The 71013-nt window shown below is 37.8% G+C and overlaps 6 protein-coding genes across 8 annotated transcripts in view; 3 read left to right on the forward strand and 3 right to left on the reverse strand.

Moving 5' to 3' along the window:
- Window positions 1-4044, forward strand: part of LOC116131596 (UV radiation resistance-associated gene protein-like) — a 4582-nt gene extending 538 nt beyond the window's left edge. Inside the window, exons 1-5 of the mRNA XM_031417247.1 lie at window positions 1-642; window positions 1337-1517; window positions 1993-2141; window positions 2434-2658; window positions 3785-4044. The exon at window positions 1-642 is cut by the window's left edge and continues 538 nt beyond it. Of these exons, the coding sequence (XP_031273107.1) occupies window positions 478-642; window positions 1337-1517; window positions 1993-2141; window positions 2434-2658; window positions 3785-3901 (837 nt within the window). The 5' untranslated portion in view covers window positions 1-477 and the 3' untranslated portion in view covers window positions 3902-4044. The remainder of the gene's footprint in view (window positions 643-1336; window positions 1518-1992; window positions 2142-2433; window positions 2659-3784) is intronic.
- Window positions 4045-12282: 8238 nt separating this feature from the next.
- On the forward strand, window positions 12283-17418 carry LOC116131633 (UV radiation resistance-associated gene protein-like). 3 transcript variants are annotated; one of them, XM_031417294.1, is made up of 6 exons: window positions 12283-12624; window positions 13674-13880; window positions 14575-14755; window positions 15231-15379; window positions 15672-15896; window positions 17021-17418. In XM_031417294.1, the coding sequence occupies exons 1-6, from the start codon at window positions 12424-12426 to the stop codon at window positions 17135-17137; spliced, it is 1080 nt and encodes a 359-aa protein (XP_031273154.1). In that variant the 5' UTR covers window positions 12283-12423; the 3' UTR covers window positions 17138-17418. The 3 variants fall into 3 exon arrangements, with proteins under 3 accessions (XP_031273154.1, XP_031273155.1, XP_031273156.1); XM_031417295.1 differs by having other exon boundaries at window positions 12499-12624; window positions 13652-13880; XM_031417296.1 differs by having other exon boundaries at window positions 12505-12624; window positions 13640-13880.
- A 6695-nt stretch (window positions 17419-24113) lies between these two features.
- Window positions 24114-29005, reverse strand: LOC116131597 (probable thiol methyltransferase 2). Its single transcript, XM_031417248.1, has 8 exons — window positions 28751-29005; window positions 28010-28140; window positions 27417-27503; window positions 26560-26660; window positions 26384-26483; window positions 26070-26116; window positions 25833-25911; window positions 24114-24410 (listed from the first exon to the last, which is right to left on the reverse strand). Exons 1-8 carry the CDS (start codon window positions 28986-28988, stop codon window positions 24357-24359), a joined length of 837 nt encoding a protein of 278 aa, XP_031273108.1. The 5' UTR covers window positions 28989-29005; the 3' UTR covers window positions 24114-24356.
- A 1171-nt stretch (window positions 29006-30176) lies between these two features.
- LOC116131613 (F-box protein CPR1-like) lies at window positions 30177-31760 on the forward strand. The gene is made up of 4 exons (XM_031417274.1): window positions 30177-30482; window positions 30530-31264; window positions 31356-31374; window positions 31729-31760. Exons 1-4 carry the CDS (start codon window positions 30177-30179, stop codon window positions 31758-31760), a joined length of 1092 nt encoding a protein of 363 aa, XP_031273134.1.
- A 1324-nt stretch (window positions 31761-33084) lies between these two features.
- LOC116131634 lies at window positions 33085-34830 on the reverse strand. Its single transcript, XM_031417297.1, has 3 exons — window positions 34791-34830; window positions 34159-34595; window positions 33085-33756 (listed from the first exon to the last, which is right to left on the reverse strand). Exons 2-3 carry the CDS (start codon window positions 34294-34296, stop codon window positions 33085-33087), a joined length of 810 nt encoding a protein of 269 aa, XP_031273157.1. The 5' UTR covers window positions 34297-34595; window positions 34791-34830.
- Window positions 34831-34878: 48 nt separating this feature from the next.
- LOC116131632 lies at window positions 34879-36450 on the reverse strand. Its single transcript, XM_031417293.1, has 5 exons — window positions 36420-36450; window positions 35998-36333; window positions 35400-35882; window positions 35113-35262; window positions 34879-35030 (listed from the first exon to the last, which is right to left on the reverse strand). The coding sequence occupies exons 2-5, from the start codon at window positions 36320-36322 to the stop codon at window positions 34894-34896; spliced, it is 1095 nt and encodes a 364-aa protein (XP_031273153.1). The 5' UTR covers window positions 36323-36333; window positions 36420-36450; the 3' UTR covers window positions 34879-34893.
- Between the last annotated feature and the right edge of the window lie 34563 nt (window positions 36451-71013).

The following is a 71013-nucleotide window of genomic DNA, read 5'->3' on the forward strand; positions in this document are numbered from 1 at the left end:
GTTAGTTTTTATAGGTTGAATTCCTCAGAGAATCATTGGTTAGTTGGATATGTTTTTGTGTCATCTTCAGTATAGTGTATATGGTCATTTTGGTATTATTATCAGTTGTAAAGAAGAATGTCTGAATGTTTGAGAAATTGTCTGTGATGTGAGTTTAGCGTATATTCGTGGAATTTAATTTGGAAGTGTTTTGGCTGTGTTTATTGGCCAAATGAAATATTATTACTTGTTTGTTTGTTAAATTATCACTTGCATTGTACATACAAAATGATGAGGACATAACTGTGAGGAGTTCTTCGCAATTGGTAACCATAAGTCCTGGTGTCCTTTTTAGTTTGACATTCTATGCCTACTATGTCTTATATCTTATTTGTTGGATTTCTTGACCCTTAATTGATTAGCCCGCGGATTAGCGGGTGGCAATGTGCTGGGCAGATTAAGGCTGAGTCATTGGACCGAGCAAATGAGCTTGAGGAGATGCAGGAGAAACTGGAGGCTAGAAGAGTTGTGATAGAAAAAATGTCAATGCGTTCTAAGGTTGCTGAGGAGGACGCTAAAAAGCAGGAGGAAAGACTTGGTATGGAAGTTAGATCTCTATTAGTGGCTGGGACAGCTCTTTCTGTCGCTAGGAGGCGATTGCAGGTAATCTTAATTGATGATTTGTTTAGATACCAAATTAATACGGGAATCTCATGATATTATGTCAAATCTTATATGTGCGTGTAGTCACAAAAAGTCTTAAGAACATTATAATCGATTATATTGATTTAAAAAAGATGTGAATCCAACACTTACAGTGGATCATCTGTGGTAAGTTATGTCTATCAAAGGTTATTAAATTTTTAATATTTGGAACTTTTAGGTGAAAACATTCCCTTGGTGAGGTAAGTTTGTTAAGTGAATTGGGAGATAAAATTATCGAATTTGTAAGTTTCCTGCTGTAAGACAGCCATTGCAGCTTTGATTATGATTTGAAAAACATGCAGATGCTAGCAATTAGATCATCAGAGATTCTTCTGGGAATAATGGAGATGAGACCTACATGTAACTTTTCCGATAAATGAAGTATCAAGCGTTAACTCATATTTTATAATTTTGAGTTGGACAATATGATATTTGTGTGTGGAAAATAATTTATATTGTGGTTGTCACTTTGTTATATAGTGAGCTGTTTGCTATATATTTTCTATTTTCTTTTTCATGTCTAGGCTACAATATAGTATCTTCATATGAGTATGATAAAGTCTATGGATATTGTCTTAATGTTCCAGTTTGAAAATAGTGTAACTAGACAGACATGGGCGGTATTGAAGGTTTGGCCATGCTTTTATTGCAGGAATCGAATAAGTTACTTTCTGGAGAAACGGGTTATGGTCATCTCCAAAATTTGAATAAGAAGTTACGATTGAGACAACAATTTATGATTCAACAAGTATCTTTGCTCTATCCCGTAAAGATCTTGGTTGGACCAAAACAAGAGCAAGAACTTGAATCATTTCCAAGTGGTAGTAGATCAGGTGATTTGACAGTTGATATGTATAAATTGATGCCTTAATTTTCAGCTGTCTTCGTTTTTATAGGCTTGATGCCTGAAGTAATAGAAGCAAGAAAACCAATATCTGAAAAGTTACTGCACTTATTTTTTTCTATGTTTGATACGCCTGTTATGTTTGTATGCCATGTAAATTAGTTTTCAGCGTACATAGATTTTAATTACGTTTCCTACCCAGTTCAAAATTGATATTTCTTTATGAAATTAAGATTTCTTCTGATTTTCTAAATGCTTTAGAATTTTTTTTAAGATTCCGATAACATGTTTTTATATATATATATATATATGTTGTATTGATTTGAGATATCTCAAAATACTCTATCTAGGCATACATTTTGCTACTGATAAACAGCTTTTTTTCATCTCTGCTGCCTCACCATTTTGAATTGGGACTAAGAGTTAGTGCTTTCTTACTCATTTTTTATATTTGGTTCTATCAGGGAATGCTGCCGGATCTAAACCTGTTAATCCAGGATCCCTAACAATCTTAGGCCTGCATTTGACTATGCTTCCTTTTACAAAGATGAGTCTTTTTAGTGATAAGAAGGAGGTTCAGAGGTCTGCAACTGCCTTGGGATATATTGCACATGTCTGTTCTTTCTCTTTGCTCAACAGAAAGTTATTGTCTGGTATTTTGTTGTCTTTGTCAGGTGTACCCATATACAGTTCTAATGGTGATGCATATCTGGATATGTTTGCTCTTTTAGTTATTTTAAACAAAGATTATATTAAATGTTTCATCCATTTATGTTAAAATATATTATATTATATTATTTTGTTTTTCATGTTGTTGAGAGTGAGTCCAGTCAGCTCTTTCTATTGTTTGTTCTGCTGGCTGTTGAACCATTTAATTAAACTCAACTTTCTTGGTTTTCTTGCAGGTTGTTTCACTTACAGCTTCTTATTTACAAGTTCCACTGCGTTATCCTTTGCGCTTGGGTGGTTCCCGCTCATACATAAATGATTATGCACCTTCGATAGAGCCTTCATCATCTGATTTGTCATTGAGCACACTGTCCACAAATACAAAGCCTGTAGAATTTCCTCTCTTTTTAGATGGTCAAGACACTACAAGAGCAGCTTATGCTGTATTCTTGTTAAATAAGGTATTTTTTCTTTGTATATTATCTTCGGTTCAATTTTGCGCATGAAGTTGTGCTTGAAAATTGTTGTTTTCTGTGCTCAGTTTAGTACTTTCAAGATAGCTATAGTAAAGCTTTCAGGTTTCCCCCAAAGAAAAAAGAAAAAAAAAAAAAAGGGAAAATTAGGAAAAACGGTGAAAAAATCTGCAGAAGCTAGTGATAGAGAAAATGTAGTATATATGGTTACAAAATTATTGCATTGTGTATATGTACGTTTTTGGTTTTCTAGTTCTAAGATATGAGCTGTTATATAACTGAAAACAGCTAAACTTTTTTGGAATTTGGATTTTAATTCATGTACACTTTTACTGCTGTCATCAGACATGCAGCTCTTTTAGTGGTTATTTAAAGATGAATTTTGATACTAGCTTGATGATGTACTTGTTTGCGATTTGGTTATGTGATGAATTTTTTCAGTGAGAAATTTTTAGTAAGTATAGAAACAATGGTAATATGAGGTAAAATATGTATAAATCTATGTCCTGTCTGAGTTCTTTTGCAATTCTTGTGATTTTGCTTTGCTGGGCCTTGTGGAGTCTGATGATTATTTTAAAAGAGTTTATTGAGGAAGAAGCAGCAGTGTACCTAACAAAAACTCTTTTCATGGAATTTTCTATTGCCCATGTTGACTCTTCAACTTTCCTAGTGAGAACAGGAAAAGGGTGACATAAACGGTAACCTGACTTGTGGATAGGCTAGGGTATTTATAATTTCTCACATGCTTGCTGATTTTGCTTCTTAATCTCGATTCTAACTGCCAAAGCTGGATAACTTACCTGAATAATAAGTTTTACAAATTAGTCTTAGTGGTTCATCAGCAGCCTTTGCATCTGTCTCTGTTACATATATTTTGGAAAGAGAAAAATATTTCCATCCCCCCAAGATTTGGGGCTGAGAGAAGATGCTAGCTCATCATATTGATATAATTGTAGTTTTATTTGCAAATTTCTCATTGAATTATTCATCATTGGCTTTGGTTGATATTTTCTGAGGTATGGTCTTCTACTTGTTAAAGTTTCTTTGGATAACTGGAATATTAGGATTCATCTGCTTCTTAGTATAACCTTATGATATCTGTTTATGACTCCAGGATGTAGAGCAGCTATTGAATTTCATTGGTGTGAAGAGTTTAGGACCACGCCACGTTCTGGCTAATTTGAAGGAGCTTTTAAGGACCATACAGTCTGCAGAATATATAGATACATGATACGGTCAACTGGTATTGACTGTAAGTTAGGAACCTCTCTGTAAATGTTTACTTGTATTCTTACACGGGTGCAAATTTTTCATGAGCACCATTTAGTACAGCAAATATTTCTCATTCTCAATTCTTTCTCTAGAGTATATTGTTTGGATTTGCTACCAAATGTTAAGTCTTGTGAATCACATGTTTGAAAATTTCTGTCGAAATTTTAATTCATGGCAGGCAGATTGGGGTGTACAAGTACTCTGAAATATTTTTACTTATTTATTATTTTATTTAACACACATAAATGCCCCATCTTTGTTGATTTCACTGAATTCGAAACTAGCTTGATCTTATGCTGAGAACCACTCTCAAAACTCAACAAAACAGTAAAATAATAACAGCCAAGAAATATGAAGAAAATAGATATGCGTATTGATACTTAACAAACTGATAACAATGGCAGCACGCAACAAAATATACCTAATGCAACAGCCCTAAAGGACAAAATCAAAATATGAAAGGAAAAACAAATCAAAATATGAAAGGAAAAACAATGCTGGACTTTGAGGGCCATAATTGCTAACTTTGAAGGTTAGCTCCTCCCAAATTTCCCTATATTCTTTTCTCTCATAATCTGCTCTCTCCTTCTCTTTTTATCCTCCAACTCTCTCTCTCTCTCTCTCTCTCTCTCTAACTAAATTCCTTTGTTGTCCCAACTCTCAATCGCCACCTGTCTTAGCCTAAACCCATGGAAGTTTCTTGCCAACATCACCAAAATCCCATACTTCACAACCTTATGTTTCCTAGTCTCATCATTACCCTCCCCAAGCAATACCGCCTTGTCCTCAAGGTGGGAATAGGGAAATTGTTTACTAGACACCATCCCGCTTCTCCATTCCTTCATCGCCCTCTTCTTCCTTACTAAATTCTTCCTCCACTTCTGTCATTAATCGGAAAGGGGTTGTTCGCAGTTGAGGGATGTTGGAATCGATTGTTCAAAGTGCTTCCAAGCTTGTGCTTCGACAATCGGCGGTTGGCATGGAATTAGAATGCACCTCCTCCTAAGATCGGTGTGCTGGCGTTAGGTTGGCTGGATATTTTGGACTTTCGGGGAGAAGGGAAGATTTAGAGTCGTGCGATTTGTTTTTGTTATAAGGGAATTGGACCCTTGACCAGAATTCCTCTGACCCGGTTCCTTGCCCAAGCCCCAAGTCTGCTAGCCCATGTCCTCTCCCAGGCCCAATTTCAGTTTGTCCATGCCCATGCCCAGTTATAAATGTTTTCCCATGTTTGTCTAGCCCAAATTTTAAGTCCTCCAAGGCCTAATTTTTCTTCTCTATTTGTTGGGCCAAATCTAATAAGTGAACTAAATTATCAAGTTAGGCTAACCTGATTTCGGCCTGAATTTTTGACTTCAACCCATTAAGAAGGGCAACCATTAAAACTTACTCTTTCACTTCAACCAAAGGAGCAGAGATCACTTCAAACCTCTGACGATATTCCTCCACTGTGCCTAGCAATCGGATTCCCATCAGTGCTTCGTATGGACTTCCCTCATGTGACCCACTGAAATGGTGAAGCAACGACAATTTAAAGGTTGCCCAAGAAGTTATCGGAGCTCGAATTTTCATCCATTGATACCAATTTATGGCGTCGTCGTCCGTACACATGGTCGCTACTGCGAGACGATCTGGTTCAGTGATTCCATTGACTAAAAAATATTGTTCGGCTTGGAATATCTACCTGTGAGGATCCTCGTCGGAAAAAATGGGAAGCTCTAGTTTCCGGCCACCCAAATCGTTCCAACCTAGCCCACCAGTGTTCGAGTTTTCTCCTTCAGCTCGGTGCCCCATATTTCGTCCCTGTTCGTTTTCTCTCGACCTCTATCTTTTCAACGAAATTTCTCTGCCTCTTCTTCTCTCGTCTTCTTCATCGTTTCTTCTCATCCATTCTCGCATCTCCATTAAACCATCCAGAATAGCACCCATATCTCTCCCAAGTTTTGACATTTCCCTCTCAACATTTTCTATTCTAACTTCCATTCTTGTACCAACCATCCCATGACCGAACTGCTCTGATACCATTTGATGAGAACCCACACCCAAAGCTCAACAAAACAGTAAAATAACAACAGCCAATAGCCAAGAAATAGGAAGAAAATAGATATGTGTATTGATACTCAACAAACTGATAACAATGGCAGCATACAACAAAATATACCCAGCACATCAACCCAAAAGGACAAAATCAAAATATGAAAGGAAAAACAATGTTGGACTTTGAGGGCCAGCTCCTCCCTAATTGCTAACTTCGAGGGTTAGCTCCTCCCAAATTTCTCTATATTCTTCTCTCCCCTAATCTGCTCTCTCCCTCTCTTTTTGTTCTCCAGCTCTCCCTCTCTCTCTCTCCCTAACTGAATTCCTTTGCTGTCCCAACCCTCAATCGTCACTTGTCCTAGCCTAAACCCATGGAAGTTTCTTGCCAACATCACCAAAATCCCCTACTTCACGACCTTATGTTTCCTACAATAGACCAGCACACTAAGGGTCTCATCATCTTATAACCCTAATAGGCAAGATTAGGGCATTGCCTAAATGTGCAAGATAAACTGTGATCCATCATTTTGCAGTCCTGAGGGGTGTTGAGTTTCCGAACTTCATTATCGCGTATATATGAATGTGACATTGATCTCTCATAATCTTACGGGTTTTGAGTTAAATTGGGACACTATTTATTAAACATCGATATGGAGCAATCTAATAAACTTGATAGGAAAGTTGAATGCAGTTTATTTTTGTATCATTAATTTAAAAGATTAAATGACTATTAATATGTTCATTAATTCTTACGAGTATTTTCTTTTTAATTAATGTCATTAGTTGTTATACTAATAGCATTTACGAGAAGGAAACGTTGAATTTTTCCATTTGATTTTATTTTATCCTTCGACATTGATTTACAAAAATAAACATGGAATGTAAATTAAATAATTTTCATTTAAAATAAAATATTTATTATAGAAAATCTATTCAGGTAATAGGGCATATCCTCCCATCTAGAACAATCTGATCACCAAACGCCTCAGCAAGCATAAGGGCAGATGCATGTTACTGAGGGGAAAATAATAATGAAAAAATAGGCAACTATTGTTTTGTAATACAGCATATAATATATTTTGGAGTAATATTACACATTCAACATTTCCTATACAATATGATGTGACAAAAGATGATTAGATGAAAGTTTATTTTTAATCTAAAATCAATCAATTATCTTTTATCACATCTTGTTGTATGAGAAATATTGTATAAAAATGTTATATGTGTAGTATTATATAATGAGTTTCTACTTTCTAAAATTATCCTCATACTTTGTCAACTAACTAATAAAAGAAATCAAGAATTTAGATTTTGAGTAATACTACATCAACAATCATTTCTTACAAACTTTCTCTCACAATCCTAACGTGATAACTTGCAATTTGTCAGTTTGTAATTAATTAGTGGAACCTATGTAAAACTTGTTATGAACTGACTAATTACGAGTTACCACATCAGGGTTGTGAGAGAAGGTTATTGGTGTAATATTACTCGTAACACATAGATGGGCATGTGATTTGTTGAAAATATATAACCACAAAATATATTATTTCCAATAAAGTACACGTTAGTAATACAATTTACTTATGAAAAATTAAAATATTATACTATATACTTATTAAAAATTGACGAATTAATGATGTCATGTGAAAAAAATTACATACAAACGATATCGTCAACGTGTTGTTAATACTAGATAACAAAAATTTTCAATACTATTTTTTTTTTTTCTTTTTAGGTCATTTCTAATATTTGTCAAAAAATTGAAGCCCATCCTTGTTTCCGCCCTCGCATAAATTCTCCAAAATAGAATTTTTATATGCAATTGATTTTGTTGAAACTTTTATCCCTAGTTAGGTAGTTTTTCCTAAACCCTAATGACTTCGATTTTCTAAACCTAGCAAAAATAATATTATTTACCATTTTTCTTGTGTCACAACCCACAAACTCTTAAAGGAATCGAATAAGTTACTTTCTGGAGAAAGGGTTATGGTCATCTCCAAATTTGAATAAGAAGTTACGATTGAGACAACAATTTATTATCAACGTATCTTTGCTCTATCCCGTAAAGATCTTGGTTGGACCAAACAAGAGCAAGAACTTGAATCATTTCCAAGTGGTAGTAGATCAGGTGATTTGACATGTGATATGTATAAATATGCCTTAATTTTCAGCTGTCTTCGTTTTTTAGCTTGATGCCTGAAGTATAGAAGCAAGAAAACCAATATCTGAAAAGTTACTGCACTTATTTTTTTCTATTTTGATACACCTGTTATGTTGCATCATGTATTGTTTTCAGCATACATAGATTTAATTACGTTTCCTACCCAGTTCAAAATTGATATTTCTTTATGAATTAAGATTTCTTCTGATTTCTAAATGCTTTAGAATTTTTTTTAAGATTCCATAACATGTTTATATATATATATATATGTTGTATTGATTTGGATATCTCAAAATACTCACTAGGCATCATTTTGCTACTGATAAAGCTTTTTTATCTCTGCTGCCTCACCATTTTGAATTGGACTAAGAGTTAGTGCTTTCACTCATTTTTATCTATTGTTCTATAATATATATATATATATATATATATATATATATATATATATATATATTATGTTGTATGATTTGAGATATCTCAAAATACTCTATCTAGGCATGCATTTTGCTACTGATAAACAGCTTTTTTTCATCTCTGCTGCCTCACCATTTGAATTGGGACTAAGAGTTAGTGCTTTCTTACTCATTTTTATATTTGGTTCTATCAGGGAATGCTGCCGGATCTAAACCTGTTAATCCAGGATCCCTAACAATCTCAGGCCTGCATTTGACTATGCTTCCTTTACAAAGATGAGTCTTTTGATGATAAGAAGGAGGTTCAGAGGTCTGCAACTACCTTGGGATATATTGCACATGTCTGTTCTTTCTCTTTGCTCAACAGAAAGTTATTGTCTGGTATTTTGTTGTCTTTTGTAGGTGTACCCATTACAGTTCTAATGGTGATGCATACTGATATGTTTGCTCTTTAGTTATTTTAACAAAGATTATATAAATGTTTCATCCATTTATGTTAAAATATATTATATTATATTATTTTGTTTTTCATGTTGTTGAGGTGAGTCCAGTCAGCTCTTCTATCTATTGTTTTTCTGCTGGCTGTTGAACCATTTAATTAAACTCAACTTTCTTGGTTTTCTTGCAGGTTGTTTCACTTCAGCTTCTTATTAAAGTTCACTGCGTATCCTTTGCGCTTGGGTGGTTCCCACTCATACATAAATGATTATGCACCTCGATAGAGCCTTCATCATCGATTTGTCATTGAGCACACTGTCCACAAATACAAAGCCTGTAAATTTCCTCTCTTTTTAGATGGTCAAGACACTACAAGAGCAGCTTATGCTGTATTCTTGTTAAATAAGGTATTTTTTCTTTGTATATTATCTTCGGTTCAATTTTGCCATGAAGTTGTGCTTGAAAATTGTTGTTTTCTGTGCTCAGTTTAGTACTTTCAAGATAGCTATAGTAAAGCTTTCAGTGTTCCCCAAAGAAAAAAGAAAAAAAAAAAAAGGAAAATTAGGAAAAACGGTGAAAAAATCTGCAGAAGCTAGTGATAGAGAAAATGTAGTATATATGTTACAAAATTATTGCATTGTGTATATGTACGTTTTGGTTCTAGTTCTAAGATATGAGCTGTTATATAACTGAAAACAGCTAACTTTTTGGAATTTGATTTTAATTCATGTACACTTTTACTGCTGTCATCAGACATGCAGCTCTTAGTGGTTATTTAGATGAATTTTGATACTAGCTTGATGAGTACTTGTTGCGATTTGGTTATGTGATGAATTTTTTCAGTGAGAAATTTTTAGTAAGTATAGAAACAATGGTAATATGAGTAAATATGTATAAATCTATGTCCTGTCTGAGTTCTTTTGCAATTCTTGTGATTTTGCTTTGCTGGGCCTTGTGGAGTCTGATGATTATTTAAAAGAGTTTATTGAGGAAGAAGCAGCAGTGTACCTAACAAAAATTCTTTTCATGGAATTTCTATTGCCCATGTTGACTCTTCAACTTTCCTAGTGAGAACAGGAAAAGGGTGACATAAACGGTAACCTGACTTGTGGATAGGCTAGGGTATTTATAATTTCTCACATGCTTGCTGATTTTGCTTCTTAATCTCGATTCTAACTGCCAAAGCTGGATAACTTACCTGAATAATAAGTTTTACAAATTAGTCTTAGTGGTTCTCAGCAGCCTTTGCATCTGTCTCTGTTACATATATTTTGGAAAGAGAAAATATTTCCATCCCCCCAGATTTGGGGCTGAGAGAAATGCTAGCTCATCATATTCATATAATTGTAGTTTTATTTGCAAATTTCTCATTGAATTATTCATCATTGGCTTTGGTTGATATTTTCTGAGGTAGGTCTTCTACTGTTAAGTTTCTTTGGATAACTGGAATATTAGGATTCATCTGCTTCTTAGTATACCTTAGATATCTGTTTATGATCCAGGATGTAGAGCAGCTATTGAATTTCATTGGTGTGAAGAGTTTAGGACCACGCCACGTTCTGGCTAATTTGAAGGAGCTTTAAGGACCTACGTCTGCAGAATATAATACATGATACGGTCAACTGGTATTGACTGTAAGTTGGAACCTCTCTGTAAATGTTTACTTGTATTCTTACACGGGTGCAAATTTTTCATGAGCACCATTTAGTACAGCAATATTTCTCATTCTCAATTCTTTCTCTAGAGTATATTGTTTGGATTTGCTACCAAATGTTAAGTCTTGTGAATCACATGTTTGAAAATTTCTGTCGAAATTTTAATTCATGGCGGCAGATTGGGGTGTACAAGTACTCTAAATATTTTTACTTATTTATTATTTTTTTAACACACATAAATGCCCCATCTTTGTTGATTTCACGATTGAAACTAGCTTGATCTTATGCTGAGACCACTCTCAAAACTCAACAAAACAGTAAAATATAACAGCCAAGAATATGAAGAAAAATAGATATGGTATTGATACTTACAAACTGATAACAATGGAGCACGCAACAAAATTACCTAATGCACACCCTAAAGGACAAAATCAAAATATGAAAGGAAAAACAAATCAATATAAAGAAAAACAATGCTGGACTTTGAGGGCCATAATTGCTAACTTGAAGTTAGCTCCTCAATTTCCCTATATTCTTTTCTCTCATATCTGCTCTCTCTTCTCTTTTTATCTCCACTCTCTCTCTCTCTCTCTCTCTCTCTAACTAAATTCCTTTGTGTCCCAACTCTCAATCGCACCTGTCTTACCTAAACCCATGGAAGTTTCTTGCCAACACACCAAAATCCCATACTTCACAACCTTATGTTTTCCAGTCTCATCATTACCCTCCCCAAGCAATACCACCTTGTCCTCAAGGTGGGAATAGGGAAATTGTTTACTACACCATCCGCTTCTCATTCCTTCATCGCCCTCTCTCCTTACTAAATCTTCCCACTTCTGTCATTAATCGGAAAGGGGTTGTTCGTCAGTTGAGGGATGTTGGAATCGATTGTTCAAGTGCTTCCAGCTTGTGCTTCGCAAGGGCGTTGGCATGGAATTAGAATGCACCTCCTCCTAAGATCGGTTGCTGGCGTTAGGTTGGCTGGATATTTTGGACTTTCGGGAGAAGGAAGATTTAGAGTCTGCGATTTGTTTTGTTATAAGGGAATTGGACCCTTGACCAAATTCCTCTGACCCGTTCCTTGCCCAAGCCCCAAGTCTGCTAGCCCATGTCCTCTCCAGCCCAATTTCAGTTTGTCCATGCCATGCCCATTATAATTGTTTCCCTGTTTGTCTAGCCCAAATTTTAAGTCCTCCAAGGCCAATTTTTCTTCTCTATTTGTTGGGCCAAATCTAATAAGTGAACTAAATTATCAGTTGGCTAACCTGATTTGGCCGAATTTTTGATTTCAACCCATTAAAAGGGCAACCATTAAAACTTCTCTTTCCTTCAACCAAAGGAGCAGAGATCACTTCAAACCTCTGACGATATTCCTCCACTGTGCCTAGCAATCGGATTCCCTCAGTGCTTCGTATGATCTTCCTCATTATAGAGTTTAATGTGATTAATGATGTACAAACTACAAAGCATGAAGAACAAACCTTACCTAGCAAATAACAACCAATCTCCCGTCATAACGACGTTAACAACAAACTTTCCACGTCCTGTCCCGTTTCGTTCTTTCTCCAGCGTGGACTCCAACCAACAAATAAAATCCCCAAATTTTCAATTTTCTTTCCTTGCCAAACCCATTTCCCCGAGAATATTTATTTTAAACCAAACAGAAAACAAAGAATCACTCCATGAACGGAACGTCAAGTCGGCGTTGAGTTTAGGACGATGAGGTCGGCCCATGATCTGCTCTTGAACTCTTGCTCTTCTTCGATTCGTCATGGACCAACAACAACAACAGCCGTCTCCTCTCTCTCCTTCTTCTTCAGCAGCGAAAGTTGTCGATTCAGAGAAGGTCAAAGTCATCGAATGGGAAGATTTCGAGCAAGAACTCGCCCGATTGTGGAGTCTGTCCTCAGCTCTCCAACAAGCTAAGGACAAAAAGCAATCTCTTCAAGACAAGCTCAACTCTATTATTCAGGTGTGGTTTTTTTTTTTTTTCTTTTTTTAAATTTTAATGCTTTTGATTTAATTCGTCAGTCATTTCTTTTTAGTTAGAAAATTTGTGTTGTGTAATGCTTCACATATCCCGGTATCGTAGCATTCCTAGTATCAATTTCAGTTGAGATGGGGTTTCAGTTCATCGGTCAGGTATTATAACAGGGAGCTTTCTATTACTGAGCGGTTGCTTTGCTGCGAGCATAGTGACATTCGTTCATGATTTTTAAATTGTTTAAATTACGTTGTCATTTGATTCATGTGTCTTATCTAATTTTATTTTGATACTGCAAATGTGATGTTAATTTACTGGTTCTGGCAAAGGTGAAAATCCCGCTATTGAGGTATCCCCAATATTTAATTCATACGTTAAGTTGATCGTGTAGTTAGCTGTGTCATGTTCAGTTGAGATGGGGTATTGTGGATTAATATACTGGTGATGCTGGTGTAATTTTTTGGGGGCTGAAGTTTGACGCTCTGTTTGGTTGCTTAGATAATGGAGGAAAACCACTAGTTGTATTGTTTTTTTTCTTTTTTGGCTACTGAATAAAGGCTTAAGAGTTTGTTTGAGGTAGTGCCTTAAAGTTATTGCGGCCTGTTAGTTTTTATAGGTTGAATTCCTCAGAGAATCATTGGTTAGTTGGATATGTTTTTGTGTCATCTTCAGTATAGTGTATATGGTCATTTTGGTATTATTATCAGTTGTAAAGAAGAATGTCTGAATGTTTGAGAAATTGTCTGTGATGTGAGTTTAGCGTATATTCGTGGAATTTAATTTGGAAGTGTTTTGGCTGTGTTTATTGGCCAAATGAAATATTATTACTTGTTTGTTTGTTAAATTATCACTTGCATTGTACATACAAAATGATGAGGACATAACTGTGAGGAGTTCTTCGCAATTGGTAACCATAAGTCCTGGTGTCCTTTTTAGTTTGACATTCTATGCCTACTATGTCTTATATCTTATTTGTTGGATTTCTTGACCCTTAATTGATTAGCCCGCGGATTAGCGGGTGGCAATGTGCTGGGCAGATTAAGGCTGAGTCATTGGACCGAGCAAATGAGCTTGAGGAGATGCAGGAGAAACTGGAGGCTAGAAGAGTTGTGATAGAAAAAATGTCAATGCGTTCTAAGGTTGCTGAGGAGGACGCTAAAAAGCAGGAGGAAAGACTTGGTATGGAAGTTAGATCTCTATTAGTGGCTGGGACAGCTCTTTCTGTCGCTAGGAGGCGATTGCAGGTAATCTTAATTGATGATTTGTTTAGATACCAAATTAATACGGGAATCTCATGATATTATGTCAAATCTTATATGTGCGTGTAGTCACAAAAAGTCTTAAGAACATTATAATCGATTATATTGATTTAAAAAAGATGTGAATCCAACACTTACAGTGGATCATCTGTGGTAAGTTATGTCTATCAAAGGTTATTAAATTTTTAATATTTGGAACTTTTAGGTGAAAACATTCCCTTGGTGAGGTAAGTTTGTTAAGTGAATTGGGAGATAAAATTATCGAATTTGTAAGTTTCCTGCTGTAAGACAGCCATTGCAGCTTTGATTATGATTTGAAAAACATGCAGATGCTAGCAATTAGATCATCAGAGATTCTTCTGGGAATAATGGAGATGAGACCTACATGTAACTTTTCCGATAAATGAAGTATCAAGCGTTAACTCATATTTTATAATTTTGAGTTGGACAATATGATATTTGTGTGTGGAAAATAATTTATATTGTGGTTGTCACTTTGTTATATAGTGAGCTGTTTGCTATATATTTTCTATTTTCTTTTTCATGTCTAGGCTACAATATAGTATCTTCATATGAGTATGATAAAGTCTATGGATATTGTCTTAATGTTCCAGTTTGAAAATAGTGTAACTAGACAGACATGGGCGGTATTGAAGGTTTGGCCATGCTTTTATTGCAGGAATCGAATAAGTTACTTTCTGGAGAAACGGGTTATGGTCATCTCCAAAATTTGAATAAGAAGTTACGATTGAGACAACAATTTATGATTCAACAAGTATCTTTGCTCTATCCCGTAAAGATCTTGGTTGGACCAAAACAAGAGCAAGAACTTGAATCATTTCCAAGTGGTAGTAGATCAGGTGATTTGACAGTTGATATGTATAAATTGATGCCTTAATTTTCAGCTGTCTTCGTTTTTATAGGCTTGATGCCTGAAGTAATAGAAGCAAGAAAACCAATATCTGAAAAGTTACTGCACTTATTTTTTTCTATTTTTGATACACCTGTTATGTTTGCATGCCATGTAAATTAGTTTTCAGCATACATAGATTTTAATTACGTTTCCTACCCAGTTCAAAATTGATATTTCTTTATGAAATTAAGATTTCTTCTGATTTTCTAAATGCTTTAGAATTTTTTTTAAGATTCCGATAACATGTTTTTATATATATATATATATATGTTGTATTGATTTGAGATATCTCAAAATACTCTATCTAGGCATGCATTTTGCTACTGATAAACAGCTTTTTTTCATCTCTGCTGCCTCACCATTTTGAATTGGGACTAAGAGTTAGTGCTTTCTTACTCATTTTTTATATTTGGTTCTATCAGGGAATGCTGCCGGATCTAAACCTGTTAATCCAGGATCCCTAACAATCTTAGGCCTGCATTTGACTATGCTTCCTTTTACAAAGATGAGTCTTTTTAGTGATAAGAAGGAGGTTCAGAGGTCTGCAACTGCCTTGGGATATATTGCACATGTCTGTTCTTTCTCTTTGCTCAACAGAAAGTTATTGTCTGGTATTTTGTTGTCTTTGTCAGGTGTACCCATATACAGTTCTAATGGTGATGCATATCTGGATATGTTTGCTCTTTTAGTTATTTTAAACAAAGATTATATTAAATGTTTCATCCATTTATGTTAAAATATATTATATTATATTATTTTGTTTTTCATGTTGTTGAGAGTGAGTCCAGTCAGCTCTTTCTATTGTTTGTTCTGCTGGCTGTTGAACCATTTAATTAAACTCAACTTTCTTGGTTTTCTTGCAGGTTGTTTCACTTACAGCTTCTTATTTACAAGTTCCACTGCGTTATCCTTTGCGCTTGGGTGGTTCCCGCTCATACATAAATGATTATGCACCTTCGATAGAGCCTTCATCATCTGATTTGTCATTGAGCACACTGTCCACAAATACAAAGCCTGTAGAATTTCCTCTCTTTTTAGATGGTCAAGACACTACAAGAGCAGCTTATGCTGTATTCTTGTTAAATAAGGTATTTTTTCTTTGTATATTATCTTCGGTTCAATTTTGCGCATGAAGTTGTGCTTGAAAATTGTTGTTTTCTGTGCTCAGTTTAGTACTTTCAAGATAGCTATAGTAAAGCTTTCAGGTTTCCCCAAGAAAAAAGAAAAAAAAAAAAAAGGGAAAATTAGGAAAAACGGTGAAAAAATCTGCAGAAGCTAGTGATAGAGAAAATGTAGTATATATGGTTACAAAATTATTGCATTGTGTATATGTACGTTTTTGGTTTTCTAGTTCTAAGATATGAGCTGTTATATAACTGAAAACAGCTAAACTTTTTTGGAATTTGGATTTTAATTCATGTACACTTTTACTGCTGTCATCAGACATGCAGCTCTTTTAGTGGTTATTTAAAGATGAATTTTGATACTAGCTTGATGATGTACTTGTTTGCGATTTGGTTATGTGATGAATTTTTTCAGTGAGAAATTTTTAGTAAGTATAGAAACAATGGTAATATGAGGTAAAATATGTATAAATCTATGTCCTGTCTGAGTTCTTTTGCAATTCTTGTGATTTTGCTTTGCTGGGCCTTGTGGAGTCTGATGATTATTTTAAAAGAGTTTATTGAGGAAGAAGCAGCAGTGTACCTAACAAAAACTCTTTTCATGGAATTTTCTATTGCCCATGTTGACTCTTCAACTTTCCTAGTGAGAACAGGAAAAGGGTGACATAAACGGTAACCTGACTTGTGGATAGGCTAGGGTATTTATAATTTCTCACATGCTTGCTGATTTTGCTTCTTAATCTCGATTCTAACTGCCAAAGCTGGATAACTTACCTGAATAATAAGTTTTACAAATTAGTCTTAGTGGTTCATCAGCAGCCTTTGCATCTGTCTCTGTTACATATATTTTGGAAAGAGAAAAATATTTCCATCCCCCCAAGATTTGGGGCTGAGAGAAGATGCTAGCTCATCATATTGATATAATTGTAGTTTTATTTGCAAATTTCTCATTGAATTATTCATCATTGGCTTTGGTTGATATTTTCTGAGGTATGGTCTTCTACTTGTTAAAGTTTCTTTGGATAACTGGAATATTAGGATTCATCTGCTTCTTAGTATAACCTTACGATATCTGTTTATGATTCCAGGATGTAGAGCAGCTATTGAATTTCATTGGTGTGAAGAGTTTAGGACCACGCCACGTTCTGGCTAATTTGAAGGAGCTTTTAAGGACCATACAGTCTGCAGAATATATAGATACATGATACGGTCAACTGGTATTGACTGTAAGTTAGGAACCTCTCTGTAAATGTTTACTTGTATTCTTACACGGGTGCAAATTTTTCATGAGCACCATTTAGTACAGCAAATATTTCTCATTCTCAATTCTTTCTCTAGAGTATATTGTTTGGATTTACTACCAAAGGTTAAGTCTTGTGAATCACATGTTTGAAAATTTCTGTCGAAATTTTAATTCATGGCCGGCAGATTGGGGTGTACAAGTACTCTGAAATATTTTTACTTATTTATTATTTTGTTTAACACACATAAATGCCCCATCTTTGTTGAATTCACTGAATTTGAAACTAGCTTGATCTTATGCTGAGACCCACTCTCAAAACTCAACAAAACAGTAAAATAATAACAGTCAAGAAATAGGAAGAAAATAGATATGTATATTGATACTTAACCAACTGATAACAATGGCAGCACACAGCAAAATGTACCCTATGCATCAACCTTAAAGGACAAAATCAAAATATGAAAGGAAAAACAATGTTAGACTTTGAGGGCTAGCTCCTCTGTAATTGCTAACTTCGAGGGTTAGCTCTTCTCAAATTTCCCTATATTCTTTTTTCCCTCTCTTTCTCTTTTTATCTTCTCTCTCTCTCTCTCCCCCTAACTAAATTCCTTTGCTGTCCCAACTCTCAATCGCTACCTGTCCTAACCTAAACCCATGGAAGTTTCTTGCCAACATCACCAAAATCCCATACTTCACAACCTTATGTTTCCTACAATAGACTAGCACACTAAGGGTCTCATCATTACCCTCCCCAAGCAATACCACCTTGTCCTCAAGGTGGGAATAGGGAAATTGTTTACTCGACATCATCCTGCTCCTCCATTCCTTCATCGCCCCCTTCTTCCTTACTAAATTCTTTCTCCACTTCTGTCATTCATTGGAAAGGGGTTGTTCGTACTTGAGGGATGTTGGAATCTATTGTTCAAAGTGCTTCCAAGCTTGTGCTCCGGCAACCGGCGGTTGGCATGGAATTAGAATGCACCTCCTCCTAAGATCGGCGTGTCGGCGTTAGGTTGGCTGGATATTTTGGACTTTCGGGGAGAAGGGAAGATTTAGAGTCGTGCGATTTGTTTTTGTTATAAGGGAATTGGACCCTTGACCCGAATTCCTCTGACCCGATTCCTTGCCCAAGCCCCAAGTCTGCTAGCCCATGTCCTCTCCCAAGTCCAATTTCAGTTTGTCCATGCCCATGCCCAATTATAATTGTTTTCCCATGTTTGTCTAGCCCAAATTTTAAGTCCTCCAAGGCCCAATTTTTCTTNCATACTTCACAACCTTATGTTTCCTAGTCTCATCATTACCCTCCCCAAGCAATACCGCCTTGTCCTCAAGGTGGGAATAGGGAAATTGTTTACTAGACACCATCCCGCTTCTCCATTCCTTCATCGCCCTCTTCTTCCTTACTAAATTCTTCCTCCACTTCTGTCATTAATCGGAAAGGGGTTGTTCGCAGTTGAGGGATGTTGGAATCGATTGTTCAAAGTGCTTCCAAGCTTGTGCTTCGACAATCGGCGGTTGGCATGGAATTAGAATGCACCTCCTCCTAAGATCGGTGTGCTGGCGTTAGGTTGGCTGGATATTTTGGACTTTCGGGGAGAAGGGAAGATTTAGAGTCGTGCGATTTGTTTTTGTTATAAGGGAATTGGACCCTTGACCTGAATTCCTCTGACCCGGTTCCTTGCCCAAGCCCCAAGTCTGCTAGCCCATGTCCTCTCCCAGGCCCAATTTCAGTTTGTCCATGCCCATGCCCAGTTATAAATGTTTTCCCATGTTTGTCTAGCCCAAATTTTAAGTCCTCCAAGGCCTAATTTTTCTTCTCTATTTGTTGGGCCAAATCTAATAAGTGAACTAAATTATCAAGTTAGGCTAACCTGATTTCGGCCTGAATTTTTGACTTCAACCCATTAAGAAGGGCAACCATTAAAACTTACTCTTTCACTTCAACCAAAGGAGCAGAGATCACTTCAAACCTCTGACGATATTCCTCCACTGTGCCTAGCAATCGGATTCCCATCAGTGCTTCGTATGGACTTCCCTCATGTGACCCACTGAAATGGTGAAGCAACGACAATTTAAAGGTTGCCCAAGAAGTTATCGGAGCTCGAATTTTCATCCATTGATACCAATTTATGGCGTCGTCGTCCGTACACATGGTCGCTACTGCGAGACGATCTGGTTCAGTGATTCCATTGACTAAAAAATATTGTTCGGCTTGGAATATCTACCTGTGAGGATCCTCGTCGGAAAAAATGGGAAGCTCTAGTTTCCGGCCACCCAAATCGTTCCAACCTAGCCCACCAGTGTTCGAGTTTTCTCCTTCAGCTCGGTGCCCCATATTTCGTCCCTGTTCGTTTTCTCTCGACCTCTATCTTTTCAACGAAATTTCTCTGCCTCTTCTTCTCTCGTCTTCTTCATCGTTTCTTCTCATCCATTCTCGCATCTCCATTAAACCATCCAGAATAGCACCCATATCTCTCCCAAGTTTTGACATTTCCCTCTCAACATTTTCTATTCTAACTTCCATTCTTGTACCAACCATCCCATGACCGAACTGCTCTGATACCATTTGATGAGAACCCACACCCAAAGCTCAACAAAACAGTAAAATAACAACAGCCAATAGCCAAGAAATAGGAAGAAAATAGATATGTGTATTGATACTCAACAAACTGATAACAATGGCAGCATACAACAAAATATACCCAGCACATCAACCCAAAAGGACAAAATCAAAATATGAAAGGAAAAACAATGTTGGACTTTGAGGGCCAGCTCCTCCCTAATTGCTAACTTCGAGGGTTAGCTCCTCCCAAATTTCTCTATATTCTTCTCTCCCCTAATCTGCTCTCTCCCTCTCTTTTTGTTCTCCAGCTCTCCCTCTCTCTCTCTCCCTAACTGAATTCCTTTGCTGTCCCAACCCTCAATCGTCACTTGTCCTAGCCTAAACCCATGGAAGTTTCTTGCCAACATCACCAAAATCCCCTACTTCACGACCTTATGTTTCCTACAATAGACCAGCACACTAAGGGTCTCATCATCTTATAACCCTAATAGGCAAGATTAGGGCATTGCCTAAATGTGCAAGATAAACTGTGATCCATCATTTTGCAGTCCTGAGGGGTGTTGAGTTTCCGAACTTCATTATCGCGTATATATGAATGTGACATTGATCTCTCATTATCTTACGGGTTTTGAGTTAAATTGGGACACTATTTATTAAACATCGATATACAGCAATCTAATAAACTTGATACTAAGGTTGAATGCAGTTTATTTTTTTATCATTAATTTAAAAGATTAAATGACTATTAATATGTTCATTAATTCTTACAAGTATTTTCTTTTTAATTAATGTCATTAGTTGTTATACTAATAGCATTTACGAGAAGGAAACGTTGAATTTTTCCATTTGATTTTATTTTATCCTTCGACATCGATTTACAAAAATAAACATGGAATGTAAATTAAATAACTTTCATTTAAAATCAAATATTTATTATAGAAAATCTATTCAGGTAATAGGGCATATCCTCCTATCTAGAACAATCTGATCACCAAATGCCTTAGCAAGAATAAGGGCAGATGCATGTTACTGAGGGGAAAATAATAATGAAAAAATAGGCAACTATTGTTTTGTAATACAGCATATAATATATTTTGGAGTAATATTACACATTCAACATTTCCTATACAATATGATGTGACAAAAGATGATTAGATGAAAGTTTATTTTTAATCTAAAATCAATCAATTATCTTTTATCACATCTTGTTGTATGAGAAATATTGTATAAAAATGTTATATGTGTAGTATTATATAATGAGTTTCTACTTTCTAAAATTATCCTCATACTTTGTCAACTAACTAATAAAAGAAATCAAGAATTTAGATTTTGAGTAATACTACATCAACAATTATTTCTTACAAACTTTCTCTCACAACCCTAACGTGATAACTTGCAATTTGTCAGTTTGTAATTAATTAGTGGAACCTATGTAAAACTTGTTATGAACTGACTAATTACGAGTTACCACATCAGGGTTGTGAGAGAAGGTTATTGGTGTAATATTACTCGTAACACATAGATGGGCATGTGATTTGTTGAAAATATATAACCACAAAATATATTATTTCCAATAAAGTACACGTTAGTAATACAATTTACTTATGAAAAATTAAAATATTATACTATATACTTATTAACAATTGACGAATTAATGATGTCATGTGAAAAAAATTACATACAAACGATATCGTCAACGTGTTGTTAATACTAGATAACAAAAATTTTCAATACTATTTTTTTTTTCTTTTAAGGTCATTTCTAATATTTGTCAAAAAATTGAAGCCCATCCTTGTTTCCGCCCTCGCATAAATTCTCCAAAATAGAATTTTTATATGCAATTGATTTTGTTGAAACTTTTATCCCTAGTTAGGTAGTTTTTCCTAAACCCTAATGACTTCGATTTTCTAAACCTAGCAAAAATAATATTATTTACCATTTTTCTTGTGTCACAACCCACAAACTCTTAAAGAGAGATTAGAACACGAAGAACATAGATAGAGAGAAAAACTTTATTATATTGCTCTCATTTGAATGCAGTACTTAAAATGAAAGAAAATAACCTAAGACTAGCTAACTTTATACATAAGTTTATAAGTAGATCTGACGGTTCAAATACGTACATATTTATTGAGATGGATGGCTAAGCTTAAGTTTACAAGCAATAGAATCTTATTCTTATTTTACTACCTTTTTTGTGAAATAATATTCTGGAACCTTCTAGAGATAGTCTCTAGCATATTCTTTGATACTTTTAGGTTAAGTTTGGGTCAAGCTTTTTGAATTGGATATTGGGATTCGTATAGACTTGGGCTTAGGTAACACTAGCCAAAGTCAAAGCTTTTTAAATTATGATTTACAAATTACTTCTCGAATAGAAACCCAGTCAAAATGCTCACAAGGTTTAAACTTTACTAAAATAAAAGTGTATAACCCCAAGGGATTGTTTTGACGGTTAAGAATGTTTGTTCATTTCCTTGAGTTCCTAAGTTAATACCTTGGGGTTACTTATCACAATAATATTGTGACTTACCTGGTCCTTTAGGCTTGTAGGGTATTCAATGGACCCCGATGATTAGTTGAAGTACGTGCAAGCTGGTTCAGACACCCCAGTTATCGAAAAAAAAAAAAAAAAAAAAGTATACATACATAGTATAATGAGTTTGTGAAATTATCCTTATACTTTGTCAACTAACTTATAAAAGAATTCAAGAATGTGAAAGTTACTTAAGAAAGTTACTTATGAAGAGTTTATATAGATTTTTGATTTTATTAATAGAAAAATTATTACTTGCAATAAATTGCATAGTTTTTGTGACTCTTACCGCCTGTATCCGACCAATTAAAATTGCCAACATGAATCACTAGATTGCATGAATTCTACATTACGGAAAAATAAACTATACTAGAAAGTTTAACATGTAGTCAATAAATTTTTTTTTTACTAACTCTTTAATTGGATTAGGCTTTTTTTGAGTTGATTTAGGATTATTTATTTTGTATTTAAGTTGCATTATTTGGAATACTTTCTAACTCTTTATTTGCTTTCCTCTTTCAATAAATTGAATAAAGCTCATTTGGACAAACAATACAAGACTAAGAGAAATAAGTTCCATATGAAAATGTTTAATTTAAACGACATACGTCAATAAATAATTAATGTTAGAATTCTTTAAATGTAGATGAGAGTTATTACTTCTTGTTTTAATACGTTTAAGAGGATTGATTACAATTGTTTTGAAGTAAAAATCAAGATTTCCAAATTAAAAAATGTGGGATTTTTTGATTTTCTAGGACATACGTGAGTTTATAGAGACTATGTGATTTAAATTAGTAGAGGGTTTCGGAGATTTAGTACTGACAGGCAGTGTTTTAAAACACGGCCTCACCTGGTCAGTTGAATTGAGACCTAAGACCTTCATTGGGTCGGGTTAACAATTTTCCTCTTCACTCCAAACCCTATAATTTGGGATGATGATCGATGAACAATTGAAGACTAGAGTGCTGAGGCTTTTGAAGAGGAAGTGTCAGTGAGTGCAATGGTGGCTACGAAACTGATTTTCAGTGAGTTAATCGACTAAAAATCGAAAAAACCGACGGTGGCAATAGCTGGCTTTTGCCATCGATTAGCAAAGTGAACGGGGGTGGGGTGAGATATATTTTGGTCAGGAGGCTGAGGGGAGTATCTTTATGGTGATAGGGGAGAGTTGTCGACACTAGCAATGGTGAGATTTGGCCGAAATCGGTTGATGCTAGCGTTGGTGAGATCTTGCCAAAATCGGCTAATTTTGGCCAGATCTATGATAGATTTTCTAGGAAATGGGCTCAAGGGATAATTGAGATTTCATTTGGTGTGTCCCCATCGCCAACCAGTCGACCATCAATTTATATTTGAGGTGTGTTTGTTAAATTTCAAACATGTCGAGACTTGACTTAATTTTCAAGGGTGTATTTGCTAAATTTTAAACTTTTAAACTTTTTGATACCTAGCTTGACTGGCTTATCAAACCGGTTAAATCGATCAACCTGGGACCCAAAAACTTTGCCGAGTTTCACCTCAGATTGGTTATTAAAACATTGCTAACAGCAACATTAAAAATGGTTAGTAGTGGAGGATTCCATAAGTTGAAAATTCAACCGAAATGAGCAATAATAACAATAATAAAATTGGTTCATCAACAAACATATTGTATGTTCGTCCAAGTTGAGTTGAACCCTTGAAAAATCTAGAAAGAGATACTCAGAAACATTTAGTTATTTAAGTTAGTGAGAGAAAGTGTAGGTGAAAAATAAGTTACTTTATTCAAAGCCAATAATCTATACCATATTTATGAAGGTGGTCACTAAGGTGAAAATTCTTGAAGTAGTACCACGTGTTACAGATTTATTGAACTTTGACAACCGTAAGACTTCATAGTTCACTCTCTCATACAAACACGAGGGTAACAAGAATAAAAGTGGGATAGAGCTTTAGATACATTTATAAATACATTATTTATTAGCATATACTTAAGCCAAAGTTTATCTATACAATCTATCAAGATGAAATTACAATATGATTAAATGAGAACAATTGTAACATTATACAATGATATAGTTGTCTAAGTTGAGATTATTATTAAAGTGAGGAAAGTCTTGCACACCTCTTCCACCTTCCAAGCTTCTCTCTTCCCTGTAGATAACCGAACCCATTAAACGGGTTTCTTCTTTTCAAGAAAACAAGAATATAAAAGGAAATTATACAAGTTATAAAAATAGTAGTATTACACACATCAACTACTCTATACAAATTGTTGAATACAAAATGATGCGACATTTTGTTTTTATTATCCATCCCCATCTATTAACTTTTTACATTCCTTCTTCCATTCATTTTGTAACAAGCCAATTTATGCACAAGAATTTGTATGTCTCGTTTAATATTTTATTCATATCTTAAACACTAAGAAATCACCAAAGAGAAAATGGATGTGAGCATCTCTGTCAAGGTCAAAGTATAGCGGGTCTCAACATGGTTGTAAGGTCTTAATTTCATACAGCATATACTAATACAAAGGCATTGTAGGTGATGTAAGAAAACTTAGCGGCTTTGTTTTGATTTTCTTTTCCTAAAGAGATTACAATAAATCCCTAAGATCTCTAGGTTGTCCTACATCAATTATCCTCACTTAATACTCGAGAAGAAGCTCAAACAATATCAGAACGTGTTCTGATCTTCCTCTGATTTGCTTCTATTTTAGCTTCAGCACCANAACTTTTTACATTCCTTCTTCCATTCATTTTGTAACAAGCCAATTTATGCACAAGAATTTGTATGTCTCGTTTAATATTTTATTCATATCTTAAACACTAAGAAATCACCAAAGAGAAAATGGATGTGAGCATCTCTGTCAAGGTCAAAGTATAGCGGGTCTCAACATGGTTGTAAGGTCTTAATTTCATACAGCATATACTAATACAAAGGCATTGTAGGTGATGTAAGAAAACTTAGCGGCTTTGTTTTGATTTTCTTTTCCTAAAGAGATTACAATAAATCCCTAAGATCTCTAGGTTGTCCTACATCAATTATCCTCACTTAATACTCGAGAAGAAGCTCAAACAATATCAGAACGTGTTCTGATCTTCCTCTGATTTGCTTCTATTTTAGCTTCAGCACCAAAACCTTAAATTTTCCATATATTCTTTCTGGCTTTTCTATTATTCTATATGTCTTCTCAAATTCCCTATATCTCTGCTTGTCTATCAGTAGGGGCCTAAAATTCTAAAAGTCCGGAACTCACGTTATATTAAAGGTGCAACTCTCACTAATTTTCTTCACTGTGTTTTCTCTCTAGAAAATCTACTGTATTTTCTCAACGTCCAAGCAGTCCAGAATTACGAATCATCCACTAGACCTAACAATAGTCATTATTGTTACTCACACATGATATAGATGCACGCAGAGGAACACAGACATGCAAAAATTATTCAACAGTCCATTCCTTGAAGCTGACTCTGTGAGCATAACTATTATAGAGTTTATCCCCTAAATCATGTAAGGGATATTCATTTTTGCAAACTCAAATCACAAAATATAAATTTTGTTTTCACATACTCTCCGAGGTCCTATAGCAAGTTCATTGTCCACAATGGATGTAGCTTGAAAACCAATTGGATATAGTACCTCCTCGTAACTGCAAGAAATTGAATTTAACAAAGAATGTATTTTTACAAGGATATATAAAAATCTTTGCAAATTAGTAAAATTTCATCATTTACTGCAAAACAAGATTTAGAATTAGAAACAACTCTAACAGGATTTAGCCAAAATAAAATCAAGGTAGAGAATTACTCAGATACTGATACTTTGTAAGGAGGTCCACCAACATGATCACTGATCTGCAACCAAATAATTCTAATTTCAGTAGAAGCAATGGAAAGTAATTAGACTAATATCTCTTCTAAAAACTAAAAAGTCTCACTTTAACGTAACTCGAGCTTCCATTTGATTAGAAAAAGTTCTATGTTAAAAAGAAAATGCTTTATTATATTCAAAAAATCAAGGAACTGGTTGAATATCATGTGAGGGTCTAATATTCACTTACAAAGGAAAATTTCAAAAACACAAAAGAAAAGGCAAAATAGACAAAGATGCAAAGATCTTACTGGAAACATTAGTGTTATAAGCTCTCCATCTGGTTTTAAGAAATCGCTAATCTTCTGTGCCCACGCTGATCTCATTTCTGGTTCAATGGCACAAAAGAATCTGCAGTATGAAGAAGAATGTGATCATCAAGACATCATTCTGATGGGGAAACAAACCCATTCTCACACGTACTTACGTATAATCAAAAATGAGATCAAACAACTCAGTTGGGCACCAAGTGAAGAAGTCTGCCTTTAAGACTGTAATGTAATTTGCACTTGGTAGCGAGGAAAACAACTGCCTTAACATTTAGACAAAATTAGACTCAGAATTTTCCAAAAATGAACTAGAACTAAAACAAGGAATCTTAGTTCAAGTGACCATCCTAAACACAAAAAGTTCAAACTTAGATCTTGTCAGTGTGTATGTTAAATGTATCCAAATATTAGTAATACTATTTACTGATCTTCATTGGTTTGTCATCTAGTTTAAAGTGCCAACCAACTCTCTTTAACATTTTAAAGCACTAGTTAAAAATAGCCAACTAAGTCAATCTTTTACAATTGGCCTTGCAAGAACAAGTCAATTAGTAAATTGGTTTTTAGGTCAATTAGAAACTTAATAAACCAATCAACCCACTGTATTGGCAACAATATAGTTTTGTGTGTAAAGTTTAGGGGTGGAAGCAGAGTGATAACAGAATTGATGAAAAGAGTACCGTTGGTTAAAGGATACCTGAAACAGCAATGCTATAACTAAATAAATTTATATGCATTGCTAATTTTATCTATTAACTAAACCAAGAACTAAAAACGATAGATTTTGATACTGGAACTAGAATATGTTGTAACCCAGATGGTTCTGCAAGGCATTCCATCAAGTTGATAAATTTACCCAAAAAAAGTGAAAATCATGAGCAAATGACATAATCATGCTAAAATGTGCATGTGAGGAAAGTGAAAGGAAATTGTAAAATACATATTCGAAATGACCTCTAATTCGAAAGGATATTGAACCTAACCAAAATTGAGCAAGCCTGCAGAATGTTGTTACCTCTTTGGCCTTGTTAATGGCAATATCAGATATTTCCAACCCCACAACATGTCGCTCAGGAGAAGCCATTGCCACCAGATCATAACCCTGCAATATTTGAATAGTCTGTTGTAGGCTTAAAGGACACCAAAAAGCTAGCGCAGCTAAACTAAAGTAGTACTATTGCAAACAAAGAGGATGTAGCCTGGGTTATGGGATGCCACTGCCTCGAATGACAAAAGTTTTCAGTACATATTGCATTTCTGTTACTCCCAAATATATCTTACATCATAAACTGAAACGATGTGCATAAACCAACTGATTATTTCAATGAATAGAGTAGTTGAATATAAATAATTCAGTTCGTTCCAGATATCAATTTGGAACTCAATTTAGTGTAAACAAAACAGTAAGGGTTGTTTCACTACAGTCAGTTATTTTTTCATTCTATCCTCTTGCTAGGCAACATATTTTTCATCATCTGTCTCATGTCCTTTTCAACATGGGACAAAAAGCACAAGGGAAATTTGAGAGAAGACTGAACAACATATAACACACACGAAATTTTAATATAACTATATCACTTAACAACTATGCACAAATATACCACTTACAGTGCCACAACCAGGGACTAGAGCCCTGCCCTTCGGCAGGGCTCCCAATTGACGTAGGTGCACAACAACAGGTGTAGGTTTTCCTAAATCCCATGGAGTCGCTCCCTCCTCCCAACATTTTTCCCAACCACCTGGTAAGTTGAAGACATGATGCATCAACATTCCACAACAAAAAGCCATCAAGAGAAATCCCAAAACCTATCCCATTTCCATCAGTTCAATGCATTGGTTTTATGTAAACTAAAATGGTTCTACCACACTTGATTAAACACACACGACATCAGTGTATGCATGTGAATGCAGGATATCAAAAGTTCACCATGCCCACACAAGTCAAATAGAACTGGGTTGAATCACCTTTTCCTAAATTGCTTTTTGAAGCCATATTACCAATGCAGATTGTCTCCTTCCAGTTATACTAAGATTACATAAACTAAATTTTCAAAATTGACAAAGCCACAAAAACGAAAGAGAAATTTAGAAAAATAGTAATAAAAATTAATGGAACTCTAATTCTGCACCCAAAAATAACCTTAAAACTAAAAAATTCCTGCTCAGTCCGTTCATCAGAACTGCTGTAAATTAAAGGGAAAGCTGGAACAAGTAGAGGCAATTTCTAAATTATGAAACTTTATGAGAAAATTAAAGTGGGTTCATTAACTATCAAACCCATCAATAGCATAACATCGAAAATGAAAATAAAAGAGAAAAATTGAAGATGAGAATGAAAGTGGGTTGTACTTGTATCTGAAGAAGAGTGGTGATGTATGAGTTGTTGGATTTTATTCACACGGGGGTTAGTTTGTATGTTATTCTTCTCATCTTCTTTGTTGTTTCCCATCTTGGGTTTGGTCCCGCGTATTCCAAAGCTCCTAGTTCTAACGCCGGTGGTGGCGAGTAGTGGCGGAAGCTTTGAGGCTGAGCAGAAATGTGAAGAGTTGGACAGTAAGCCACGACAGAGAGGGCGCATAACATTCATCTTTAGTATCTATCTTTTATCCCACATCACTACAACGGTTAATTTAATCTATATTACATATAAATTATTCTTTCTTTGAATGAGAAATTTCCTATAACAAATTCAAATTCCAAAAATGTATATTTTTGTTTAATATGATGAGAAAAAACAGCTTTTAATAAAAAAATATGAAAACTATTCATGCTAATTTTAGCATCTTAAGCAGTAAAAACAGATATTTTCTTTTTAAAAAATATAAGTTAAGTTCCTTGTTTTAAAATCCGATCCATTGTGAAATACGGTAAGGTGATCGGGTCACGAGTCAACTGGTCCAATCAGTTGGACCGGTGATGTCAACAATAGATTTGTTTTTAAAAAAAATTTTAGTCATTTAAATCTTAATATATTACAAAAATACACCTAACAAATTTCAAATTAATCACTAAAATATTTATTTATTTAAAAGATGTCAAAAAAATAACCAATTAATCCTTAAAGTTTTGACATATTTCAAAAACACACCAAAAAATTCAATGAGTGCCTATAAATTTGAAATATAACAAAAACCCCTTTAAAACCTGAACTGGACCGAAGAGGCTGCCAGGTCCTGGTTAGATTGATGAAGCTAACTTAGGTTATATGATTTAATGAGGTCTAAACTAATGAAGCTTTATATGCATTTATAAATTTGGGTTGTTAATAGATATTGAATATGTTAAAAAAAAATTAAAATTAAAATTAAAATAATAATTTAATAAATGTTTTTTAAGAAATTAAAAAAGAGGTTGAATGTCACCGGTTTACAACCATGAACAATGCATCAACCAATGCCAGTTAATTTATAAATGTTGTCAGTATTTCGGTTGCCAAATAACATTTACTCTAATAGAATAAAAAATAAAATTGTCAATGACCTTCAAAATTTGCCTCCCTTATCTTGTACCCAAAAATCTTTATAAATTTCATTTTTTATTTTAGTTTTATAAATAAGAAATTTGTCCCAAATCTTTCTTTTATTTCTGCCATCTGGAAATACTAGTAGATATGATAATTAATACCTAATATTAAAAGAAAAAAACCAATAATAAACTTGTGAAAAAAAATTGTAAATCTAACATTATTGTAAATTAAATCAATGACCATATAAACCCATAAATGGAGTCATAATATGCATTCATTTTCACAAGACAAACTAAAACCAAGCTAGCCATGCCTAAACTTCCTCAAGAAATAATTGAAGATATACTTTCCAGGCTACCAGTGAAGAATTTGGTGCAGCTCAAGTGTGGATGCAAGGCCTGGTTTGCATTAATCTCTGACCCTCAATTTGCCAAACTGCAGCTCAAAAAAGCAAAAGAAACGACTAACCTGCAAAAAATATTTTTCGCGAATTGCCCCCTTCAGACCATTGATGTTGATGTTGAGGTGTTTGGTGATGTTGATAGTGATTGGGTATCGAAGCAGGTTGGTTATCCTGAAAATTGGGCATATACTGGAGGATCTTGTAATGGTTTGGTATTTTTAGTTAGTTTTTCTAACGATTTACTTGTGTTACTAGTCAGGATTCAGTCTTTTACGGACTTGGTTACGATGTCCTCATCGACGATTACAAAGTAGTGAGAGGTGTTATCTCTGCAGCTAGTAGTGGTTCCAGTTCCAGAGAAGCTAAAGTTGAGGTTCTTGAACTGAAAACCAATACCTGGAGAAGGATTCAGTATCCACACTTGAGTTTCAACATTGATGGACCAGGAGTTTTTTCGAACGACCATTTGCATTGGCTAGGGATACGAGATGGAGAAAGTGATTGGATATATGTGCCTGTGATAATTTCATTTGATCTCATAGAAGAACGGTTCAAAATGTTTGCGCCTGTGCAGGAATATAATATAGACAGTCTGGGTTTGGGAAATTTGGGAGACAACCTAGTCATACTTTGTGAACGTGAAGGAACTTTTTATGAGGTCTGGGAAATGAAAAAAAATGGAGCGGAGGAATCATGGACTAGATTGTTTAGTGTCTCAATTGAAATTTTTCCTTACTCTGAATTTGATGTCACTCTAGTAGGCTTCAAAAAGGATGGAAAATTATTACTGGATTTTGATGGAAGGGAATTAGTTGTGTACAACACAAAAGAAGAGACCTTAAGAAATTTCCTAATTGATGATGATTGGGATCATTTTGCAGCAGTCATATATGAAGAGAGTCTAATTTCACCAAATGTTGCTGTTCATGATGAAGCAATCAGGCTAAATCAAGCAGAGGATGTAGAAGAGAAGGGGGAAGATTCCAGTGAAGAGGTAAGGAAAACTATATATAATACTTGCATATTTATTTACTTTTCCTTTCTATAAAGGTTTCCTCATTGTTTTTCAATGTCTTATCATATAGGTTCAGCTCAAGAAAAAAGGTAAGAAGCTTGAATAATACACGTTGAAGGTACCTCGAAATGCAGCAAGTTTTGGAAGAAGATAATGTTAATCACATCTCATGTACCTGAACTTTCCATGGTTCTTAATTTTCTTTTTCGGATTGAAATGGATTACTGATTCCAGGAGAACTGCAGAACTTCAAATAGCCAGAATTTCTGAAATTAAACTGGAGACTTACATCAGCATTGGTCTTTTTCTAGTCAATGACAGTGCACTTATCCAGCCATACCTGTTTGAGGTTTCCCTAGTCCATTACCAATGAAAGGAGACTTGTTTCAGTCACCCGCTTCGTTTCTTAATAGTTCTATATATATCTCTGTATACATCTGTAGTTCCTACTGGGATGAGCATAACTGTGCTTTAAGTTGAAAATGCTGTTCTTGCAAACACCGTGCAAACAATGTCAATGGATATTCTGGAAAGGAGTACTTCGTATGATCTGACTAATACAGAAATGCTAGATAAACATAATTACATAATTTTACTGCCAATCTCAGTGATCCAATTGAGGGTAAAGCTAGCAAAATACGGTAGTATTGATTAAAAGATACTAAAATCTGGAGCAACTGAAGCTCATTAGATTGCAAACTACCAACTCTAATGCCAGTTTCATGCTTTCATCTTTGTAAACAACTCGTTAGTGGTTCAGTGCCACACTTTTTTTACTGGCACTAGCAAATTCCCATTTCTCTTCATGGTAATTCTTCTCTTCCCTCAGAACTTACGCTATCCAAGATATCTTAAATAATTTCATAAAGAAACAATCAGAGTTTAAAAATACAAATTATCAGGGGAGAGAGAGAGAAAGAACATAAGTCTATGTCTGCTAAAATTTTCCATAATTTATTGTTCTTAAAATTTGGAGCGAGTAGGTAATAACTTGGAGGAAGCTCCTCGGTGGAATCTTTACAAGTTGGTAAATGGGAATTTATATATTTCAATTTGCAATTCCCTATGATTGGATTTACTGAATAAACAATAAATTTGTATGAAGTACACTTCACAATGCCGTCTATGAATATTTTATGATTTTTATCCTGACCTAGAGTCAACTTCATTTGAGTAAACTAATTGCACTAGTTGTAACTGATATTAAATCTTATTCATCTTCTATGACTATAATCAACAAACTTCCAAGAGAAGTATATAAAATTATGCATGCACTGATCAATTCAAACATTACCAACTAGTCAGCCTAAAACTAAAACATATAAAAACAATAGCTGCTTACAAAGCAAGCACATTTCAAGGTATAAATTAAATCAACCTACTGAGTCTGTCATATTAATCTCATTAGCTGTTTTATACTTCCCATTTACCTGAGCAAACACAAAATCAAGCAGAAGAGCCATGCCAAAACTTCCTCGAGACATAATTGCAGATATACTCTCAAGGGTACCAATAAAGTGTTTGATGCAGTTCAAGTGTGTATGCAAGGACTGGTATGCATTAGTCTCTGACCCTCAATTTGCCAAAATGCAGCTCAAACAAGCAAGGGCAGACATCACAACTAACGTGCATAGACTATTCCTCACAACTTGCCCTCTTCAGACCATTGATTATGAAGCGTTTGGTGATGGTGATAGCAGTAATCTATCACGGCAGCTCGCTTATCCAACGAGAAGTAATCCTGTATATGATGCAGAGATTCTAGGATCCTGTAACGGGTTGGTATTTTTAGAGTTTGATTATGACAACTTATTTTTGTTGAATCCAACCACTAGAGATTCCAGAGAATTGCCANTCCCTTCATGCATTGTCGCTTTCTTCTTCTTAAAGATCCCACCTCCAAATGTATAAATCATTATCTCGATAAGAAGAGGAAATTGAAATGAAGCATAGAGAGCGATCGGAATTAAAGAAAGAACAATAACCGGAATGCCAACCCAATGCAATCGTTTTTCAAGAACCAGAGAAATGGCAGCGCCAAAGCATGCCATCATCGTTACAATAGAAAAGAAGAGAGTGAAAAGACCAACTATCAATTTCGTAGGCAACGATTTGCGAAAATCTTTTTCTGCGTAGCGAGAAGTGAGGATTCCCAAGAACACTAACACAGAAGTGGAAGAAGAAAACAACGAAAATGCATTTGAAATGACAAAGATCAAGAATGCGTTGCGGTTCAAGAAGATTGGGGTTCCTTCTCTCTCATCGTTGCCGCCGGGAACTGTAAAAGCTGATGTGAACATGACTGCTGCAATTAGAGTTGCCACAACCATACATGAAGCTGCAGTGTTCTTCATCCATCTCTCTCCTTCGTTTACTAATTCTGCATGTGCCTCGGTGAACAATTCGCCTGGTGTTTTGTTGTTTTCGTTCACTTCTTCCATGTATTTTGGTGGTAAAATCCTACTCACTTCCTGAAAATAAATACAAATTTAATGAAGATTTTGAAATTAAAGTTTCTAATATATACCAAGAATTTTTCAAACTTTACATACATTGTGTCTACCTCTCCTGCAGACCTATTTAGATGGCACCGATAAATATTAAAAGATATAACTTTTCTCGTATTGAAATTAAAAATTTTGTCTTTGTGCTTACCGACGCCACCTTCTGAGAGTTAAAATGTTCATACTAGAGAATATTAGTGTACAGATATAGTTACTCTATCCTGAATGGTCGAATTTTTTTAAAATCTGAACCAATATTCCTCATATTAAAAATTGGAATGTTTTATCTTTTCACATCCAACCAATGTCAAGAAACAGGATTTCAGATATAAAGAAAATGAAAGAATTTTCGCGTATATATATGCTTACCTCAAACCATTCTAATTCTCTTTGCATTTGGAGAGCCGCACCAGAGATTCGGTCAAGTTGAGAGTGAGGGGATAACTTCGCAGCTAAATGAAGGAAATTGTTGCGAAATATATCATGTCGAATAACTGCTATACGCATCTTTGCGCCTAAATTATAGACATGGCTGAAAATCTTTTCTTGGCGTTGCACAATTGCATGTGCAAAGATTGTTCTTCCCTTTTTATCTTTCCTCCATATGATTTCAGGTGTAGATTCAATCACTTCATCCACGAACTCAACTATTCCATTCTTTATAGCATCGTATATTGCTTCATCCCATCCAATTTTCTCAAGTTGATCCTTGCTTAAATATGGTATGTGCTGAAATACACACTTCAGAATTTTTATGGCTTCAATATGTTTGAACTTCTTCTCATATAGGTGACTTAAATCAGGGACTGCAATTCATGAAAATACAAAAATAATTAAAAAGGCAATAATATGAATGAATTCGACAGCTTAACATAGTATCAAAACCATATGATTTAAGTTCAAATACTCGAATTTCAACTAGATAAAAAATAAATTTCAAGTTTCACTGAAGAAGCTTGAACTAAGCTTTTAATTAAAGTGGGAACTTATCACGTACGTACCAATTCATGTCAATATGTTCCAAACAACCCCTCGTATCTTATTGAGCAGCACTATATAGCAAAAGATTATCTTTTTGTTATAAGGAGTGAAATAAATGTGTAACTATATATGAAAGTTTATAATGATTGAATGGATTTTACCTTGTTGAATATTCAATTCCAATTGAATCCTTACATTGCTTTCCTCATCGCTTGATTGTGAATATCCATCGTCATACTGAGGGACAGTTACCCTTATACCTTGCACCAAGAGAAGTTAAAGCATCTCAATATACAATTGAATTTAAAAATGAAGGAAATTAAGAAGTACAGTTGTACTTACATGAGTAAATCCATTGTTTCCAAAAAACATATCTGTTTCCACTCGGAAAAGCAGAACGTTTATGAGTCAATAATCTAATCGCATAGTTTCTATGAAGATCTTCCACAAAAGCCAGTAGTGGGTATTTTTCCAATAGATGTAAAGCCACATCTGCAACACAGCAATCAAATCGGAATAATGTACGACAATAACGGAATAGCAATATTATGTCGGTTTATACATGTAGAATCTATCTGTATACCAAAGGGCTAGCTGCATTAATAAATAATAACTATAAACGAACTCACCATAAAGCTCATCAGTGATGAGACAATTGAGAAGAGTGGCGCCACTCCTATCGGGATGTTCTGGACTCAGCGTTATATGTGGAGTCCTCGTGTAAAGATAACGTACCATCTCTTTGGAGCTATAAAACGACGCCGCAACAATTGGAATTAGGTGATGACCATCCTTAAGGTTAACCAAATTACTATCCTTTTCTAGCATAATCTCTACCATATCTTTGAATCCATTGATGGCAGCAATGGAGAAAGCTGTGTATCCCATCTCATTTGTGTCTTCCAAGTCTTCTTTTCTCGCATTTTCCAACAAATTCTTCAGAATCTCAGTTTGTTCAGCCATAACCGCAACATGAAAAACAGTGTCACCGTTCAGTGTAATCTTTTCCCTTAAAGCATTAGTTTTTTTCTCAAGGAAAGTTCTTGTAGCTTGCCAATCACCTCTTTCCACAGCCTTGGATAAGTCACGATACTCTGAGAGACTTAATTTTTCTGCGAATTATAAGACACAAATTTTCGTATTTTAGCAGTTACATGATTCGAGATTTAAAAAAAAAAAACCATCAGAATATTTGCAACTACACTATAGTAAAAGATTGAGAATTACCTTCTTCTTGGATCTCAAATTTTCCATTTGGTGGTTTTATTCTATCTTTTTTAGCCAAAAGATTCCACTCATACTCGGCGGATTCATTTCCCCTGAGCTTTGACATCGTATCTCCTTTACATGAAATTTGGATTGCATGTAACGCCATTGCATTTTTTCTAACCCAATCCTTATAGTTGGCTTCAGATTCCTTTGGTTTTTTATACTCTCCATTTACAACATCCCAAAGATCATTAGCTATAAAATAGCTCTTCAAACATTCCTTCCAATTCTCATAGTTTTCTTCAGTAAGTTTTTCGGTTGCAATGCCGGAAAATCCGGCCATGATGGCTTCTCCTGAAAAATTAAACAATACATTTAAAGAGAATTATAATTGTTACATGAACCAGAAACATATTGAATTTCAAGATAAATAAACATACTTGAACTTGCACAAACTAGTGTAGAGTAAGATGTTTATGATATATAATGTATGTAAATAGACTGTTAAAGGTAGCCATATTAATAGCACTCAAGCTTATCACCATTCTCAAGTTATTCTTCTACTTCGTTTTTTGGAACATTCTTTTTCTGTATAAACAATGCTTTAGTGTGAATTCTGTTTCCACGTGATTCAACATCTTGATTCTTAGAGTGAGTGAGTGGGTTTATACGTTTAAAAATGGTACTTATACACTAAATGTATAAAATCTCTCTATAGTGATACTCTATATAAAAATGATTTTCATGTAGTCATAAGAAATTTAAAATTTTGTTCTTAATTTGAAGTCGTTATAAATAAGAATAAATTTCACATTATAATAAGTTATAATTTTTCTAGGTCTCGTCTTAAGAAACTTGTCTTTACATGGTAATAATTATATATATATTAGAAAAAAAATTATGTTACATTACATTAAAGGTTTAAGATGAAATAAAATATTTATCTAAAGTTGTTTAAACAATGATTTATACTTTAATTATTTAAAGTTGTTACCACATCTTTTATCTTACAGGTATGTAATAAGTCATCAGCATAGACATCTTTTTATTGAAGCCAAAATATTTCCAGCTTCTCAAGCATATTTAGAGTTTCTTGGTACGAAACTTTTGGTATTTTCATACTATCATCCTCGGGATTATCTCCTTCCTCTACTTGTTTAATTCCAATAATGATTTTTTCTTTAATTAAAACATACACGATTTGTTATTTATTTTGATAATTGAGGAAAACATTAATATCTATTTGATTAGTGTAGTGAAATTGTCAAATCCGATCACTCAATTCTATAATGACTCTTTGATATCTATTTCCTTACTATCATAATACTATTAAAACAATGAATTAAAATCATAATACTAATAAAACAGGAATTGAAATCTCAATATTACCAAAACATAAATTATAAAATAAGAAATCAAAACAATAATTCTTATAAATATACTTCTATTGAATTATAATCTCATCATAGCAATAAATTTAGTTTGTCCTACCATTATAACTATAAAGATGATGTACTCTATCATATTCATTTCTTCTACTCTTAAACTTCTTTTTTCTTCTTTTCCTCCTCCTTGCTTTTTTTCTTTTTCGTCGCAGTTTAATTCTAGATAAAAACAAAATTCCTTTTCTTAATCAACAGAAAAGAAAGTTGGAATAAAGTGTTAAGTGTCCCATAAGTGATTCATTCAGTCTTAAATGGTTGTACTTTAATTTACTCACACTTTTCATTATTTCTATATATCTTTTCATCATTTTAATTTCTAATCTTAATTGGATTATTATTTTCTTCTTTGTCAAGTAAGGAACTGTTATCATGCTTTTAATTAGCTTTTGTACCATTTAAGTGATTCATTACAGTCCTACTTTATCTTTCTCTTTTGTTTTATAATCAATCTTTCATTATATAAATACTTTAGATGTTACATATGGAATATTTAAGTTAAAAAGACTAAAATACCCACCGATTAATTTTTACAAAATAAATTATAATTTTAGATTATTATAATTAAAAAAATCCACAAAATTAAAAAAAAAAAAAAATACTCAAGTTGGGTGGCCAACCGCCGGGGGAGTTTATTAAAAAGACATTTGAAGTTTACATTTAATTAAAAGGCTATCAGTTTTAAAATGTTAACTAAATAGGCANGTCCTTTTGGACAGGAAATCAAAACAAGAAATGAGAGAACAAATTTCACTTGTTTCATTTACCTCCATGGTAACTCTTCTGTTACAAGTGTCCAAGATATCTTAAATAATTATACCAAGAAACTAAACGAACAATCAGAGTTTGAAATGATAAATTATGAAAAGAGAAAGAGGCTTTGGTGTAGGGAGCGAGAGAACTGATGTCTATGCCATAAAGTTGGTTCTATTGCTATAAAATGTTACCTCCCAAATGAAAATGTATACACAGGATATATACTTAGCACATAAGTTAAATATATAAATTAAAGTTTAAACAAAACAACATAGATTATAATGCTAAAGAAATAACACAAACTTTCCATCAATCAGAATCTTCGGTTGTCCCACAAAAAGTTATTCATACTTCATAAAGCATATAATCTCAAGCCATTACTATGATTAAAAAGCAAGTTTCATTTGACTCTTCTAATTTTATGAGGCCACCAAATTTGTTTGACTTTCACCTTGTGTGTTTGGTCAAGGATGAGGGTGCCTGAATACAGGTTTCATTTTCATGGAGTTTCAGATTTTTTTAGGGGACATAGGCAGTTCAAGACTAATTATCATCATGAAAAAAACAACAATGAAAAAAAATTAAATTAATATGCATATGAAGGCAGAGATTTTATTTTTCCAAAGGACCATAGCTAAGTTGATGAAAATTTGTGCTAGACGCTATTTGACAAGGGGCAAGCAAACAGGTCGTGATACAGTACCATGATGCATAAAAAACCAACTGTATGCAAAATAATCCTGCACACTTTTGTGCTCTCCAGTCATATACAAAATGAACCAAACATGAGCTAACTGGGAAATAGAGTTATCCTTGTAAATAGTAAAGTCCTGACCCACGTACCAAACATGCAATCCTAAGCGTACAACAAAGGAGTCATAGTTCTTTTTCTACTTTGAAGAACAAATTATAAAGTCCAGATTGCTGCTTCATATTTGAAACCTTGCAGAGCTAGTCCCATAGGCCCTTCACTCAACTAAACTTAATAAGACTACTACACATGGTGTTTTTCTTCTTATATAAAATGATATCAAGTCAATTCAAAATATAAAAATATAAATTCTCTCTCTTATACTTCTTTGTGTTATCCAAACTCATCAACAAAGTATACAAAAGTTAGAAAACCAGAAGAGAACAAATGACTAGCAAAAGACACCGAGCCAGGACGATAGTGCTCTTAACCTCCTAGGAATAGGGTTTCACAAAAGAACAAGTGAATTGAAGGAAAAGATCTGAGAGAAAACAGAGTAAGTTTATACAGTTTCGAAGGAAATTGATATTTAAACTAAATTCTATTAGATCTGCCTAAAACCCAGAAGTGTTATAATTTTATGGCAGAGAAGTGTACAATCTCTGGAGATCTTTCAACTGCATCATCCAGAAACAAAGAAAACAAACCAAAGATTCATCATGACACTACCTATAATGGTAAACTTTTCATTTCTTGGTGAAGAGAAACAAAAATAGAACAGAATAATTAAAATTAACATTCCAAGGAGACAGAGGCCTCATCTTTATGAAAATTGATTTGCAACAATAGTCAGTTTGAAAAGATGATATCCAAAACCATAATTTCCATACTTCAATTATAACGAGTTGAACAAAAAGCCAAGGCTGATTTAGATACTCCATTAATGAATGAGAAATACAATCAAGTATTGCATCACTGCAAGGCATGATTTGAACGTAAGACACCACTCAATCCCAACCTCAGCGGCATGAATTTCATTTACACTCATTTATCACAGTAGAACAGTGACACACCTTAAAATTTGGGTTATGGTAAAACAATTACATGAATCACAGGAATCACGGGAATGGTGAATCTGAAACTAATTTTCCATTGCTCTCCTTTAGAGTTAGAAAGGGCCTTCAAAGATGAGGGATGAGTATAGTTCTATTTATTATTGTTTCCTGAAAACCAAAGCTACTCTCCTATCTAATAGTGCTAGAGAGAATTGTACTATGCATAGTAAAAAATAAATTAAAATATGGTTCTTTTCTTTTTTTCTTATTACTTGTTTCACTGTTACATGCATTTTGGCTATTTATTTCCTTTGTATCAATCACATAGCAACAGATTTAATGAAAAGGTTACAGAGAGATACACAAATGCATCACAATACATTTGAAATGGGCTTAATATTATATTCAACAAATATAGTTACAACAACAATTGAAATAAAGAAATCTATATATATCCCTTATTAACTAAAATCTGAACTACACAGATGAGTATACATAAATCTAATAATTTAGAGTACAATAAAATGCAATTAACAATTCTGACCTTTACAGTTCTTCAAACCACTGCAAACACTCCTGCACAACTGACCATTATTTCAGCTAATCAAGCAGGTGAAAGTGTTGCAGAAAGAAAATCATCCATCAACAATGAATTGATCATCTTGATTATCTCCATCAACCCTAGTGTCTCCATGAACCATTCCATTCACATGGTGCAAATTCTGCATCATTTGTGAAAGGTAATGACTGCTAGCACCAGTATGGTCAGAGAGCCCTGTTGGATGACCAGTCCACTGGGAAACAATCCCGAGCAACTGGCTAGTAACGCTTTGTTGTTCATGAAGAATGCGGGCCTGCATCTGACCCATTTCTGCCCGGTGCTGACTCAACATTTCATCAATTCTCTTCTTCCATTCAGACCTCCTCCTATTAATCCTATCTTCCCACTCGCTATCCTGAATCAATTCTTCATCTCTTCTTCTCCTTTCCCTCTCTTCACTCTCCTTCTCTATAGCTTCCCATTCCCGGATCCTCTGCCTCCTCAACTTCTCCCTAGTCTTCTCTCTCTCTTCCCTCTCCTTCTCCCTCTCTTCCAACTTCCGTTCCCATTCTTGCTCAAGCTTTATCCGAAAATTTTCCCTCCTCTGCCTCTCACGCTCTCTTTCTGCCTCACGATGCTCAAATCGAACCTCCATATCCCTCAACTGCCCTAATTGGTTTGCAAGAAACCCCAATGTCTTCTTCTCCAAGGCCTTCAACAACTTCCTCTTCTTATTTAAATTAGACCCATTGGCCTCAACTTCTTCAAACACAAACCCATTATCCCCATCCTCTCTCACCCTTTCACTATTACCATGAAAATTCTCTTCCGCCTCATCACCATCATACTCAAAACCCAAACCCATCACCCCATTCTCTCCCGCATCAATGCCTGCAAAATCCCCATCTCCTGAATGACCCATTTGCCCAAACTCCACAATATCCATCCCATTACCTACCCCCACAAACCCCCCGCCATTCTCCCGGTCCTCATTAACAACCGCCAATAAGTCACCACCATTATTGATATTACTATTATACGACGCAACAACATCTCCAAAAACCTCCTTATACCTCAAAAAATTTGACCAATGAGTAACCCCCTCAACCCAATCAAACTCATCCCCATTACACTCCCCACCAACGGAATGATCAACCGACAATTCCGGTTTCTTTATCTTTTGCTTAACTAACAAATACTGGTGCCTCATATTCTGCACCTTCGTGGACACATCTTTCCAAGTCCATTGCCAAGGAAAGGCCATAGGATCACGAACATGGTGCACCGAATTCACATACAAAGCAATGGGTTTATATTTCTTTTCGCGGGTTTTCATTTTCGCTAAAGTCCCATCTGCAACCATCTCCCCATATTTGTCTATTAGGGTTTTTTCTTCTGCCTCAGTCCATTTCTTTCTCCTTGGAGGAACCATTATTCAACAATACCAATAATTGTACTACTAAAAATACCAATACCAACAACTTCTTTCAACCTAATTCCAAATCTACCACATACTAAGTTATATGGCATCGAAGAGAAACCCCCAAAAAAAAGCCAACCCAGATCAGAATTAAGCACCAAAAGAGAGAGAAAGGGCTTACCTTGAGCTTCAGATTGAGCACGTGATGAAAAGAATCAAGCTTTGAAGGGATTGTGAGAGTGCTGAGTGCTTCGTGGAGGGTGATTTTCAGAGGGAAATTGAGAGAGTGTGTGGGAATCTAAGAGAAAGCGATATCTTGGAGTTTGGTAGTTTAAAAATAGAAATGGTTAAAAGAGAGTTAAAGGAAATTTTCACATTACAATATCTGGTTAAGAAATAATTCCCCTTAAGTATAATTAATACTTAAAAACCCCCATAAGTTATAATAAGAACAGAAATCCCCCTATCGTTGAGTTTTTAATGTTAAAATAAAGAGTTAACGACATATTCCCACCCAAAAATTGACAATTTCATACCCGGTCCACTTTTAAAACACCTTTTCACTACCCAAATATTATGTTTTCGTCTATGTTGGGTGGGAAATACAGTAATTTACAAAAAAATAAAAATAAAATAAAATAAAACCCCTTTTTTTTCTTCCCTTCTTAGCCTCTTCTATTGCCAGCAATTGCCACCGGCATTGGGGAGTGCCAGCGACTAGAAAATCAACAAAAAATTCACAAATATTGCAAATAAACATTCCTCAATCATATTTCAACCCAACAAACATAAAAACTAAATAAATCAAACCCAATTAATCTATAAAAACTCGAAAAACCCTAGGGTTGGGAAGTTTCAATCGCCAGCGATTGATGAGCAAATGGGACAGGGAACGTGGGGCTTTTGGAGAAAAAGATCCAAGGAGTCGATTGGTGGTGGCAGGGACGATTTCAGACACCAGAAACAACCAAAAATTGGCTTGGAAGTTGAAAAGCACCGCGGTGCACGGCCGACAATCGACGAGCAACGGACAGTGATGGAGGTAAGGGTTTTTTAGAGTGGGTTGTGGGAAGTGTGATGGTGGTGTCTGGGGGAATTTTTGGAAAAAAAAAAAAAAAAATTGATTGCAACCGTGCAAATGGAAGTGGTGGTGGGAAATGGTGAGTGATGACGACAAATTGAGGCTTGGGCTTTGTAGAGGAAGTGATAGGGATTCTATGGGTGGTCTCAAAAGTGATTTTGTGTTAGAGTATGTACCCTAAAGCCAATCAATTATTGTAAGATTAACTCTGTAATAAATGTTTATTTATCAATAAAAGACATATTCCTTTATATCGTGTAAATCCTAATTATATGCAATAATATATGTCCTTAGGATGGTAGAACCGTGACGAGGGTATCCAGTATTTCAAATCTTGATAGTGAGAACCCTATGATCACATATGGTGGCCATTCTAGAAACGTCCGTAGCCCTAGTATTATTCTGACCAAGGACACAGATAATACAGTAAGGCTATCATAGCATTGAACGACCCTGTCAGAAAGTAGCGACTTATCTCACTTCTCAAGGTTGTTTGCTGACAATCTGGTGCAACACATGGATGCTTACTAGAGGCAAGTTCACTGGACAGACTCACCAGAGGATTCCATATGGATGGTAACCCCAATGTCTATGGAATAAATTCTCTAATGGATGGTGGTGCATGTGATCCTTAGACTTAAGATCACCGGAGCGTCTTGTGCACCAATTGGTATAGTTTGACACTAACCCAGTGTAATTCTATTCAGAGCTATTAATGCAGTAGTGATTGGCTACATTGAAAAGTGTATTGAGACTATGGTGGATCAACAAAGGATTCATCACTCCTGGGTACGGGAGAAGTTATCTCACTAGGTAATTCAGTAAATGGCAATGACACTAAATCTGTGGCCACAGTGGAATGAGTTGTGACTCAATCTTATTTATTATTCTGGTCATTGGTCCATTAATTGAATACAAACATGTCAAGGATATCTGAAGTTGACACTATTTCTATGCCTCAGTCTCGATGAGATAACAGATGATGAAAGGATTGGATTGCACGGTAACCATACCGTTGACAGGCTGCAATTTCGTTGAATCTGAATCTATCGGATGGCCATGATGTCTTGCTAGTGGTCAATCTTGATTTGTGTGTAGTGAAACAGTTAATTGGTGTTAATCGCAATATTACATACTGCCGATATGATGAGGAGCCTACGGGTCACACACTTAGAAGATAATTTAAAAATCAATTTGTGAGAATGATATTTTCGTCTTTCAAGACGAAATGATATTTTGGTAATCTCACAGTACAATTAAATTTGCTGAGGTTGTTGCGTGTATTTAATTTTAATAATAAAATTAAATTAGTGAGATTATATTTAAATATATTTATGTATATATTTAAATGAATTATTATTATTAATTAAATGTTAATATATTATTATATATTAATTGATTTTAATTATAATAATAATTAATTAATTAAAATACCATAAAGGGGGTGTTTGGTCACAAGGGTGACTAGGGTTGGAGCCCATGATTATTCTTAAGTGGAATAGGGTTTTATTTGTTGCACTATATAAGTGCAACATAAAATTAAAACATAAGGTGAAATTCATTCATTCAATAAAATTAAAAAACCCTAGCCACCCTTTTTACTCTCTCTCTCTCATGTTTCACTCTTGAGTGGAAAGGAAAAATTTTCTTTTTCTTCTTTCTTGATTCTTGAAGCCATTTGATTGTTCTAACAAAATAATCACGGGTTCTGCGGATTGTCTTCGTGTGGATTTCCGTGAGTGCGATCCTACTTTGGATCGATTAGTGAAGAATCACGTGAACAGTATCGATGAATAGAGTCAAGTGAACAGTAGTCGGTGAACAGTTTCGTGAGCATAATAATATATATTCGGAGGAGCCTCCAAACATGTGTAAGCATTTTGAATCCTTGTATGGATTTATCATATTGTTGTAATACAAAACTTGTAAACGTTATAATCTGTACCCAGATTTGGGATTAAAGCATATGATCAGTTTTTTATTTGTTTTAAAACTGTGTTTTTCCGCTGCGTAAACCTGATCACATGCTAACATTTTGAACGTCAAGATCAGTTGAAAAACGGTAAAATCCATCGACTATGACCCTACTAACGTGCATCATCCTTTGCTAATGTGCGCCGTCCCTTTTCTAGTCTTCTTCTTCGGCAGCCAAATATTTGTTGACCATTTTGTCCTCACTAATAATGGACTTTTGAACATTTTACCCTTCCTCACATCGAAAATTACTAGAAAAATTGTGATTTGGGTAATGAATGAGTATTTTAAAAGTGGGCGGGTATGAATTTGTCAATGGGCCATTTTTTGGGTGGGAACATCTCGTTAACTCGGTAAAGGACAATTAAGTAAGAGTATACAAAATGATGTGTCAAAAAATAAATGGAAGAATGAATACGATGAGGTTGATTTTTATATTTACTCTTCCATTCATTTTCTGTCACATCACTTTGTATATAAATTTTTGTAAGATTTTTTTGTACGTCTAACTATTGATTAAGTAAATATATAATTAACTCTTCATATTATTATTCTAACAAGTAACGACACTAACGGATACTAACAATAGAGGGCTCTACATTTTTCTAAAGCTTAGGGATATCATCTATTATTTTGTTAAACATCAAGGGGTCAACAAGCGCCATACAAGAGTATAATAGTTTGTCTTTCTTATAGAACTATATACATAGGCTCAATTGGTACACTTTTTTTTAATAATATTCTATTATGAATAGGATAAGATAAGATTTATCAAATATGATAGAATTCTGAGAATGTGTTTGGTACATTATTAGAAAACATTTTCTGAAAATATTTAGATTATTTTAACCCCCACATTTGTTAATCAACTAAACACCCCCTATATTAAAAGTTTAAAATTAAAAAAAACACCCTACCCCACCAATCGACTTCCCACAGCCACCACCATGCTGGCGTGGCTGTAGTCGTCGGAATGGCGCACGATGGCTGAATCTAGTCGATCTTGCCTTTTCGACCAGATTTCCAGTTACATCTATGACTAGATAGATCGGGAATTTCCGGTCAGATCCATGTGAATTTACCTGGAAAAGCAAGATCGGTGTATTGTGTCATTCCAGTGTGCTACGGCTGGCGGTGGGGGCTGTGGTAGGTGATAGTGGCTGGGTGGGTAGGGGTGTTTTTGTTAATTATAAACTTTTATTGTGAAATGTAATTATTAAATGTTTTGAGATGAATAAAATAGAATTAGATTTTGAATTAAATAGTTAATATTAAAACAAACATGTTTTTCACTAGATTGGAAATGATAGTATAATATAATAGAGTATGAAAAGTGTATCAAACAGGATAGTATAATATAATGGGGGGCGTCATGGAATTTTTGTCCTAATGTTTATTTGAGAAAATTATATATTCTCTTAAATAAGAAATATATATATTCTTATTTAAATTAATTTTAATTACTAATTATTTGTTTCTATTTTATTTAGTATTTGACTTTACAATTTCCTAAGTTACCATGCTATTAAAATTTAAAATATAATAATTTCTCCCTAATTTTTATTTTTTTAATTCTTTCTTGTTTATATTTTATTTTTATATATTCTAAGATTTCTGTCGTATTTTTAATTCTATCCCTCATCTTTTTGTATTTTAAAATTATCTTGGTGAAATTATAAAAATTTTATTATATAGAAATAAATATATTATGCGTAATTTCTACATAAAAAAAAGTGCACAAAATTGAAATAATGGGTGAAAATTAAACATAAATTAACTGAATAAATTTGACATAACAATTACATAGTAATATCTTGTCAATTTATATAAATTAATTTGTATGTATAATGGTTACACATTATAAAAACATGATGTTTACATGAAAATAGAATTTTAATGGGGGCGTTTTTGCTGTTAGCTCTTGGTGACTTGGCAGATTGTTATTGGGTATTAGTTAGTCGTGTAATCTCTGCTAAGAAATTGAGCAGTGGTTTGGACAGGATTGTCGATTGTACGTGTGGGCTTGTCCCAAAAGGCCGAGTTAATACAATGGTGAAAATGGGCCATAATCTTGGAAGGTATATTAAAACAAAAGTGGTGTTCTTTAAGCCTTTTTAAACCCCTATAATAACTGAAAACAATTTTAAAATATTATTATTTTTTTTCCAAAATTACTCCTCATTAATATTTTTTTTTTTTTTCCAAATCTCTCTCTCTCTCTCTCTCCATTTTTTTTGTTTTAGTAATCAGAGTGTCTAGGCTAATATGCGCATATCTCAACTAATCTCCAATGTCTCTTGAACACTCTATAAGTATAAAAAATCAAGTAAGTCACAATGTTATTGTAGTAGGCGACTTTAAGATTTAAACCCAAAAATTCAAGGAAGTGAGCAAATCTAGGTTAAATTTTTTGCAACATTCCTTCTGTGTCACCCATGTATTCCTTCAACGTCTGCATATTTTTCCTTCAAATCCTATCCAAAATATTTTATATTCTAATTAACAAAATTTCCAAGTTCCATGAGAAATTAGAACTAAAAAACAAATAATTTTCATTCGGCATATCAATTAGCAATGGGTAAGTGCTAAAAATAATCATTTTTTTCTCTTTTTCTTTTTTAGTTTTGTAATACCCACATGGAGATACGTAATTTAATTTATGCTCTTATACCTCTAGTTGATTTTTGCTAAAGTTATTTTGAGAAAATGTGAAGAGAATGTCTTAAACTTGCATTAAGGGTGAAATGGTCTTTTCACTCAAAATTAGTTGAAAAAGTGAGGAGTGAAAAGAGATAGAATTACATGGAGAATGCAATAAAAATGAGGGCACTATGGTAATTGATTAAGGGACATAGATGGAATTTTAAAGAAAGTGCAATGGCAAAATGAGAAACTACATATAATTTTATGTTATATCAAGGATTGAAGAGTAAAACTCTAGCCACTCTTCAACTTATTTTCACGCCACCTTCTCCTCCAAATCCTCTCAATTTCTTCACTTCTTTTTCAAAAAAAATTCATAGATTTTGCGTATTTTTTAACATTGTTTTAAAACCCGGCCCGGCCCGGCCTAGTCGGTTTAACCGGTCTGACCGGGACCCAGCTACTGCGTCGGGCCGAGCTAGGCAAAAAACCAAAAAAGCTGTTTCACCCAGTTTTACCCAGGGTTGGACCAAATTTACTGTAGCGACCCGTCGGTCCTACCGATTTTTAGGATAAACCGAGTGAAACATTAAACCCCCCTTTTAATACCCTAAACCAATTTTTTTCCTTTTTTTCTTCTTTCCATAGACCAAACTCCACTCTCTGTGTCTCTCACTTGCGATTTCATGTCGATTTCTTGGTTGACATCTTGCTTTCATCTTCATCAGCGGCAACCGGCAACTTGGTTTCATCTTTATCATGGCTTAAACCAATTTTTCCCCTGTTTGTCTTTCCATCAACATCAAATAAAAAAAAAAAAAAAAAAAACACTTTTTCCTTAACCCAATGCACCCATTTTTGCGATTTCCTTCACACCCATTTTTTGATTTCCTTCAAATTTCCACCGGTGACTCTCATTTGCGCGATTTCCTCTCTTCACCATCGATCATCTCCTCTTCGTCGTCAGCTCTAGGCATCTTCGTCAAGTACCGTCAAAGTCGATCTCTTCCTCTTTCATCTCTCTTTAAGTTCTGCGTTTCATCTCTCATTTCCAATTTATGGGTTTTTAGTCTAAAATCAAAATCAGTGTTTTGAGGAAGAAGAAGAGCAGTAGAGAGAGAATGTGAAGAATGGCAGTAGCGAGACCTTGAAAATTGAAGTCTTGTGGGTGAAAAAATAGCCTTGAGACTTGGTCATGAAATTGACAGATTTGGTTTATGTGGCTATCATTTTCTATTCTTAGGTTTCTTTTTCCAGTTTATTTGAATGTGTGGGGACGTTTTTTAGCTTCCCTTTCTCTTTATTGAAAATGTTGGAGTTTGGTTGAGAGTGGGGTGAAGTGGTGCTTGTCTACGTCCTTCCTTCAGTTCCTTGTGTTTTTTTTTCCTTTTTCTTGGTCCTAGTTGGTGTGTGGTTGGGCAGGTGTGTGGGATGCTGCTACTGCAGTTTGGGGTGTTTTTTTTTTCTTGGTTGCTGTTGGGATCCTCCTTGTGAGCTGTTGCGTGGCTAGCTGTAGTTTTTGTTAAGGATTGTATTGATGTTTGAACTTTGATGATGCTTTGTTAAGGATTTGTAATTACTTGTAAGGATTGTATTGATGTTTGATGATAGTTTGTTAAGAATTTTTAAGTAATCTGTGATTTGGAATTTTGGAATTTGAATTTTTTTTTAGGATGATGTCACCGGTTGAACCGGTCCAACTGGTCAACCCGGTACCCGGCCAGTTTGCTGGGTTGTGCTCAGAGTTGGTTTTTAAAAAATTGTTTTTAAGTGGATTTTCAATCCCAAGCATCTTTAGGTAAGATCCTTGCACTAAGACGTGATTTTAATTTTTAAAGTGTTGAATTTTGATGGTTTGTGCTCATAGGATTTAAGAGGAAGAGAGTTTGATCAAAGGAGATTTTTAAAGGGTTGAATTGCTCATATCAAAGGTAAGTAAATCCTACCCTAAGTATGATTTAAGCTATGTTGTGTAGAGAATTTTCTTTATGCATATATATGTGTTATGTGTAGAATTGTTGATGGATTTGGTGTTGAATGATGATTAGAATTTTTCCATTAGAATTTGTGTTGGTTTATTTGATACTTGATGAATGTTTGGATGAAATTTGGAAGATTTGTAGTGGAATTTTTGGAGTGTGTATTTTGGGCAGATTTGGCATTAATTATGGAGGATATTATTCCATATTTTTGGTGGCCTAAAAGAGAGATAGAAGTGTAGCCAAATTAATGTTGATTTGTGCACATGAATTGTTTGATGAAATGTCAAAGAGAAGTGCATGTATGAGTATGATTATGTGTTATTTTGGGATAAGTTTGTATATAGCAGAGAATGGCATGTTTACATTCCATAATGCATACTTGCATTTATTTAGAAATAATTATAAGCATGAAACCATCTACATGCATACATATTCATAAAAGTATGAGAAAGCACTAAACTATGTTAAAGAAAGAAATGAGAATATTAAATATTCAAATCTGAAATTTTAGTTAAAGAAGTGTAAAAAGATAAAAAGAAGAGAAGGTTGTTGCGATGGGGAGCCCGTGAGTGACATGGCCTCACATGCACACCGCCTTTAGTGAGCGGCCTCAGAATTCAGAAAGAAGAATTGTATAGTCCGTTAGAAGTGCGTGTGGATGAGGACTGTATCAAGAATTAGAGAATTCACTCACACAGCCTAGGCTCCAAATCCATGCCTCAACCGAGTCCGATCCGTAAGAAAAGAAATAATAGAAAGAAAGAATAGAAAGAAAGACTAGAAAAGAAAGAAAGAAATAAAGAAACAGAAAACAGAATAAGAAAAATAGAGAAGAAAATGCATAATCTATGCATTTGTGCATTTGCATCATGAATATGCATAGTACCATGCTCATTATCGTGAGTAGTAAAAAATTAGAAAATTTAGAGAAAAACAAAGAGCAAAACAGAGAAAGAATGAGGAAGAATAGAGAAAGAACAAAGAGAAGAACATAGGAAGAATAGAGAATAATCGGGAAATGAGATGTAAGGAAAAGAAAATTCAGAATTTTAGCAACGGAGAGAGAAGGGTAGCATAGCGGGTTTACTTACTGAGCAATTAGTGCTCACTCCATTGTTTTTAATATTTTTGCAACTAATAGGTAAGTTGCGGTCTCTTGGAACGTCACGTAGTGGAAGGGTTGGGCTACACTGTCAAGTTGTTATTTTAAGTATATTTTGAAAATATTTGCATATAAAGAAAAATTAAATATGGGCCCATACTTTATTACTCGTTTATATGTGTATTTTCTTATATATATTTTTAATGAGTTTTATTGATTATTTTACGAGTATACTAGCTAGAAAGAAACTATTACAAGTTTCCATTTTTTTCATGAAGAAAATATAAATAGAAAAAACTCAAACATAAAAGAAAAATTCAAAACTTTTTCATGATTATTTTCTTTCCATTGATTGAAGCATTCTTCAAAATATTTTTAAACTTAAAAACATAATTTAAAACTTATTCTAAACATTGCTTAAAAGAAAATAAAGGAAGTTGAGTTTTAAGAAATACAATCTTTTAATATTTAGGATGTATTGAATATGGGTGAGCATGGGTAGCAGGTAAAACCAGAACCGAAACCATAACTGACACTGTGCAGTTAGGTTTCGATTCTAATTTTTTTGAACCAACACTGTGCGGGTTCGGTTCCAGTTTCGGTTCCTACATGTGCAAGAACTAGAACCATAACCTAGGATGGGAACCGATTGCAGGTACCTGGGATGGAACCTGCTTGGAACTGATAGTGGGTACTCGAGATGGAACCTGCTTGGAACTGAGGGCGGGTACTTGAGAGGGAACCTGTCTTTGGAACTTGGACTGAAATAGAATATTAGTAAAGAATGGAGTGTCTATTGTAATTTTACATATAAAAAATGAGTAATGCTAGACCAACAACACCTTCTCACAACTTTCCCTCACAATTCGTCACATGTCAGCTTCCTATTTGTCAACTACAATGATTTCATTTGATAAAATTGTAGTTGACAAATAGCAAACTGACACGTGGCAGATTGTGAGGGAAAGTTGTGAGAAGGTGTTGTTGGTCTAGCATTTTTGATAAAAAAAAAAAAAATTGAAAAGGGATTAAGACACGTGTGGGTGACATGTGTGGACTGTGGAGGCCCCACTTGGTTAGTGTAGATTATATTAAATGATAAATATTATATATATTTTTAATTTTTTAATTTTTTTAAAATATATATTATAATATTAAAGTTTTGATTAATTAAACGTATAATTGGAATTAAGATCCAATTAAAAGTGTTTTACTGTTATTAAAAGAATTATTTTTGAACAAAATAGTATATTTGATTGAATAATATTTAGTTATTTACTTCAATTAATAAGTTCTAAGTATATTTATAGTAAATTAGTAATTAATTAATTATATATGATAAATAGATAAACATTAGTACATTACTTAATTAAATTATTAGAAAATTAATTAACTATAATATTACATTACAGTATGACAACTCATGTCTCATGAGTCATGATATATTAAGAAATCATAAAACAAACTTAGAGTTAAAGTCATACTAATTATTAAATTAAAGATTCATAAATCATATTAACATTAATATTTAATTTTATTCTTTTTTCACAACTTCACAATTAAAGTTAATTTAACTTATGGGCAAATTCAAAAACTTCATTTTCACTCTAGTAATTATAATATTATATAAATTATTTTTATCTATTCATAAGTAATTAAGTATGAATGGAAGTTCAACGAGTATCAAAGATAAATGATTAGTTGTTAATTTATTAAAATATAAAAATTAGAACCACCTACTGATGGTGTATGAAACTTTTTCCGAAATAATTTAACTATTAGTAATTATAATTTATTTCTCTATTAAAAAAGATATTATAATTGTAATGAATTGATTAAATTCAAGTGTTGCCTAGAGATTAGAGGATCTGTAAGTCACATTGAACACAAATGAATGAGTAATGAAAAGTTGAAAACTACTAAACGCATGTTTTCTTAATTTGTCAGGGGTGTATTTATAAAATTTTAAGGTGTTTTTGTCATTTTTAAACTAATAGGGGGTAATTGATTTTTTATAGGGTACTCAGGTTAGGAACCAGAACCTACATTTCGGGTTCCGGTTCCAAGTATCAAAGAACCGGAACCGCTCGGTTCCAATTCCTTTTCCTTTTCCTAGGAATTGACTGATTCCGGTTCTAGTTTCCCGAAAATAGCAAGGTACCTGGAACCGCTCACTTCTAGTACTGAAATATTAAATGACCATTTTAGTGATTATATTTATATCTAATAAAATAAAATATTATTAGGACTTAAAAAGATATTTCCTGGTGCTTAAATGACATCACTCTTAAACAATAAAGAGTGCCATTAGAGAATTGATTTTTAACCCCTATCTTTTATTTAAAATAGGGTTAAAATTGTAAATTATATAATATTTAATTAAAAAATTTATATTTTGAAACCATTTTTAATTGTTAATTTAAAGATGCCTTTATGAAAAGATGATGAACCCTAACAACTCTAAGAATCTATCAATTCAATAGTTAAATAAAGATGATACAATATTGATAAAGATGAAAAAAAATTCTTTTCTACTTACTAAAAGATTGCAAATAATTGATGACAAAAAATTTCTCAGGTTATTATGAGGAAATGTTAATAAAAAGTTTGAGTACTCCAGATTTCAATGAGTTGAAGTGAAAGATTAAAATGGTAGCTATTTTTATATGAGTAATACCAGCCTTACAAAGAGGCATACAAAAAGTCATATAAAAAGTCAAATCCAACCTTTGAAATTCATGATTACTTATTTCTCTCTCTCTTTTTTCCTTCTTTTAATGGCTGGATTTGACTCTTTATATGGCTCTTTGTATACCTCTTTGTAAGGCTAGTATTACTCTTTATATATATATATATATATATAAATAATTATAAGAATTTTGCTAAGTACACTCACGCTTTTATTAAATACCATTTATTACTAAATTTTAGGGAAATTATATTAAAATGACCTTATTTTAGGGACTGAGTTGAGAACTAATCTTTTTGAAAAATATCTCACCAAGCAAATAGCCCACCCAAATTCCATAATTGTGAAGGATGAAATTGTCCCTCTATAGAAAAAGCTTTTGAGTCTAACCCACTTCCCAAACCCTAACACTTCAAACATAAACTCTTTCCCTCCTCTCCAATATCCCCTCCAATTTCATTTGATTTTTAAACAAGTGCATTGGTTTTTTCTTTTTTTAATCAAAATTCATCAAACAAGGGAAGAGTTTTGTGGATTGAGAAGTTACCCAACCCCCCACTTGCCATTTGAGAAGGTATATTAGGGCTTGAGTTGATTTTAATTTATTTGAAGATTTTTTATTGTTGATTTTGAGTTGTGCAATGAATTTTCATAATTTATATTGTTAATTTGGACTCAGATAGACTTGGAATGCAGTTTAGGTTTGTGTAACAACCACAAATGGGTAGAACTCACTCTTAAAAAACCAATTTTTAAGAGGAGGGAGTCAATGTGGCTATTAACCCATATGCCTAGCCCATACTTTAGGGATGTAGGACTCAATTAGGATCGTTACAATCCATTCCCCTTGAAACGATGTCCAAGGTGGCTCAATGTACCCAGCTAGTAAGGCTTTAGGTTGCCTCATCCGCGAGAGGGCTATCCTAGGTGGTGTCAATCTTATGAAGATTGCCCGGGGGGGTGGTTCATACTCTAATACCAATTGTAACAACCACAAATGGGTAGAACTTACTCTTAAAAATTGGTTTGTAAAATGAGGAAGTCCATGTGGTTATTAACCCACACACCTAGCTCATATTTTAACGATGTGAGACTCAATTAGGATCGTTACTGGTTGTGTTGTTGGATTTGTTAGACTGAAATAAGGCAGATACAAACGATGACAATGGCATTATGGATTATATTGCATTTTTTTTTTACCAATACCTATGTATCGTTGGGTATCTGTCTATTAAACCTCTGTTCAAACCATCGATAGCTTGGTATCAGTCATCTAGGAATCCACCAATGGCCACCTATTGGTCTGTAACCAAAATCTCTTCAGCCACTAATAAAGGGTGTATTGATGGATATCGAGGATACGAAGTGGGGTTAATTATTTGTTTGTTCTAGTCCATAGTAAACATTTCACAAATTTTACGGGTTAAAACACAAACTATATTATCTATAATAATTTATGTAAATGAAACATTAACATTCAAAAAATATTCATAAAGAATGATTTCTTATAAATCATGTTAAAAATTATTTAAGAATCCCAAATCGTGTTTAAATAGTTTCAAAATTTTATTTTATATTTAATAGCCATTTAGTTAAATTTAAAGTAACTTTAAAACTAGCCTTAAAAGGGAATGCAAAAATGAAGGCTTAAATTATAATTTACATCTCACAAAGTAAGAATTAAACTAGCTTATCTGTGCCTGATAAGCAAGGCAAACAAATTCAATAATATAGATAAAGCAAATATTCTTTGCATGGTTTTTGAAGCATAAAAAAAATTACTTCTCATTTCATTTTTAATTATTTGTTTGTTCTAATAGCTTTTATCACATTTATAATTTAGGCATGCAGCTCGAAGCATGAATCAAAAGCATAACAGACTTATTTATTTATTAATTTATATTTAGGTTAGGTTAAATCGATCAAGTAGACTCCTTCTCAATTATTGAAACTAAATTGTAATTTGTATAAAGTTTGTTGATGCTGGATTTTGGCACCAACTAATTACCACGTGCGTAGCGTTGATTGGTCAAAAAGGACACGTGAAAATGAATATAAAAAGCAAAATAAATGCTATGAGAGTTTTTAAAGTGGTTCGGATGCTAAGGTAGCAAATCCTACATCCACTGATTTGTATTGATATTGATAATGTGGGTCAGGTCGCGACAGCGAACTGACTTACAAAATGTTGGGAAATAAATACAAAAGCGTGAGAGAGAGTTCTTTTTAAAATTGTCGAATCCCCTTAATGAAGGGGTCTTCCTCTTCTTATACCCAGTTGAATGTGCATAATCATCACTAAATCCTTGGGTTGGTGTGATTGTCAGAACCTAATCTGATTTTACATCCCATTACTCATTTTCCAAGCTGATTTCACGCGATTTGGGGCAGGTTAGCGGACACGTGGGATCACCAGGGCGTTTGGCAGGCCTGACGTGCGCTTACCGTTCTGACGGGAGCAGGCCACGTTTCGTCATGCAACTCCACGTCAGCCTTTGATTTCTCAGTCATAACAGAAGCCCCCTAGTTTGTAAGGTTTGAGGGTCGAACCTTGGAAACTAAGTCATGCCGCGGTTGGAGGTTTTGGTCGTTCCGACCTGAATAGAAGAAGCTCAGGATGTGACTTTCGGTGAACATGACCTCACAGTTCTCGCCTAAGCGACCTGAGAATCGTCATTTTAACGACCTGGATTCGTTGGGCGTTCTTTTACGTGCCTTGGAAAGATTCAATGAACCTGTATCCATGCTGTCAGGCGCTCTGCACGCGCCGCAGTGTCTACCAGGAACATTAAATGCGCTGTGCTGACTTGACGTCATTTCGATAGCTTTGACTACACGACGCACTTGAAATGACGACTACTATCAAGGCATTTAATGCGACGTGGGGCACATTAAATGCGGGGAGAGAGAGGAGGCTGTCGTTTCGGTTCCGAGAAGTGGTAACCGTCGATTCACAATCCGTATAAAAACTCACACTTTTCAGATGAGGTCACGAAAACTCCTTTCGCTTCGAGTGACAAACTTTTGCAGACAGAAATCATTCTTTTCTGATCGGCGCTTCTCAGGCAACTGAAACAAGTTCCGGCCTCGGTTACGCATCTCAAAGGGTAAGGTTCTCTTCTTCTTCTCCCTTCTTTTTTTTTTTTGTTTGGTTGGTGGGCAACGGCGTAGGGTCTCTCGGTGTTCCACCAGAGACGCGCCATTGTTGTCGGACTCGAGCCGTGGGTGACGGCTCAAGTTACTATTAGGGTTTTAAGAATTTGTCCCCTGCCGCTGCACGGGACAAAACACGAAGGCCTAAATGACCGTGTCTGTCGATGTTGTAGACTCGAATGGATCCGTCAATGTCTAGACCCGAGGAAGCGGCCAGCTCGTCCTCGCGGGACGTTCCCGAGGACACATCCCTTGATGTCTTCTCGGTTCTCACCCCAGAGGAATTTGATAGGATAAAAAAGCAGTTTGACGTCCGCGCGGAGGTGTTCCTCGACCATACCAGGTCGTCACGGCGCCCTGCCGATGGCCTTGCCGCGAACTCCGAAGAGATCTTCAAGGGTGGAGGGAGGATTCCCCTCCATCCTTTCATCAGGTCGGTCCTGGATCATTTCGGGATCGCACTGATGCAACTCACGCCAAACGCGTATGTCATCGCCGTCGCAATGTACATCGCGTGCTGCGAAAGCGGCTTAGGTGAGCCAACGGCAGTGGAGCTCGGCGTCGCCTATTACCTCAAAAAGAGTAGGGACAAGGATTCATACTACCTGTCCCGGTGACCTACCATCGCCGAGGGGATATATAGCTATCCCAGCAACGTGGGGGCCTACGAGACGAAATTCTTCTTTTTCTGCTATGACGGCCACTGCCGCTTTCAGACACCAAGTAGGTTATTCCTCGTGAGGCATATTATCTGTTCGCATGCCCTATAATAACGACCTGTTTTCTTTTGCAATTAACAGAACGACCAGCCAGAACTTACTTGCCGATCCAGACAGGCTCGTATCTTTTGGAGTATTGGACGAGGAGAGCCGGGACGCGAGGAAGCTTGTGACAACCGTGAACTTGCGAAAGTACGGTTTTTTCAGCAACAAAGCGTCTTTAGAACCCTTGGAAGGTAAGTCACGTTGATTCCTGTCCTGGTCGCGAAGTAATTTTGTTTACTAACGAACTTAAATGCAGAAACCATGCCCCCGAAGGAGTCCGAGCAGCCCCGCCGAGCTCCGTTCATCTTCCCTCGATCGAGAAGGGAGAGAGCGGTCGAAGCTGCTCGTCCCATTCCTGCACAACCGGTGCGAACTGCTGCACCTTCGCAGCCCCCTACGCATGAAGCGACCAGGGTAAAACAGGTCGCTCAGGCATCACCAGCACGCCCAAGGCGTAAGGCGCCGGCCCAAAGGTCTAAGAAGAGGAAACAGGTCCAGGTCGAAGAGTCTGAGACCGAATCCGAGGAGGAGCCCTTGAGGTTGCGGAGGGACTCAAGGAGGTCGGGCAAGGAGCCTGCAGGTGAGGCGATCACCTCCGACAAGGCGAAGGACATACCAGTGCTGGACTCCCGGGGAGCCTGCCTGAGTACCTGCAGCCGATAGTCTATTCTCTGCTTGAGTGTGGACTATCAGAGTCTTACGATGAGTTCGCCGACACGGGCGACGACCTGATGACCACTTCGTTCCAGCATATGAGCAAGGTAAACGAGCTGTTCTTAAAATTTTGTTCTGGTTCATTGCTAACCATTTCGTGCTCGCAGGCTCTACTTGCGATGAGGATGTCCATGGAGAAGACTCGGCTGAGAGCCGCGAAGGGGTCCAACGACCTACAGGAGGAGGTCGCGAAACTTAAGAAAAGCTTGGAGTCCGCCGAAGCTGAAAGAACAGAAGCGTTCGATGCGGCGAACAGGTATCTGAGCCAAAAGGATGCCGCTTTACGAACGGTGGACTTCCAAAAGGCGGAGCTTGAGCGACGTGCGGAGGACGTGAAGGAGCTCCAAAGGACAACCGCCAGGCTCTCCAAAGTGGTCGGGGAGAAGGACCAGGAGATCCAAGCGACCTCCATATGGGCCTAGCGGCTTGAACAAGAAAAGGAGGCCTCCGAACAGCAGAAACGAGCTCTTGAGGCTGAACTCCAGGAGAGTCGCGAAAGGATCGCCTCACTGACTGAAGAGATGCGGAATCAGTCAGAGGAGCTGGAGGAGAAGGCCGTCGACTAGGTGATCGGGTGCATTTATTCCCTCCGGTTGAGGAACCCAGATATGGACATTTCCAACCTCTCGGAGGGGTGGCAAGCGACCTTGCGGATCATGGCCGAGGAGGACGATCAGGCAGCCGCGGCCGCCCAACGACCCGACCAGGCAGGGGGTTCTGGTTCGAAGGATCCCCCCGACCAGCCGTAATGTAATGAGTCGACCCCATCGTAATTGGGTCTTAACTTTTGTTTGTATATAAATGAAGACACTTTCTTTACAATTGTAGTTTGCCCCTTTTTTTTTATACATAAGTTCAATTTACAATTCAATTTGCATAAGCAATATTACATGCGAATTTTTACGCGCGAACAGAACACATACGAACTGTCTCTAGCGAACAGGATTAAGCTTTACATTAGAAATCAAATTAACATAAACTGATTGAGAGCTGAGTTTGGGATTACTGATAGTATGGCCGGAGGTGCTCGGCGTTCCAAGCTCGGGGTACTTTGGAACCGTTCAGCCTTTTGAGATGGTAAGTCCCTGGCCTGATCACCTTGTCGACCCGGTATGGCCCTTCTCAGTTGGGTCCTAGTACCCCGGCACTCGGTTCTCTGGTCCCGAGGAGAACTTCCTTTAGCACAAGGTCCCCGACCTGGAAGTCTCTTCGCTTGACCTTTGAATCAAAAAATTTCTTTGCTCGCTGCTGATAGGCTGCTATTCTTAGTGAAGCCTTGCTGCGATGCTTTTCAACGAGATCCAAACTTGCCCTCATAAGTGCTTCGTTTTCAACCTTGTCGTACAAGTTCCTCCGAAGAGAACCAGTTCCCACTTCTACAGGGATCATCGCTTCACAGCCATAGGCTAGCGAAAAAGGGGTCTCTGAGGTGGAGGTTCTTGGAGTTGTCCTGTACGCCCATAAGACTTCGGGGAGGTCGTCAGCCCAATTCCCCTTGGCTGCCCCGAGTTTGGCTTTTAGAGTGTGCTTGATGGTCTTTTTGACTACTTCAACTTGGCCATTCGTTTGCGGTCTGGCGACTGAGGCAAATTTTTTATGGATGCCCAGCTCGTCGCAGAACTGCTTGAACTCCTCGTTATCGAATTGCTTTCCATTATCTGAGATGAGGGTGTGAGGAATTCCGTAGCGGCACACTATGTTCTTGAAAACGAAGTCTTTCAGCTTTCTGGTCGTGATCGCGGCTAATGGTTCGGCTTCCACCCATTTCGTGAAAGACTGGCATGGGGCCAATAAGATCGATCCCCCACATGGAAAACAGCCAGGGGCTAGACATGGTTATCAGCTCGTGGGAGGGGGCTCACGGAATGTTCGCGAACTGCTGGCATTTATCACATTTCTTGACAAAGTTGTGCGCATCTTCTTGAATCCGGGGCCAATAATACCCCTGACGAACAACCTTGTTCGCAAGAGATCGAGCAGCTGTGTGGTTGCCACAGATCCCTTCATGGATTTCCCTCATGATGTAGTCTGCTTCTTCGCTGGTCACACATCGGAGGAGAGGGGCACTGAATCCTCTCCTGTACAACTGGTCCCCGATGAGTGTGAAACGAGCAGATCTTACTCGCAGGACCCTTGCCTCGACCTTGTCGCTTGGCAAGGTCCCATCCTTGAGGTACTGGATAATGGGAGTCATCCAGGAATCCGGTCGAGCCACATTTACGGCCTGTTCGGTCGAGCTGATAGTTGGAGCACCGACGAAACAAACAGGAATGTTATCTGGAGCCTCTGAATCCAACGAGGAGGCTATCTTTGCCAAGGCGTCCGCTATAGAATCGCTTTCCCTGGGGATCTGAGCGATTTCAAAGTGCTTAAACGACCCCAGAGCGGTCTTAGCCTCTTTCAGGTAGCGGACCATGTTCTCTTCCTTGGCTTGGTACTCCCCTAGAATTTGGTTGAGGACTAGCATAGAGTCGTTGTAAATGCTGATCGCGATTGCACCCATTTCTTTGGCAAGTCGCAACCCGACGAGCAGGGCCTCGTACTCGGCCTCATTGTTGGTTGCCTTAAACCCGAACCGGAGAATACCATGAATTCGAACCCCCTCGGGACTCACAAGGAGAAGACCTGCACCGGCTCTTTTCCTGTTTGATGACCCGTTGACGTAGAGGTTCCAAGTCGACAGGTTCTGAATACTTTCTTGCACGGCTTCACTAGGCTTTTGCTCGCTCGGGAGATAGGAAAATTTCGAGATGAAGTCGGCAACAGCCTGCCCTTTAATGGTCGACCTGGGCTTGTACTTTAGGTCGAACTGGCTCAATTCCATGGCCCATTTGAGCAGTTTACCCGAGGCTTCTAATTTCTGAAGGACCTGCCTGAGGGGGTAATTCATCATTACATTGATTGTATGGGCATGGAAGTAAGGTCGCAGCTTTCTGGACGCGACCAGTAGAGCAAAAGCTAGTCGCTCCATTTCTGGATACTGCATCTCGGCATCCGATAGACGCTTACTTGCATAATATACTGGCCACTGAGCCTTTTCTCTTCCCGTATTAAAGCTGCACTGACCGCGAACTGGGAGACGGACAGGTAGATGAGCAGGATTTCCTGTGGAAGAGGCTTAGAGAGGAGAGGTGGCTTCCCAAGGTGTTCTTTTATACTCTGAAATGCCTGCTCGCATTCGGGAGTCCATTCGAATTTCTTATTGGCCTTCAGAACATTGAAGAATGGTAAACAGCGGTCTGTTAGCCTTGATATGAAGCGACTAAGTGCCGCTATTCGCCCATTCAGACTCATGACCTGCTTCTTGCTGGTCGGGCTCTCTATATCGAGCAGGGCCTGGATCTTCTCGGGGTTTACTTCTATGCCCCGCTGATTGACCATATATCCCATGAACTTTCCTGATGATACCCCGAATGAACATTTGAGAGGGTTCAGCTTCATTCTGTAGAGTCGGAGTATGTCAAACATCTCTACGAGATGCGCAATATGTTCTGAGGTGACTTGGGATTTGACCAGCATGTCGTCCACATAGACCTCCATTGTCCTCCCGATTTGGTCGGAGAACATTCGAATGACCAACCTCTGATAGGTCGCACCCGCGTTCTTGAGGCCGAAGGGCATGACTTTGTAACAGTATAGCCCCCGATCCGTAATGAAGGTCGTATGCTCCTCATCTGGTCCATACATCGGGATTTGATTGTATCCTGAGTAGGGGTGAGCACGGGTAGCGGGTAGAACCAGAACCGAAACCGGGGGTAAGAACCGGAACCGGAACCTACCCAGAACCTGCACTGTGCGGGTAGGTTCCGGTTCCAATTTTTTGGAACCGCTACTGTGCGGTTCCGGTTCCGGTTCTTACCCCCGGAGGAACCGGAACTGGAACCGGAATCGGAACCGGAACCTGTAAAAAGGGTACCCTGTTTGGAACCTGTAGGGGGTACCCTATTTGGAACCTGTTTAGAACCTGTTTGGAACCTGTTTGGAACCTGTTTTGGAACCTGTTTTGGAACCTATTTGGAACCTGTTTTGGAACCTGTTTGGAACCTGGTTTGGAACCTATATTGGAACCTGCTTTTGGAACCTGTTTAGAACCTATTTTGGAACCAAGCGTTCGATGCGCGAACAGGTATCTGAGCCAAAAGGATGCCGCTTAACGAACGGTGACTTCCAAAAGGCGGAGCTTGAGCGACGTGCGGAGGACGTGAAGGAGCTCCAAAGGACAACCCGCCAGGCTCTCCAAAGTGGTCGGGAGAAGACCAGGAGATCCAAGCGACCTCCATATGGGCCTAGCGGCTTGAACAAGAAAAGGAGCCTCCGAACAGCAGAAACGAGCTCTGAGCTGAACTCCAGGAGAGTCGCGAAAGGATCGCCTCACTGACTGAAGAGATGCGAATCAGTCAAGGACTGGAGAGAAGGCCGTCACTAGGTGATCGGGTGCATTTATTCCCTCCGGTTGAGGAACCCAATATGGACATTTCCAACCTCTCGGAGGGGTGGCAAGCGACCTTGCGATCATGGCCGAGGAGGACGATCAGGCAGCCGCGGCCGCCAACGACCACAACACCGCAGGGGGTTCTGGTTCGAAGGATCCCCCCGACCAGCCGTAATGTAATGAGTCGACCCCATCGTATTGGGTCTTAACTTTTGTTTGTATATAAATGAAGACACTTTCTTTACATTTAGTTTGCCCCTTTTTTTTTATACATAAGTTCATTTACAATTCATTTGCATAAGCATATTACATGCGAATTTTTACGCGCGAACAGAACACTACGAACTGTCTCTAGCGAACAGGATTAAGCTTTACATTAGAAATCAAATTAACATAAACTGATTGAGAGCTGAGTTTGGATTACTGATAGTGGCCGGAGGTCTCGGCGTTCCAAGCTCGGGGTACTTGAACCGTTCAGCCTTTTGAGATGGTAAGTCCCTGGCCTGATCACCTTGTCGACCCGTATGGCCCTTCTCAGTTGGGTCCTAGTACCCCGGCACCGGTTCTCTGTCCCGAGGGAACTTCCTTTAGCACAAGGTCCCCGACCTGGAAGTCTCTTCGCTTGACCTTTGAATCAAAAAATTTCTTTGCTCGCTGCTGATAGGCTGCTATTCTTAGTGAAGCCTTGCTGCGATGCTTTTCAACGAGATCCAACTTGCCCTCATAATGCTTCGTTTTCACCTTGTCGTACAAGTTCCTCCGAAGAGAACCAGTTCCCACTTCTACAGGGATCATCGCTTCACAGCCATAGGCTAGCGAAAAAGGGGTCTGAGGTGGAGGTTCTTGGAGTTGTCCTGTACGCCCTAAGACTTCGGGGGTCGTCAGCCCAATTCCCCTTGGCTGCCCGCAGTTTGGCTTTTAGAGTGTGCTGATGGTCTTTTTGACTACTTCAACTTGGCCATTCGTTTGCGGTCTGGCGACTGAGGCAAATTTTTTATGGATGCCCATCGATTTCACGCGATTTGGAGCAGGCTAGCGGATACGTGGGAGCACCAAGGCGTTTGGCAGACCTGACGTGCGCTTACCGTTCTGACGGGAGCAGGCCACGTTTCGTCACGCAACTCCACGTTAGCCTTTGATTTCTTAGTCATAACAGAAGCCCCCTAGTTTGTAAGGTTTGAGGGTCGAACCTTGGAAACTAAGTCATGCCGTGGTTGGAGGTTTTGGTCGTTCCGACCTGAATAGAAGAAGCTCGGGACACGACCTTCGGCGAACACGACCTCGCACAATTCTCCCCCAAACGACCTGACAATCGTCACTTTAACGACCTGGATTGGTAGAGCGTTTTCTTACGTGCCTTGGTGAAATTCAATGAACCTGCGTCCACGCTGTCAGGCACTCTGCACGCGCTGCAATGTTTGACAGAAGCATTAAATGCGCTGTGTTGACTCGGCGTTGTTTCGATAGCTCTGACTGCACGACGCACTTGAAACGACGACTCCTATCAAGGCATTTAATGCGACGTGGGGCGCATTAAATGTGGGGAGAGAGAGGAGGCTGTCGTTTCGGTTCCGAGAAGTGGTAACCATCAATTCGCAATCCATATAAAACCTCGCATTTTTCAGATGAGGCCACCAAAACCTCTTTCGTTTCCAGTGACAAGCCTTAGCAAACCAGAAATTATTCTCTTCCGATCGGTGCTTCTCAGGCAACTGAAACGAGTTTCAGTCTCAGTTACGCATCCCAGGAGGTGAGATTCTCTTTTTTTTTTTTTTTTGGTTGGCGGGCAACGGCGTTGGATCTCCAGGTGTTCCACCAGAGATGCGCCATTGTTGCCGGACTCGAGCCGTGGGTGGTAGCTCGAGTTACTGTTAGGGTTTTAGGAATTTGTCCCCTGCCGCCGCACGGGACAAAACACGAGGGCTTAAATGACCGTGTCTGTCGGTGTTGCAGACTCCGGAATGGATCCGTCTATGTCCAGACCAGAGGAAGCGGCCAACTCGTCCTCGCGGGACGTTCCCGAGGATGCATCCCTCGATGTCTTCTCGGTTCTCACCCAAGAAGAGCTTAATAGGATAAAAAAGCGGTTCAATGTCCGAATAGAGGTGTTTCTCGACCACACCCGGTCGTCACGGCATCCTACTGACGGCCTTGCTGCGATCTTCGAGGAGATCTTCAAGGGTGGAGGGATGATTCCCTTCCATCCTTTCATCAGGTCGGTCCTGGATCACTTCAGGATCGCACCGATGCAGCTTACACCAAACGCGTATGTCATCGCCGTTGCGATGTACATCGCGTGCTGCGAAAGCGGTTTGGGCGAGCCAACGGCGGTGGAGCTCGGCGTCGCCTATTACCTGAAAAAGAGTAGGGACAAGGATTCATATTACTTGTCCCGGCGACCTACCATCACCGAGGGGATACATAGCTATCCCAGCAATGCGGGGGCTTACGAGACGAAGTTTTTCTTTTTCTGCTATGACGGCTACTGCCGCTTCCAAACACCAAGTAAGTTCTTCCTCGCTAGGTATATAACCTGCTCGCATGCTTTATGATAACGACATGTATTCTTTTGCAGTTAACAAAACGACCAGCTAGGACTTACTTAACGACCCGGACAGGCTCGTATCTTTTGGAGTGCTAGACGAGGAAAGTCGGGACGCAAGGAAGCTCGTGACAACCGCGAACTTGCAGAAGTACGGTTTTATCAGCGACAAAGCGTCTTTAGAACCCTTGGAAGGTAAGTTACGTTGATTCCTGTCCTGGTCGCGGAGCAATTTTGCTTACTAACGAACTTAAATGCAGAAACTATGCCCTCGAAGGAATCCGAGTAGCCCCACCGAGCACCGTTCGTCTTTCTTCGATCGAGGAGGGAGAGAGCGGCCGAAGCTGCTCGTCCCATTCGTGCACAACCAGTGCGAACTGCTGCACCTTCGCAGCCCCCTGTGCATGAAGCTACCAGGGCTGAATAGGTCGCTCCGGCACCACTGGCACGCCCAAGGCGTAAGGCCCCGGCCCAAAGGTCGAAGAAGAGGAAACAAGTCCAGGCCGAAGAGTCTGAGACCGAATCCGAGGAGGAGCCCTTGAGGTCGTGGAGGGACTCAAGGAGGTCGGGCAATGAGCCTGCAGGTGAGGCGATCACCTCCGACAAGGCGAAGGACATCCCAGTGCTGGATTCGCTGGGGAGCCTGCCTGAGTACCTGCAGCCGATAGTCTATTCTCTGATTGAGTGTGGACTATCGGAGTCTTACGATGAGTTCGCCGACACGGGCGACGACCTGATGACCACTTCGTTCCAGCATCTAAGCAAGGTAAACGAGCTGTTCTTAAAATTTTGTTCTGGTTCATTTCTAACCATTTCGTGCTCGCAGGCTCTACTTGCGATGAGGATGTCTATGGAGAGGACTCGGCTGGGAGCCGCGAAGGGGTCTAGCAACCTACAGGAGGAGGTCGCGAAGCTTAAGAAAAGCCTAGAGTCCGTCGAAGCTGAAAGAACAGAAGTGTTTGATGCAGCGAACAGGTATCTGAGCCAAAAGGATGCTACTTTACGAACGGTGGACTTCCAAAAGGCGGAGCTTGAGCGACGTGCGGAGGACGTGAAGGAACTCCAAAGGACAACTGCCAGGCTCTCCAAAGTGGTCGGGGAGAAGGACCAGGAGATCCAAGCGACCTCCGTATGGGCCCAGCGAGTTGAACAGGAAAAGGAGGCCTCCGAACAGGAGAAGCGAGCTCTTGAGCCTGAACTCCAAGAGAGTCGTGAAAGGATCGCCTCGCTGACTAAAGAAATGCAGAATCAGTCATAGGAGCTGGAGGAGAAGGCCGCCGACTGGGCGATCGGGTCCATTATTCCCTCCGACTAAGGAACCTAGATATGGACATTTCTGACCTCCCGGAGGGATGGCAAGCGACTTTGCGGATCATGGCCGAGGAGGATGATCAGGCAGCCGCGGCCGCCCAACGACCCAACCAGGTAGGGGTTCTGGTTCGAAGGATCCCCCCGACCAGCCGTAATGTAATGAGTCGACCCCATCGTAATTGGGTCTAACTTTTGTTTGTACATAAATGAAGACACTTTCTTTACAATTGTAGTTCACTTTTTTCATACGTAAGTTCAATTTACAATTCAATTTGCATAAGCAATATTACATGCGAATTTTTACACGCGAACAGAACACATACGAACTATCTCCAGCGAACAGAATTAAGCTTTACATTAGAAATGAAATTAACATAAACTGATTGAGAGCTGAGTTCGGGATTACTGATAGTACGGTCGGAGGTGTTCGGCGTTCCAAGCTCGGGGTACTTTGGAACCGTTCAGCCTTTTGAGATGGTAAGTCCCCGGCCTGATCACCTTGTCGACCCGGTACGGCCCTTCCCAGTTGGGTCCCAGTACCCCCGCACTCGGTTCTCTGGTCCCGAGGAGAACTTCCTTTAGCACAAGGTCCCCGACCTGGAAGTCTCTTCGCCTGACCTTTGAATCGAAAAACCTCTTTGCTCGCTGCTGATATGCTGCTATCCTTAGCGAAGCCTTGCTGCGATGCTCTTCAACGAGATCCAAACTTGCCCTTATAAGTGCTTCGTTTTCAACCTCGTCGTACAAGTCCCTCCGAAGAGAACCAGTTCCTACTTCTACAGGGATCATCGCTTCGCAGCCATAGGCTAGCGAAAAAGGGGTCTCTGAGGTGGAGGTTCTTGGAGTCGTCCTGTACGCCCATAAGACTTCGGGGAGGTCGTCAGCCCAATTCCCCTTGGCTGCCCCGAGTTTGGCCTTTAGAGTATGCTTGATGGTCTTGTTGACCGCTTCAACTTGGCCATTCGCTTGCGGTCTGGCGACTGAGGCAAATTTTTTATGGATGCCCAGCTCGTCGTAGAACTGCTTGAACTCCTCGTTATCGAATTGCTTTCCATTATCCGAGATGAGGGTGTGAGGAATTCCATAGTGGCACACTATGTTCTTGAAAACGAAGTCTTTCAGCTTTCTTGTCGTGATCGCGGCTAGCAGCTCGGCTTCCACCCATTTCGTGAAATAATCTACCGCGACCACGGCATACTTGACCCCTCCCTTTTCGACTGGCATGGGGCCGATAAGATCGATCCCCCACATAGAAAACGGCCAGGGGCTAGACATACTTATCAGCTCGTGAGAGGGGGCTCGCGGGATGTTCGCGAACCGCTGGCATTTATCACATTTCTTGACAAAGTTGTGCGTATCTTCTTGAATCCGGGGCCAATAATATCCCTGACGAACAACCTTGTTCGCAAGAGATCGAGCAGCTGTGTGGTTACCGCAGATCCCTTCATGGATCTCCCTCATGATGTAGTCCGCTTCTTCACTGGTTACACATCGGAGGAGAGGGGCACTGAATCCTCTCCTGTACAGCTGGTCCCCGATGAGTGTGAAACGAGCAGATCTTACTCGCAGGACCCTTGCCTCGACCTTGTCGCTTGGCAAGGTCCCATCCTTGAGGTACTGGATAATGGGAGTCATCCAGGAATCCGGTTGAGCCACATTTATAGCCTATTCGGTCGAGCTGATAGTTGGAGCACCGACAAAACGAACAGGAATGTTGTCTGGAGCCTTTGAATCCAACGAGGAGGCTATCTTTGCCAAGGCGTCCGCTATAAAATTGCTCTCTCTGGGGATCTGAGCGATTTCAAAATGCTTAAACGATCCCAGTGCAGTCTTAGCCTCTTTCAAGTAGCAGACCATGTTCTCTTCCTTGGCTTGGTATTCCCCTAGAATTTGGTTGACGACCAGCATAGAGTCGCTGTAAATGCTGATCGTGGTTGCACCCATTTCTTTGGCAAGTCGCAACCCGGCGAGCAGAGCTTCGTACTCGGCCTCATTGTTGGTCGCTTTAAACCCGAACCGGAGAATACCATGAATTCGAGCCCCCTCGCGGCTCACAAGGAGAAGACCCGCACCGGCTCTTTTCCTGTTTGATGACCCATCGACGTAGAGGTTCCAAGTCGACAGGTTCTGAATACTTTCTTGCACGGCCTCGCTAGGCTGTTGCTCGCTCGGGAGATAGGAAAATTCCGAGATGAAGTCGGCAACAGCCTGCCCTTTAATAGTCGACCTGGGCTTGTACTTTAGGTCAAACTGGCTCAATTCCATGGCCCATTTGAGCAGTTTACCCGAGGCTTCTGGCTTCTGAAGTACCTGCCTGAGGGGGTAATTTGTCATTACATTGATTGTATGGGCATGGAAGTAAGGTCGCAGCTTTCTGGACGCGACCAACAGAGCAAAAGCTAGTCGCTCCATTTCCAGATACCGCATCTCGGCATCCGACAGCCGCTTACTTGCATAATATACTGGCCACTGAGCCTTTTCCTCTTCCCGTATTAAAGATGCACTGACCGCGAACTGGGAGACGGACAGGTAGATGAGCAGGATTTCCTGTGGAAGAGGCTTAGAGAGGAGAGGTGGCTTCCCAAGGTGTTCTTTTATACTCTGGAATGCCTGCTCGCATTCGGGAGTCCATTCGAATTTCTTATTGGCCTTCAGAACATTGAAGAATGGTAAACAGCGGTCTGTTAGCCTTGATATGAAGCGACTAAGTGCCGCTACCCGCCCGTTCAGACTCATGACCTGCTTTTTGTTGGTCGGGCTCTCCATATCGAGCAGAGCTTGAATCTTCTCAGGGTTTATTTCTATGCCTCGCTGATTGACCATATATCCCAGGAACTTTCCCGACGATACCCCGAATGAACATTTGAGAGGGTTTAGCTTCATTTTGTAGAGTCGGAGTATGTCGAACATCTCTGCGAGATGCGCAATATGTTCTGAGGCGACCTAGGATTTGACCAGCATGTCGTCAACATAGACCTCCATTGTCCTCCCGATCTGGTCGGAGAACATTCGATTGACCAACCTCTGATAGGTCGCACCAGCATTTTTGAGGCTGAAAGGCATGACCTTGTAACAGTATAACCCCCGGTCCGTAATGAAGGTCGTATGCTCCTCATCTGGTCCATACATCGGGATTTGATTGTATCCCGAGTAAGCATCCATGAAGCTTAACAGCTCGTGCCCCGAGGTGGCATCAACGAGCTGGTCGATCCTCGGCAGGGGGAAGCTGTCTTTCGAGCAAGCTTTGTTGAGGTCGTTGAAGTCTACACACGTCCGCCACTTGCCATTTGCTTTCTTTATCAGGACCGGGTTGGCAACCCAGGTCGGGTAGAGAGCCTCGCGAATGGATCCATTTCGGAGAAGGTTCTCCACTTCTGATTTTAGTGTGGCGTACCGCTCCGGATTCATCGCCTTTCTTTTCTGGCAAACTGGCTTGGCTTCACTGTTGACATTCAATGAATGGCAAATAATGTCCGGGCTGATCCCGACCATATCTGCGTGCGACCAGGCAAACACGTCAATGTTCTCCTTTAAGAAGCTTACCAGCTCAAAAGCGAGTTGTGGGTTGAGACAGCTTCCAATCCGTAACACTCGGCTCGGCTTTTTTGGATCAACCGGAACCTCGGACAGATCCTCAACCGGGCCGCTGGGGGGGATTTCTTGGATTCACGGATCTATGTTATCTTCCGCTGGACCAGGCTGTGGCTCGATCCGGCTGATCGCCATAGCCTGGCGGGGCACACATCGCGAAATGCCCTTTCCCTTGTCGGCCATTTGGACCGCTTTTACATAGCATTCGCGAGATGCGCTCTGCGATCCGCTTACTTCGCCTATCCCCGTTGGAGTGGGAAATTTCATCTTGAGACGATAAATGGAAGTGACTGCCCTGAAGGTTCTCAGCAGAGGTCGCCCCAAGATTCCATTAAAGGCCGACGGGCAGTCCACAACCAAAAATTCAGTAACCCTAGTCACCTCGTCGTAGTCGCTGAGCTTGACTGGTAGCTGGATCATTCCTTTGGGGATCAGGTGATCCCCTGTAAAACCGTATAGAGGCATCGAGGCTGGCTTCAGGTCGGCCTCGACTAGGTTCATTCTATCAAAAGCGGACTTGAACAGGATGTTCACAGCGCTTCCGTTGTCTACAAGCATTCTGCAGACATTATGACACCCTATCAGGGGCGTGATCACCAGAGCATCCTCATGAGGATGGTGCAAGCGAGCTGCCTCCTTCTCGCAGAAGGTAATCGGTTCCTCCTTTCTGGTTTTTTGAGGTCGCTGCGAAGTGTTCATTACCCTGATCGGGTCGTGATGCGCTTCGCGAGCATACCTTTCCTGCGCTCCTCGCGTGTTTCCTGCGAGGTGCGGACCTCCGAAAATTATGTTCACACTGCTGTACCCGTTGCGATCACGACGCTTTTTCTTTCGCTCCCCTTGGTTTTCTTTTGGGGAGTCATCAATGTACTCCTTGAAATGCCCCTTCTTGATGAGCTCTTCGATAGCCTGCTTTAGAGCTCGACATTCATCAGTGTGATGCCCGTTATCCCGATGGTAACGGCAGTATTTTTTGTTGTTTCTGGCCGTAGCAGGGGTTTTCATGGGTTCGGGCTCACCGAGCAAGCTGGCCTCCTCGGATTTGTCGAGGATTGCAGATATGGACACATTCAGCGGAGTGTATTGAGTCATGTCGCGGTCGCGACGAGGAACAGGGGCATAGGACTTTTTCTGTTCATAGCGGGGTTTCT

The sequence above is a fragment of the Pistacia vera genome, unplaced genomic scaffold (genome assembly GCF_008641045.1).
Source record: "Pistacia vera cultivar Batoury unplaced genomic scaffold, PisVer_v2 Contig235, whole genome shotgun sequence".
Classification (NCBI taxonomy): domain Eukaryota; kingdom Viridiplantae; phylum Streptophyta; class Magnoliopsida; order Sapindales; family Anacardiaceae; genus Pistacia; species Pistacia vera.

Excerpts from the sequence above, each read along its gene's own strand:
- LOC116131597 (XM_031417248.1), bottom strand. The coding sequence starts at position 28,988 with ATGAATGTTATGCGCCCTCTCTGTCGTGGCTTACTGTCCAACTCTTCA. Across the intron at positions 26,117-26,383 it reads TTATAACACTAATGTTTCCA|ATCAGTGATCATGTTGGTGG; the intron begins GTAAGATCTTTG and ends ATTTGGTTGCAG. Across the intron at positions 25,912-26,069 it reads TACAAAGTATCAGTATCTGA|TTACGAGGAGGTACTATATC; the intron begins GTAATTCTCTAC and ends AATTTCTTGCAG.
- LOC116131613 (XM_031417274.1), top strand. The coding sequence starts at position 30,177 with ATGCCTAAACTTCCTCAAGAAATAATTGAAGATATACTTTCCAGGCTA. Across the intron at positions 30,483-30,529 it reads GAGGATCTTGTAATGGTTTG|GATTCAGTCTTTTACGGACT; the intron begins GTATTTTTAGTT and ends GTTACTAGTCAG.
- LOC116131633 (XM_031417294.1), top strand. The coding sequence starts at position 12,424 with ATGGACCAACAACAACAACAGCCGTCTCCTCTCTCTCCTTCTTCTTCA. Across the intron at positions 13,881-14,574 it reads TCGCTAGGAGGCGATTGCAG|GAATCGAATAAGTTACTTTC; the intron begins GTAATCTTAATT and ends CTTTTATTGCAG. Across the intron at positions 15,380-15,671 it reads CCTTGGGATATATTGCACAT|GTTGTTTCACTTACAGCTTC; the intron begins GTCTGTTCTTTC and ends GTTTTCTTGCAG.
- LOC116131632 (XM_031417293.1), bottom strand. The coding sequence starts at position 36,322 with ATGGCCGGATTTTCCGGCATTGCAACCGAAAAACTTACTGAAGAAAAC. Across the intron at positions 35,883-35,997 it reads ATTTGAGATCCAAGAAGAAG|AAAAATTAAGTCTCTCAGAG; the intron begins GTAATTCTCAAT and ends TATAATTCGCAG. Across the intron at positions 35,263-35,399 it reads CATCACTGATGAGCTTTATG|ATGTGGCTTTACATCTATTG; the intron begins GTGAGTTCGTTT and ends GCTGTGTTGCAG.